General features: G+C 42.6%; 4 protein-coding genes and 1 long non-coding RNA gene across 18 annotated transcripts; 2 read left to right on the top strand and 3 right to left on the bottom strand.

Moving 5' to 3' along the window:
- Nucleotides 1–9,653: 9,653 nt before the first annotated feature.
- LOC119216776 (GTPase IMAP family member 4-like) lies at nt 9,654–14,239 on the bottom strand. Its single transcript, XM_037469896.2, has 2 exons — nt 14,119–14,239; nt 9,654–11,552 (listed from the first exon to the last, which is right to left on the bottom strand). The coding sequence occupies exons 1-2, from the start codon at nt 14,132–14,134 to the stop codon at nt 10,129–10,131; spliced, it is 1,440 nt and encodes a 479-aa protein (XP_037325793.2). The 5' UTR covers nt 14,135–14,239; the 3' UTR covers nt 9,654–10,128.
- LOC134132192 (uncharacterized) lies at nt 11,537–15,044 on the top strand. Its single transcript, XR_009956716.1, has 2 exons — nt 11,537–12,818; nt 13,082–15,044. It is a non-coding gene; the product is annotated as an uncharacterized LOC134132192 (long non-coding RNA).
- Nucleotides 15,045–15,646: 602 nt separating this feature from the next.
- LOC119216599 (GTPase IMAP family member 7-like) lies at nt 15,647–19,295 on the bottom strand. Its single transcript, XM_062563478.1, has 3 exons — nt 19,141–19,295; nt 16,901–16,908; nt 15,647–16,705 (listed from the first exon to the last, which is right to left on the bottom strand). Exons 1-3 carry the CDS (start codon nt 19,293–19,295, stop codon nt 15,915–15,917), a joined length of 954 nt encoding a protein of 317 aa, XP_062419462.1. The 3' UTR covers nt 15,647–15,914.
- An 11,687-nt stretch (nt 19,296–30,982) lies between these two features.
- Nucleotides 30,983–42,360, top strand: fxr1 (FMR1 autosomal homolog 1). 11 transcript variants are annotated; one of them, XM_037469704.2, is made up of 19 exons: nt 30,983–31,271; nt 32,815–32,867; nt 32,979–33,072; nt 33,165–33,236; nt 34,276–34,424; nt 34,677–34,770; nt 34,956–35,072; nt 35,778–35,948; nt 36,726–36,804; nt 37,062–37,171; nt 37,360–37,446; nt 38,508–38,624; nt 38,802–39,021; nt 39,134–39,227; nt 39,325–39,446; nt 39,851–40,054; nt 40,274–40,351; nt 40,941–41,026; nt 41,152–42,360. In XM_037469704.2, exons 1-19 carry the CDS (start codon nt 31,134–31,136, stop codon nt 41,317–41,319), a joined length of 2,253 nt encoding a protein of 750 aa, XP_037325601.1. In that variant the 5' UTR covers nt 30,983–31,133; the 3' UTR covers nt 41,320–42,360. The 11 variants fall into 11 exon arrangements, with proteins under 11 accessions (XP_037325601.1, XP_037325600.1, XP_037325597.1 ...); XM_037469703.2 differs by having other exon boundaries at nt 37,351–37,446; nt 39,854–40,054; XM_037469700.2 differs by having other exon boundaries at nt 37,351–37,446.
- A 1,099-nt stretch (nt 42,361–43,459) lies between these two features.
- dnajc19 (DnaJ (Hsp40) homolog, subfamily C, member 19) lies at nt 43,460–45,444 on the bottom strand. 4 transcript variants are annotated; one of them, XM_037469715.2, is made up of 6 exons: nt 45,319–45,444; nt 44,839–44,905; nt 44,361–44,434; nt 44,136–44,215; nt 43,976–44,046; nt 43,460–43,649 (listed from the first exon to the last, which is right to left on the bottom strand). In XM_037469715.2, exons 1-6 carry the CDS (start codon nt 45,319–45,321, stop codon nt 43,579–43,581), a joined length of 366 nt encoding a protein of 121 aa, XP_037325612.1. In that variant the 5' UTR covers nt 45,322–45,444; the 3' UTR covers nt 43,460–43,578. The 4 variants fall into 4 exon arrangements, with proteins under 4 accessions (XP_037325612.1, XP_037325613.1, XP_037325614.1 ...); XM_037469716.2 differs by having other exon boundaries at nt 44,854–44,905; nt 45,319–45,443; XM_037469717.2 differs by lacking the exon at nt 45,319–45,444 and adding an exon at nt 45,032–45,285 and having other exon boundaries at nt 44,854–44,905.
- Between the last annotated feature and the right edge of the window lie 15,504 nt (nt 45,445–60,948).

Raw genomic sequence — 60,948 nt, 5'->3', positions numbered from 1 at the left:
AAAAAGAGGTCTTCATATTTTTCACCAGCAGAACTGGATGTGCTTATGCAAGCATATGGAGAGTACGAACATATATTTTAAAAAAAAGCAACACGGCTGCAGCGGCGAAGGACAGAGAGTTAGCTTGGGAGAAAATAGCTGCTCGAGTCAATGCGTAAGTTTACATTTGAATTACTGTTATACAGTGTTGTGTGTAATTAATTTCTATGTAATCTAAAAACTGTAATTTAATTCCGTAATTTAAAGTAAAATCTGATGTAATTGCATTAAATGCTGCATAAACTATAAAGCAATTCTGTATAAAACAATAGTGGATTTAACATCAAATTTTAAAAGATATATTTTTTCAAGAATAATTCATGCAATTGTATAATGTTTATTTGAAAGCATTAAAAGTGCAGTTTCTTGTCTCTCCTTGTATTGTTCAAGTGGTTGAAGTTGATATGGGATTTAGAAAGTAATTAGTAATAAGTAGACCAATACTTTCTAGAGATAGTCATTATTACATTAATCTAATTACACTGTTGAAGAAGCCAGTTGTAGTTAGTAATATAAGTGACTTGCCCAACTGTTATAATATCAGAAGTGAAACTGGAAGAAGAGTGTGTTATTCAACCTAATTTTAATTTTCATGTAGGTGCAATCTTGCACATTATTACTGTGGATGGACCTCCTGTTGACATAGTCCGCTTCATTTTCGGAAGGTGCAATGATGGGAATATGTGTGCCATCAATGCATCCAACCACATTCGGAAATCCTAAAAGGAATTCTATTATTAGTTTACTTCCAGGGGTCGCAGCAATATGCTCTTAACTGAACGTCATTTATCAGGTTAGCCTCATTTAAACCGATTTATACATCACTGACCTGCAATCCTGTGAAACTCCTCTTTGATGGCTTTCACGGGTTTGTGCCCAGGAAACAGCACAAAAATTTGGAGAAAGCGCTTAAGAGCGAGGCACACTTTCCATACAACTCTGCAAACAGTAGCCTTACTGATATGTTCTGCATCCCCAATGTTATACAGAAAACTACCATTTGCAAAGAAACGTAATGCAACGCAAAGCATCTGCTCGGATGTTAGAGCACGGCCGCGATGGCTGATGTTTCTGATGTAAGGATGGATGAGATTATGGATGTATCTTATTGACTGTAAAGAAAAACGGTACCGCTCAAATAAAAATGAATATGGATATGACAAAAAATCCACTCTGGGTCTCAAAATCCTCTCCCGACGTAAATGCAACTCCCTACGGATTAATGCAGCCTCTTCATCCACAGGATCGTCCATAAAAGGACATGCCATTTCATTCACTTGATTTGATGCGCTCTGCGTGACTGAAATGTGCGCAATGAATGAATACCGAAAGAATGAATGAGGTGATTAAATACCACTTCCTCTTTAAAAAAGGGGAGGAGACGAAATAAACTCTGGGTTTCCCGAAGAAAACCTGCTCCCGACCAGGTTAGGTTCACAGAGTAAGTTGCCATGGTAACTGACTCTGAGTATAAGTTACCTCTCTTTCTGAAACAGGCTTGACTTACTCTGCTTTCTCAGGTTTAACATACCTCCCATTCTGAAACAGAAAACTCAGAGTTTCCCTCATTTCAGGGTTAACATACTCAGAGTTTTCACTTAACCTCCTTTCTGAAACAGGCCCCAGGTCATAATGTCATAATGTGTTTTGTAAAAAATTGTGCCATTCAATCAGTGAATCAGAAAGACATTGTCTGCCCCTGTGGATGGAACAGAATGCTGGATGGAACTCTATTACACGTATGTTCCGGGAATGGAATGAATTAGAATGTTGACGGGTATAAAGCCAGGCTCCTGCAGAAAAGAACCTCAGTATCTTCAACATCTCTGCAGAGGACACCTGGACAGCTCTGAGGCTCTGAGGCCGGCCGCGGCAAAACCACCGGTCGTGTTATGTGACGTAGCGTTGGAAGACTGTCAGATATCACTCTGACGGCATGGCTCGACGCTATTTCGGTGGTATTTTCTTTATTCTTTTGACTGTGGTCAGGCTTCCTGGGGGGCTCCCCACCCATCTTAGTGACACTGGGATGGTGTATTTCTGGTCGCGTGAAGGTCTATCACCGTGCAAAGTAGCTGATGAAGTTCCAGGCTTTTCAGATGTCTACAACAGGTTGTATATTTTAACTTTGTTTCTACAGCGTTTCACTGAAATGACGGAACAATTCTTAAACTGTATGTAATCAAACCGGTGAGTACTGGGGATTTGTGTATAGGTGTCTAGGTTCAGTGGTGGAATAGTTTGGAACTGAGTGCATATACTTCAAGTATTGTAAATAACCTAAAAACATCATTTTTATTAATAGTTTTTCCGGAAAGTTAGCTAAAAACCTGCCTGGTCAGGAAACAGTGACGTTAGATGTCCAGAAGTCTTTGTTTTTTCTACCAAACATAGCTTTGACCTGCCTAGACGCCTTCAAGTCACAAACAGTGCTTACTGGGAGACATCTGAAAAGTTGAATTCATTGACCTATTTCAGTCAGGTGGTACCCTTGCATGAGCAGTTTGGGGAGTCTCCTGCAGCAAATTTAGATCTGCATTCTGGGACGACATGGGTTACCCAGGTAGTAGCCCTGGCTGGTCTAAGCCGATGCTTATAGTGTGCGTTTGGACTGTGGGAAAGACTCAGTCCCATTCCTCTGGCGGACCGTTTCCGTCTGGAGCTTGAGGGGCTGCGGAAAGCGGGCAGCAAAGATGATCGGCCGGTCTTTAGTGCTACCAGGGGGCAGGAAGTCTGCGTGCCAGTCTGCCCCAGAGCTCACTTCAGGCTTCTTGTGTGTCCGATGTAAGATGCTGGTTTAAGATACTCATACCAAACTCCTGTCGTCTTAAAGCAGCAGCATTTCTGGCCTGTAACTTTGGATCCAGAATAGACTTTTGCTGCTATCACTTATCCTAATTTGGCTCAAGGTGTTTGGTATCACAAAAATGATTTTAGGATTAACTAGTGTCTCCTTGAAACATCATTACTGAATTACTAATTGCTTGATTAGAGTTGATTATAAAAGAGATTATATTACATAAGTAAAAGGGAAATGTAGAGACATCGTAGGTACATTGAACGACTCGACTCGACTCGTGACCCCGGAACCGAAGATCTGGGCCCCTTCGGCGCCTGACACCGGAACTGCCGATCCCAGCACGAGTCCAGCCGGTGCCCCCGAGTCCGGCAACCAGTCTCCTGTCGCCGGTGGCCCCAAATCCGCCTCCATGTTTCCTGTCCCCCAGGCAGCGATTCCTGCTCCTTGTCTCCCGTCGGCAGAACCCCTGAGACCAGGGGCCAGTCTCTCGTCGCCAGAACCCCCGCCAGGTGTTTCGTATCACCAAAATGATTTTAGGATTAACTAGTGTCTCCTTGAAACATCATTACTGAATTACTAATTGCTTGATTAGAGTTGATTATTGTTAGGAATTTATGTATCAATGTTTAGTGTAGAATTATAGTTTGTGTGATGTTAGATAGTAGATATTACATTTGTATGTTAAATGAAGTGAATGTATTATAGTCAATAACAATTTATAGTCATGTAAATCATATAAATACTGTACACATTAACATCCTGTCATGATGTAATGTTAAAACCTGGGGACGGAAGCTAATTGCCGTCCTTTATGGATTTCTCCCATCTTTCCCCAAAAGAGGGTTTTTGTTGGGAGTTTTTTCTCCTGTCAGGTATTAGATAAGCAATTGGATGCAAGACAGCCGAATGAGGCAATGTGTTGCACCGAATAAACTGTGATAAACCATTAAATACTGTGATCTTATTTGTTGTGTTGTAATTGAAGTGTACTAGTTATAAGATGAAGACAAACTATGTATACGATGTTATATTCACTCTTTGAGGCATAAAGCCAAAATGTTTTTACATAAGAATGCATTGGAACGTGAGGGAGAGATAAGTTCCAGTTTTGTAACAATGCTTTTTATTTACAAGTAGGTTTAATATTTTAAAAAAGAATGGTCAATCCAAAAACATTGGATGGTTTTATGCCAAAATATAATCTATGCTTTAAAAAAAAAGATTACTATACTGGGGTACCCTAACAGTACGAGGTGACTACCTGAGAGGCCCACAGGGGTGGGGGAGTGAAAGGGACAAGGGGGCCACCACCAGGTCAAAGGGAAGAAAACACAGCAAATCAAAAAGGAATTAAAACACAGCAAACAAGCAAAATAAACTGAGAGGGCCTTCCACCTCGTGAGCCACCCCCTGTAAGCCTACTATATGCCCACCTGTACTGGCATTAAAAGGACCCCCAGTATAGGGCACAGTAATAGTTGTTTATGGAAAAGAAAACAAATGAACAATTCATGATCAAAAATACTATATGAACCAGGTAACCATATATAATCTATTTTAAACAAAGGGCAAAAACAGCAGTGACCAGGCTCAGCGTTGCACCACCTGATCACTTCCTTTAGATTTTGCTCAAACCCATCCGCACATGGCGAGTGCTGTGCCCATGCCGCGGGAGCCCTACAGCAAGCCCCCCCCCCTCTAGCTCGACTGGGGCAAAAGCTTCCATTTAAAGAGCACCTGGTCCCACCTGTTAGGCATCGCCAATTAAGGTGGTGTGGCCAAACAGGCAGGGGGGAGGGAGAGCTCTACCCATCACATGTGTAATACGGCAACCTCTGTTGAATCAATAAGACATTTAAGATACCGCGGTGTGCGTGCCGTGTCGCTTTCTCCGGGCCTCTGCAAAACGGCAGCAGATTAAAATACTCTTGGCTGATCTGACGGTTGCCGTCTTTGGGCGCTGTCAAGTCAGCCCGCAAGTTGTTTTGTGGTGAGCGTATGTACTTGGCGTTAAGGTAAGAACCGATTACAAAATAAGAGCAACGTTCGGTGATATTTATCCAATAAGTCAGTCAAAATTAGCTCCATATGCCACTCATGTAGTCACCAATGTTTACCGGTGGAAGGAAAAAGTATTTCATTAACAATGATTTAAACAAAAGTGCCATCGTGAGTTATGTTTAAACAGCTTGCGTTATGATTCACGGTTCACTTTTACTTTTTATTTGTAATTCATTATAAGTTTGAATTATTTCTTTAATATCTGACATCTTTGGACTTTTTCATGCTGATAATTCAACAATTCACAACTGGTGTGCGGTGTTTTGCAGGGCTTTAAGACAAAGCGAGGCAAGTATATTCAAAAACGTATATACTATGTGAAAAGAATATTCAGTGCCTTTAGACACTTTGTCTCTTTTCCGTTTCTCCTCTAGTCAATTTTCCATAGAGCCTTGAGTCCTTTGAACTCTTGGTTGAACAGTTAAACATTACTCTGGAGAAGGTTTGGTCTTAATAGTACATGTTTATTACTACTTCAGTTTAGCATGTGAACACAGTTTTACATAACTTTCTAAAACAATGCTTTCATGAAGTTTGAAGTTGAGATTGTGTGCAGATTCAAAGACAAACAGGAAAACATCATAAAATTGTACAACTAGCATTACTCACAGGGATGGACCTTGTTTGCTGTGTTAACCTTTCCCTTTCCATTTCTCTCTTCCGCTGTTCCTGGAGAACTCTCCTCAGATTTTCCATCTCCCTCTCTCTCTCCTCTTCCTCTCTCTTGCTCTCTGCTTCTCTTTCCATTCTCTCCATCCGTCTCACCCTCTCCATCCTCTCCAGTTCTCTCCTCCTCTCCTCCTCTCTCTCTTGCCTCTCCCTCTCTCTTTCAGCCTGGAGTTGTTCACTTCTTTGCTTCATGAAGAGCACTGTTTGCAGTCTCAACCTTTCTTGTTGCATTTGCATTTCTCTCTCATGCTGTTCCTGGAGAACTTTCCTCAGATTTTCCATCTCCCTCTGTCTCTTCTCTTCCTCTCTTTTCCTCTCTGCTTCTCTTTTCATTCTCTCAATCTGTCTCGCCCTCTCCATCATCTCTCTTTCTCTCTTCATCTCCTCCTGTCTTGCTTCCATCTCCCTCTTTCTCTCCTCAATCATCTGCTGCTTCTCTCTCTTCATCTCCTCCTCTCTCTCTTTCTTCTCCCTCTCTCTGTCAGCCTGGAGTTTTTCACTCAATTTCATCCTCTCTTCTTCATATTTCTTCTGTAGGTTCTTCTCCAGTTTCTCTTTCTCTTTGCGTATTTGCTCTTCTTTCTCTTTCTGGATATGTCGTTCCTTCTCTTCAGCTACCCTCTCAGCCTCTTGGAACATCTCGTTGGTGTAGTGGCTTCCTCCGTTCTCCTGGGCTATATTTCGGATCTTCTGGAGCAGGTCAGTGACCTGAGAGCGATCCTTCAGCTTATTGTTGAAGACGTGGTACTGGCCGTTACATCTGTGCACAAGTTCCTGCAGGTCTGGGCTCTCCCCCAAGAAGTCTTCAATGGTGCCTTCAAGCTGGTCACCATGAGTAAAGAGGACCATGCTGTATTTGTCTGCAGCCTGGCCAAAGATTTCTTGAATTTTCTGCACCGTCCGCTTTTCCTCTTCAGTGTATCTGCCCAGACTGATGACCACCAGGAACACGTGAGGTCCAGGAGCAGCGTAGGCGATGCACTGGCAGACATCTTGTGTTGTTTTATCCACGCCGAACCTGGTGTCAAACAGGCCCGGGGTGTCGATAACAGCGACCTGTTGCCCATCCACCGTGGTTGTGCCCTTGGAACAGTCCACAGTCATGGAAATTGCACTGAACTTTGACTCAAAGCAATGCTGTCCCAGGATGGTGTTTCCAGTGGCACTCTTCCCGGACCCGGTCTTCCCCATCATCACTATCCTCAGCTCCTCATTTTGTTCTGTGTAGAAGAATAAATTACATTACAATAGGGAGGCTTGTTCTACATATATTTATAAGCCTTTGTGAGGTGTAGTACATCATCCTCATGCAATGCAAGTTCTCCCAGCAATAATTTGTTGTATAATTAAAATATGGCTGCCTGCTTTCTGAGAAATAATAGTTGTCCCATTTCTTTATTTCTCTACAGACAGAAAATGGATAAACACAGACACACCCTAACTACAGCCTTGTGGAGGGGAACCTGTTGATCACAGCCTAGAGACAGCGAAGCTGTGAACTTCATTCTATAAAGATTACACCATGAGTGTAAGTGTGATACAATTTAAAAAATAAGTATTATAATACAAATATTATTTTAGCAGTAATTTGGGGAACTATACATTTAATACCGTGAGAGCCACTCTGCGGTCATCGGAAAGGAAATGGCGTAAATACAAACAACCTGACGACCTGCATGCGTTTCAGTCTCTTCTCTCCTCTTTTTCTGCCTCTATCTCTGCTGCAAAAAGCTCTTTCTACCAATCCAGAATTGAATCCTCATTCTCTAGGCCCAAAAAACTCTTTTCCATCTTCACCAACCTCCTGGAACCCCCCAGTTCTCCTCTATCCTTCTTCCGGGAGACTTTGTCTGCTACTTAAAAAAATAAATAGCTGACATACGCTCCTCTTTCTCAAATCCACCTCCTTCCACCTGTATCCCACAGACTTCACCTCTATCTTACTAGTGGAGTTCCTCAGGGCTCCGTCCATGGTTTCTCCTACCACAGCTATGCCGATGACACGCAACTCATTTTCTCCTTCCCTCACTCGGACACTCAGGTGGCGCCACTGATCTCTGCTTGTCTGACTGACGTCTCTCAGTGGATGTCCGCTCACCACCTGAAGATCAACCCTGACGAGACCGAACTACTTCTCTTCCCCGGAAAAGACTCTCCCACCCAGGACCTGACTGTTAACTTTGGCAACTTCCCGTTAACGCCCGCTCTGACGGCTATGAACCTCGACGTGAGACTCGACTCCCAACTCTCCCTGACTTCCAACATCACAGTAATACCACAATCCTGTAGGTCTACGCTCTAGTACATCAGGAGAATCCGACCCCAGTGGCATTTACCTTATCATAAGCAAACCTTTCTAATACAACTTTTAAAAATGTCACTTTTTACTTTTTGGATATTTTGTGAGTAGAACTTTATTCTTTTATTCATCCTTTTTTTAATCATTTCATTTCTCTAAATGTTTTCTTCCTGGACCTCATCAATGTCCTCCTTACTGTCCACTTCCCTAGCATCTTCCCTAGCAGTGACCAGTTGCGCTCAGACGCGTGTTTTATCACCCGTGCTTGTACTTATAGTATCATAGTATCAAACAGTAGTGTTTTTGTACTAACTAGCATCCGTTGGTTCCCCCTGTCGGCCGTAACTAACAACAGCACCACTACACACAAACACACACACACACACACACACAGACATACACATTCTGGTTTGTAACTGACCACTGCTGTCACTTCATGGCACCAATTTGATGTGCAATATTGGCAATACATTCCTAGGTGTATATACATACACCTATATAGATCCCAGAAGAAGCTGCAGAAAGTATGGGAAAGATGGTGATGATATCAGGTGTGTTCACTTGAAAGTGACGGTTCAGATGGTTGGGTTAAAAAGAGTGTTGTTGCATGGCTCTCGGTCTCCGAGACAGACACACTGCACCATTGACCGCAGAGGGAAGTATAACCTGTTAGATTTAAACGTGTGTGAGAAGCTGAGGGAGGAGTGTGGGAATGAAGGGAGCTCAATTGGACAATAAAAGAGAACAATGGAAAGATGGAGTTGGGATCAGACGCTGTGCACGGTCCAGTACTCAGCTGGAAGGGCAGAACATAGATGGAGAGAAGCTACCTCCCGATTCTGTACTGAAAACAAAACAAATTACTTTTTTATGCAGCCTCCCTTTGGTGCTGTAATCATACCGTAATGAATTAAAGCAGAGTAGTCCTATTTGTGCGAGCTGTTGCTATGCCCCTGATAATTAACCTGACATAAATATTGAAACTGCAAACTCCAATAGAAGAAAGCTGCCACTAACTGACGCGACTGATGGCTCGGCCTTGTGCAGTTACCTGTGGAACCATGTCAGACAACAGGAGTCACAGTAGTGAACAAAGCCAGGCAAGTTTCCTGGACCACCAGCTTAGAGAATGGAAATAAACAGAATATACTGTTCAGTGTTGTGTCCCGACTCAGAGCTGCTGAGTGTGACCAACCTTGGCCGATGTCATGTGATGATGACGTGTCATGACTGGGCTTTCACCCAAGTGGGTCTCATCTTAAAAACTGAGGTCAACGGAGGGCAGGGCTTGCTTATTTTCGACATTTTGTTAGAGTTGCAGCACAAGAAGAAAAAGGTCTTTGTGGTATCTGGTGCTTCTACATTACATGTGACTGCAGAGCAGTGAATTTGGGTTGAAAAGTTCACAAGTCATATCTTAAAATATGGACTTAGCTGAGGAGATGATAATATCCCATTTTTAAAGTTACATCATGTTCACAGTAGATGAGCTGTCACTAGTTATGAGCAGAGGCAAACATGAGATTCTGGTCTTTTGCTGATTTTCAATGGAGCTCATCTTTGTCTTTTTAATTTTCAATAAAGACTTGAGTCCTTTCAACGGTTAATGAATTCTCAGAAAAATGTTTGGTCAGAGTATATGTTTAATAGCCCTTCAGTTTAGCATGTTATACAATCTCACATAACTTTCTAAAATTATGCTTTCATGACAAACCATGCTGTTGCTAAAAAATGGCATTGCATTATATCTCATTTAACTAAAGCTTTTATCCAAAGTGACTGACAATAAGTGCATTTCAACCATAAAGATACTAATTACTAACTAAACAAGAAAGTGTAATTTCATCAAACGAGCGGTTTAACACCTTGTTATTAGTGCCATAAGTACAATTTAAGTGCTGCAATTTGTTAGTGTGATATGTGTGATATTTAAACATTTTACACACTGAATACCTCCTTAGGCCTTAACAAAAGAATAATGAACAAAGATTTCAATGTGCGTGTATAATATGATTGTACACAGAAAAATTCTTAAAGTTAATTTTCCAGTGTCAAGGACTTTTAACTCTACTGTATTTAACACTGAGCAGATTCATTTTTTACACTTCCGAGTTAAATTGTTAACACTTTGTTGAGTGTTTATGTAACACTGACAAGATTGGGAACAACATAAACACCAGTTTAGAGTTAAAATGAATCTCAAAGTCAATGTAACTCTCTGACATTTGCTGTAATTCTGTGGATGATATGTTTTGTTGTTTCAGGAACTCTTGAAACAGGCCTTTATCCACTTTCCCACGTTACTGATTCCTTCGCCCACCTTTTTGACTCCCTCAACTACACATTCTCCAGCTTTTACCAGATAATAGAGTGGATTGGACTCCTCCGCTTCCTCTCTGGCTTTTCTTTCATGCTCTGACTGCATCCGTTTTACTTCTTCTCTCAGTTCTCTGTCATGCTGTTCTTTAATTTTCGCCATTTCCTTTTCTCTCTCCTCCCTGTCTCTCTTTTTCTCCGCTTCTTTCTCTTCCTTCTCCCTCTTTTTCTCCTCATTCATCTGCTCCTTGTCTCTCTTCCTCTCCTCCTCTCTCTCTTTCCTCTCCCTTTCTCTGTCAGCCTGGAGTTGTTCATGCATTTCCTTCATGGAATTCAGTGTTTGCAGTCTCAACCTTTCTTGTTCATTTTTCCCTTCTCTCTCACGCTGTTCCTGGAAAACGTTCTTCAGATTTTCAATCTCCCTCTGTCTCTTCTCTTCCTCTCTTTTCCTCTCTGCTTCTCTTTCCATTGTCTCAATCTGTCTCACCCTCTCCATCATCTCTCTTTCTCTCTTCATCTCCTCCTCTTTCTCTTTCATCTCCCTCTTTCTCTCCTCAATCATCTGCTGCTTCTCTCTCTTAATCTCCTCCTCTCTCTCTTTCTTCTCCCTCTCTCTGTCAGCCTGGAGTTGTTCACTCAATTTCTTCATCTCTTCTTCATATTTTTTCTGTAGTTTCTTCTCCAGTTTCTCTTTCTCTTTGCGTATTTGCTCTTCTTTCTCTTTCAGGATACGTTGTTTCTTCTCTTCAACTACTCTCTCAGCCTCTTGGAACATCTCGTTGGTGTAGTGGCTTCCTCCGTTCTCCTGGGCTATATTTCGGATCTTCTGGAGCAGGTCAGTGACCTGAGAGCGATCCTTCAGCTTATTGTTGAAGACGTGGTACTGGCCGTTACATCTGTGCACAAGTTCCTGCAGGTCTGGGCTCTCCCCCAAGAAGTCTTCAATGGTGCCTTCAAGCTGGTCCCCGCAAGTAAAGAGGACCATGCTGTACCTGTCTGCAGCCTGGCCAAAGATTTCTTGAATTTTCTGCACCGTCTGCTTTTCCTCTTCAGTGTATCTTCCCAGACTGATGACCACCAGGAACACGTGAGGTCCAGGAGCAGCGTAAGCGATGCACTGGCAGACATCTTGTGTTGTTTTATCCAGGCCGAACCTGGTGTCAAACAGGCCCGGGGTGTCGATAACAGCGACCTGTTGCCCATCCACCGTGGTTTTGCCCTTGGAACAGTCCACAGTCATGGAAATTGCACTGAACTTTGACTCAAAGCAATGCCGTCCCAGGATGGTGTTTCCAGTGGCACTCTTCCCGGACCCGGTCTTCCCCACCATCACTATCCTCAGCTCCTCATCATTTCGTCTGTTGCTTCCTGTGTGGAAGAATAAGTGACACTTAATAAGAATTGACATCATGTTGTGCACATGATGTACTCAATGGGACTGGTACATATATTGGAAAAAATAAGCATCTATTCTAAAATACAGGAATTGTTAAGGATCTTATTTACACATCTTCTTTCAGACTTTTGTTTGTGAGAAATAAATGTTCTCATGTAGCTTTCTCTCCACGATCTAATGTGGCTTCCATACACTTTTCACTTCACCACTTACAGGAAGAGGCAGCAGTTATTTTAAACTGCCCCCTGTGTCAGCTGTTGTACTCTGTCAAAGTAGAACCTCCCCTCTGTGGACTACAGTATTGAACCTCCCTGGAATGTGTTGGCAGCATACCCACTGTGTACGGGGTAGAACTAATGAAGTACAAGGCTGCGGTCAAGAAGTCCTTATTGCTGAAGAAGGTTCCCCAACTGAATAAAATTACGGTCCATTATGGGACCTCCAGATAAGAGCTAAATAAATCTGCTTGCTAAAATAAAAATACACCGGCAAATGACTAAATGTGATTCTTCATTATTGCACAAAGGATATATTCATATTGAACAGTTTGTTAGATATTACTTACAAGTGAATTGTTTTCTACTGAAGCTGTGCTGATGAAGTGCCCGTCATTCCGATTCTTCTCCTTCGCCACGATTGACAAAGAATCTCACAAAATAAGTTTCTACATGGCCTTCATGCACCCATGCAAATCCACAGGGTCATGGTCTATTTGGACTTTTTGTAGTGCTTCTTTGATGTAGTTTATCCAGCAGACCTACAGCACTGGGATTAAACCGGTGGGCTTTTAGCAATCATTATAGTAAAACTATTGATTGTGGAATGTTTTCATGTGATCTGTTTGTGCTTTTATAAGACCTCAAATATTGAACATATAAAACACAACTTTTATCTTGGAGAATTCTCAAAGGATGTAGGCTACAGTAAAAACATTTAATTTTTTATACAAGAGTATTCATAGAGGTCCTGAACGTACATAACTCAGTTATTGTCTGTGATTGTTGATTAATAGCTTTTGTATTGGAACCACTGTATTGTTGTGTGTATGTTCTATACTGACACCTAGTGGCGAATGTCGATGTTGAATGTGGATAGCTAGCGACTAAAATAACAGGAAGTGACATACAGGATGTGACATACAGAAGTGTGATTCAGGAAGTGATAGTGCCCTCAGTGTAGCATCTCAGCTTACCATCTTCACAATCCTATGCCTTAAAGTCCACAAACCGGCATCATCTGTAAGTTGACAATCATTTATAGTTATATTAAGATGTTTGGGTCAATATTTGTTAAGTTCTCCTTACATAGTCATGATGATGATTTTCTGTAAATTACATGTGAGTGTGTTATCACATGGTAATAACGTCTTGGCGCTAACATAAACCAAACGTACAGTGCTTGTTATCTGTTGTTAGTTTTGGTTTACACCAACAACCTTTAGTTTGTGACTGATGTGATTCTACTTGCCACGCACTTACCTTTTGTATTGTGCTCTTTTCAGTTTTACAAAGACTATTTTCCTGCATTAAATCCTGCCAAGCACAACACCCCGTCTGTTCATTGGAGAATGAGGTGCTGGAGAATATATTGTTAAGCTGGCTGTATAGCTATAAAACAAGCAACTTTTAGCGAGGACAGCACAGCTTTTATTCAGGTTGCATGTGAGATTTGAGAAAACACCAATCCCCTCCCCCCCGATATACAGCAGAAAATATGTAAAATACAGAGACGTTTCTACAGCCTCCGTTTTGTGCTCCACGGTGGCTCTGTGGATCGATACCGGACTCCGCGCTCCAGCTGGCGGGCTTCAAGCTGCTCAGGGCGGACCGCGACACGGAGCTCTGCGGCAAGACGAAGGGTGGAGGAATCTGCTTCTACTCCATCAGCAGCTGGTGCAACGACGTAACCGTGATCCAACAACAACAACAACACTGTTCTCCTGATGCGGAATCCTTCATCATTAACTGTAGACCCTTTTACTCCAGTCATTCAACCTGCTCGATGTTAACGTGCCGCCGGCGGGCAACGTGCACAGCGGACACTCGCCGACCAGACGCGGCGTGTGGAGCGGACCAACCCGGGCTCCACGGTTAGTGTCCTCGGGGACTTTAACAGAGGAAACCTCAGCCATGAACTTCCTGAGTACAAACAGTTTATTAAATGCCCGCCCAGAGAGGAGAACACGCTGAATCACTGTTACACAACACCAGCCCAATTCCCGCTAAAAAAAAGAGGGGGAAGGGTATTCATTTGGACCCCCCCCCATGTCTAAACCATGGTTACGCCCTTGCATATAAGTGACTTTCCTGTAGGTGTTAGACATACAACGATTAGAAATCTTCATTCTGTGAACGCAAGTTCCTCTTTTCCTGACTCCTCATAAATTGTCCTTTAAACCATTTTTGGACGTGTCGATAGCAGCCTTCTAGTTTATGTGAATTACAAGAACATTTTACAAAATAAGAGCTCAGCGGTGAGCTCTGCCACCACGTAACCCTTCAAAAACGACTTTAAAACAAGGATTAGCTTCTGACTTACCGAAGCTTCTGGCCATGTTTGGGTTAAAGAGTGGAAGAGACGCTGCAGATGAAGTACTGGTTCAGAAAGTGACTCCTGCAGCTCTGGCAGAACGGCTCTTTATCTACTGACGCACGCCCACAATCGAAAGTGAAAACGAGGTCTCGGTTACACAAGGTTTTTGGATGGTGTAAGTGAGAATATAAATATATATATATATACACTCACCGGCGACTTTATTAGGTACACCTGTCCAACTGCTCGTTAACACTTAATTTCTAAGCAGCCAATCACATGGCGGCAACTCAGTGCATTTAGGCATGTAGACATTGTCAAGACAATCTCCTGCAGTTCAAACCGAGCATCAGTATGGGGAAGAAAGGTGATTTGAGTGACTTTGAACGTGGCATGATTGTTGGTGCCAGAAGGGCTGGTCTGAGTATTTCCGACACTGCTAATCTACTGGGATTTTCACGCACAACCATCTCTAGGGTTTACAGAGAATTGTCCAAAAAAGAAAAAACATCCAGTGAGCGGCAGTTCTGAAGGCAGAAAAGTTCCTCGGTTATCACATGCTTTCTGTGGTTGTGTTTTCTGTTTGAATTGTAATGGCAAAAATATATGTAACTCTTCTTAAACGCTTCATTGTATAACCAGTTTATTAATTGCAAGTGGTGGGATGGCGAGGCCTTATGTAAAGAGCTGAAGTGTCTCACACTGATAAGATGTCCCAAGTGTCCTGGCTGTCGAGACTCAACAAGTTGGTTCACATGTGTTGAATGTAAGCAAGTTTTCTGTTGATGCCACTTGTAACTGAACTGAAGTATAAGAAGAGTCTGGCCCTGATGGGAAGGGGGAAGGTTCTTGGCAATCTACTGACCATGTGGCTGCTGTGATCTTTCTTGCCTTGCATGGAAATAAACAGAAAAAGACATATTTGACTCCCACCACATGCAGTGCTTCAAAAAATACTTTTTCTGTATCAATGTTTGTCCCATGTTTGTCTTCTGTTTTAAGATCTGTAGTTTCTGGAAAGTCCCTGTGTAACAGATACCCATTTTACATGTCGCCTCCCTCACCGTTTACAAGAAGTGCAGCGGTTCTCCTAAGCAGCACAAAGCTCCCTCCCCTTCAGGGTTTAAAGGAGAAGGCAGCCGTTCTCTTAAAAAAAAGTAGTTTGCCAAAGTATTTTAAAATACTGACTCTTATGATTGTGTAACACAGCAAAGGAAAAACAATGAATAACAAAGGTAAACACAATTGGTAGTTAAGCTGTCCCTGCACTGTATTTAAGGGTAGCATCTCTTCAAATGTCCTCTTTGATATGTTGTACATTTGGGACGGCAGTGAAATGTCAGGGATAGAAACGCGAGTAATAACTCTGTGTTTGTAAAACACCCAGAAATAAATAATACTGCAAGTATTGTAATTACATATTTGTTTTAATTATGCACATGGCATGTTCCTGTTAGGGAAAGATTGCATTATCCACATGATGATAACTTTGATATAGCAAATAAGTTTTCAACTTGTGTTAGTTGATAACATGATAAAGTAGTGACTGCACTCGGGTGCACTGTTGAAGAGTTACTTAAGAACTTTAAACTAGTTGTCTCTAAGCCTTTCCACTGATTCTGTCCTTTTGATCTCACAGTCAATAACTTATTTAATTTGGACTGACAATTTGGAATTGAACTGTGTTGTTCATTGATCTATGAACTAATTAGTTATATGCTGTTAACGCATAGTGCAGGGCTGCAAGACAGAACGTTCTTAAACAATATATATTTCTTCCTTCTCCCTCTTTCTCTCCTCAATCATCTGCTGCTTCTCTCTCTTAATCTCCTCCTCTCTCTGTCAGCCTGGAGATGTTCACTCAATTTCTTCCTCTCTTCTTCATATTTCTTCTGTAGTTTCTTCTCCAGTTTCTCTTTCTCTTTGCGTATTTGCTCTTCTTTCTCTTTCAGGATACGTTGTTTCTTCTCTTCAACTACTCTCTCAGCCTCTTGGAACATCTCGTTGGTGTAGTGGCTTCCTCCGTTCTCCTGGGCTATATTTCGGATCTTCTGGAGCAGGTCAGTGACCTGAGAGCGATCCTTCAGCTTATTGTTGAAGACGTGGTACTGGCCGTTACATCTGTGCACAAGTTCCTGCAGGTCTGGGCTCTCCCCCAAGAAGTCTTCAATGGTGCCTTCAAGCTGGTCACCATGAGTAAAGAGGACCATGCTGTATTTGTCTGCAGCCTGGCCAAAGATTTCTTGAATTTTCTGCACCGTCCGCTTTTCCTCTTCAGTGTATCTGCCCAGACTGATGACCACCAGGAACACATGAGGTCCAGGAGCAGCATAGGCGATGCACTGGCAGACACCTTGTGTTGTTTTATCCAGGCCGAACCTGGTGTCAAACAGGCCCGGGGTGTCGATAACAGCGACCTGTTGCCCATCCACCGTGGTTTTGCCCTTGGAACAGTCCACCGTCATGGAAATTGCACTGAACTTTGACTCAAAGCAATGCTGTCCCAGGATGGTGTTTCCAGTGGCACTCTTCCCGGACCCGGTCTTCCCCACCATCACTATCCTCAGCTCCTCATCATTTCGTCTGTTGCTTCCTGTGTGGAAAAATAAGTGACACTTAATGTAGCTTTCTCATGTAGCTTTCTCTCCATGATCTAATGTGCCTTCCATACACTTTTCACTTCACCACCAGGAAGAGGCAGCAGTTATTTTAAACGGAATAAAGCTGATAAATAGATATGATGCCAAACATTAGGAATATTGTGTAATATGTCTTATCCTTTGATTACCAGAGGAACTGTGTTGCCATAAAACATTGTAGAATAAAGTAATATAGCACAGATTCTGAAAGTTATAAAGACCATCTTGAAGCACTGAGTACTTGTTAATTGACAATTAAAATGCAACTACTAACAACAAATATACACTTGAGTTTCTGACAGTGCATATTTCCATTATTTATCTGTACTCATAATAACATTCTTGTTGCTAAGATGCAACATTTTCCTAACATGGGATCGCCCAAACACATCTGGTTGCCTTTTATCCTTCAATTTAGCAAATTAAACCCAAAGTGGCATTATGTCTTATTAGCGATTTAAGCTTCTTGGTGTCACACTTTGATTAAATAACCGGACACACAGACACACACTCTCACCCCAGCGGTTGTGCTACCAGCGTCGCCACGTGCTAAAGTAGCTTACTCCAGGCTTAGCCGCCAACCCTTTCGTTTTCCTCCTCCATCATTACCCGTCCCATCATCAGCGATACAGCCGAGGGGCTACAGTCTATCTTGTCAGGGCAGATTAGGCACTAATATACAGGCAGTAAAGAAACCCCCCTTCATCCAATACTGTACACACAGGCTCCTGATCCCGGGCTTTCTGTCTCCGACGGGTGACATCTTAATCGTTACAAACACTGGCTACAGGAGATCCTGGAGTTGTTCCTCTGGCCCCACCGAGGGCTCGCTCCGTGGGTCATCGTTAGTCCTGTGAAAGAGCCACTGTGGGAGTTTTTGGTTTCCGAGCAAGACGCATCACTGAGCACAGGGATTATTCCGATGCTGTTATGAGTCCTACACGTGACCGGTATAAGGGTTGCAGTGTGAGTTTGTGCCTCACTCACACATTGAAGTTGTCAGACACTGAATAAAAAAAAATCCGATGACTTCTCACAATGGCAATAACATTTTTGTTTTCCTTCAAACTTTCAAAATCTGCTCTCCCTCACCTGCAAATCTCAACGAATGAATTTAAATATTCTATGTCGGTTTAACTACAAAGACATTTGTATTTAAGGCCTGACAGAAATCCAAGTCTGATGTTACAAACAAAATCATGTTTTAAATAGACAAACAAAAATGTAAATTTTATATCTGGTGAAGATTTATGGTGAAATAAATCCAGTGCAATGTCATTGCATTTAGAGGCCTCTTAAACCACTTTTAATGTCATTATACATTAGTGTCTTTAATAACATACAACTGGAGATTTATGTCAACATAATAGTAGTTATAATCTGAGCTTTCCATAGCAAACTTTTCCTTTAGAGACACTGACTCACCTGCTCCTGGATAAATCAAACCCCTCCCACCCTTGAGAATTTCAGTGTTTTCTCTAATTCCAATTGGCATGATACAAGAAACAAATGCAGAGGGATCAGTTCTGCAGTTCTGCAACTGTCCACTGGAGGTCAGTGGCACACTGTGCCAGCTGATAGCAAACGAATTTTGAGAAATGGAAAAGAGTCTTTTCCACATAAATACTTACTTTTAGTAAGAAAGTGCATTTTACACAAACTCATAGGTTGGTCCATCTGTGGGGGGAACAGAAGTTATGTTTCATTATACTGGTTTTAATGAAGATTCCGGCTTTGGGGTTTGTGATTTTTATGTATGGTATAAATTAGACAACAACAGAAATATTGAGGATTGTACAAATAATGTGCAATACAGACAAAGTATAAGCTGGAAAGAACATAGTCACAGTAAGAGAGAAATAAAAAAGAAGGAAATCCACTCAGGCTGCACCTATTGTTTGGCCTTGCTTGATCAGCTAATCGTTAAAAGTGATTAAAATGTAGTATTCAATATCACTTTTTAGAAAACACTACTAATTCGCTGTTTTTTTGTTTTTGTCGTGTTGTAAAATCATGACATTTCAGAGGCTAGAACCAGATTAAATGGTCACACAAAGCCTGCAGTCGGAGATTCCTGAATTCACAGCAAAGTAACCTTACTTCCGAAGAAAATAGAAGGTTTTTTTTAAATGTCACCATGTATGTAACGAGCGGGAAGTGACCCGCCGTGCCTGACACTTCCGATGCAGGTTGCACGTTCACGTACACTTTGTTTCAGGCGGAGAGACACCTCTTCATTGTCCTTTCCCGAAGGCCTGAAGGACTTTATTTCTCTGGCGGGTTAAGTCTTGACCCTGCTCTGTTGCAATAAGCTGAGAGTGAAAAAACGAGGTAGAGAAAGAAAAGACAGAGCGAGGGAGGGAGGGAGGGAGAAGGAGAATAAGAAGACCTTGAGTCCTTGAAGGCGTGGGTCTCTCCACTGGTTCGGGAGGTCCGCAGCAGCAGCAGCAGCAGCAGCAGTCCTGCTTGACCGACTCTGATGAAGCTGCAGATTCTCGCCTTGGTTGAATCATCCCACTCCATTCTCCTCCCGTGCTCCCACATGGACTCCTTTTCACAAAGAGAGGGGATTCCTCCTCTTAGGCCTCTTTCTTGAGCAGTGAGGCAATCAGACTGTTGAAGACGCAGAAGGAGATGAGACATTTTAAATTAGTGTTACGAGAAAGGGGAGAGCGGGAGAAGGGGAAAATTACATTTTTCATTTTCTACAATAAAAGGTACTACATTGAATTCTCGGAGCATGACAATACGGTGGAGTAAGTAATGGAATAGGAGCAGACGTGGCGTCCGTGTGTTAGTGGATAATGAGGAATTTATAGATGTACGGCCCTCTGCCGCCATTCAATCAGACTCTCACCCCGTCGCTGGCCCTTGTCTCCGCGCTGTCACAATACTGCACAGAGATTTAAACTCCTTCTTCCTCTGTAGTCGTCCAGAACCGGTCCTAAAGAGGTTTGGGGCATTAGCCGATCAAACAAAATGTACCCTTTTAATATCCTGTTAACGCACTCAACCAAAGTATTTCAAATTGTACAGTACAATAAGGGCACAATTACAACCAGGCTCAGGTTGACCATCAAGGGCAGCCAAAGAAGCTGCAATTAACATATTGGCTGTTGTATCAAATAATATGATTTCTGGTAAATACCTTTCAACATAATGTTTAAATGTATATCGGTTATGGCAATTATCATAGCAACATGTCTTCTTGTATCCCACTTCCATGAACAATGTCACCCAAATGATTTACAAACATTAATAAAACAGTTAAATGCTAGAAGAGAAACAAGATAGCCGGACATTATTGCATCAATGGACACTGAATTGAAGGTTGGAGTTTAACAGCAGTTTATCAATTCAGGTACTGAATCTGCTTTTTCTTTGATGTGATTAGTTTGATCTTTCTTATATTCATATTGTGATGAAATTACTGCTGTACAAAGTCAATACTGCTGTATGTGCATGTATTTATATACATATATTATTCCCTCTTAAACTCTATGCTGCAGGAATCAAATGGTGAAGTGTTCCGACACAATTGCATTGGGTTTTTCTTCACTCCTCAGACTCATTAATAATAAATTCCATAGTATTTGTAAAGTGCAATATAACATTTAGACACATTACGTAGTGACATCATCACAAAGCGCCATAGTAATTTCAACTTCAACTCTTGGGCGTGAAGAAAAACTGTCAAGCACAGGGGAGTAGAATCCTTTACTATTTCAACTATGAACACTATTTTGACATAATTGCTGCTCTGTGCATGAAGTGGGGAGAGAACCTCATTTATTACAGTCTTAACATCCCCCAGAGGTCGTTTTACCCCCCAGCGAGTAGTCATTAGAAAGCACAGACACAGCAGGGAGCCCCAAGACAATATGCAAACAAGTCCACACGAGAACACTGCTCAGTGTGTCCTCTGAATTATTACTCACAGCCTAATGGCATAATGCTTCCTTTATTTCATTCATTCATTCGGGGGCACTGAGTGCTCAACACGTCTTGCTATGTGTCTACCATACAGGTTTTCAAATATAAAAGGCGCAAAGCAAAAAAGCATTGTTTTTGGCTCACAGTGTTGACAGCGTAATTGTGAGCAGGTGAACACGTAGCTACCAGGCGGTTTTTTAAATCCCCACAATGTCAGAATGTCATAATCAAGGGTTTCATTCAGTTCCCGTTTAGAATTTCTTTCGCCTAATGAGTTCCAGTTTGGATGTGGTTGTATTCATGTTTTTTCCACCACTCATTGTTGAATCCCAGCGCCGAAGGTGAAGGAGTTCAGGTTGAGGAGACATCCTTCAGCATGCGGGATAAAAAGGATGAATGTTCTGGAAGTGTTCAAGGCCAAAGTGAGAGAAGAGAGGAATCTGTTGATTTGCTAATGGAGCAGAGGTGCTGGAGAATATACAGCACACTGTGCATAAAAACACCCTTTACCCTTTTCTATACCTGGCCTACGTTCTCTCCCACTCCTTTCCCGAACCCCCCCCACCCCCCTCCCGCCCACACTCTCCCTTTTCTGTCCATGCATATAGATAAATATTCTAGTGACCACTTATGGCTGATGTTTTCCTAGCCTTCAGCATTGAATTGTCACATCCTCAGCTAGTCGAAGATGCAGGGACAAGCACATTGTACGCCCAAAGGAAATTTCCTTCCAACAACAAAATGACATTCATGCAAAACAAGCATGCATGCGTACACTGGAACACACACACACACACACACTCACCGGTACACAAGTGCAGATTTGCATAAGCATACATGCAAGAAAGACCCAAATACAAATAGATATTTTTACACAAAGCTGTCAAATTCTATTACACTTCAAAAAAAAATCACCCCCCACTTCTCAAAAAAGGATTTGGGTTAATTTAGTAAACACAGGGTCAGAGCTGCCATAAAAACTGAGATGAGGTGAGGTGTGTGTGTGTGTCTGCAAGCATCAGACGTGTGTGCGTGGGATTGCATAGGTGCACGTGTGAGTGTGTGTGTGTGTGTGTGTGTGTGTGTGAGGGAGAAACGCTGACTGTGTGATCAGACAGGCCTGGCAGCAGCAGCAGCAGCAGCAGCAGCAGCAGTCTAAACCCAGCCACTCTTTCCAGAGATAGCGCTTCTTTCTCATTTGCTCTGGCCCTATTTTAATAATAGCTGTGCATAAGTAATTTCTAAAAGGCCAGGCAGGCACATGGGCGTGGGTGTGGGGGGTGGAAATTAAACTCATTTTATCTGTGAGCAGGTGGATTCCTATTTATCATTAACATGCATAGAATTTGCACAATGTTATTTCTTGCTGCTGCCACTGATGGAACGTCCTCCAAATAATGTCGGAGGAGGGTCTACCTTTTTTTTTTTTTTTTGCTTATGCTAGAGTGAAATTCATAGATAAAAGTACCAGGGGTTTTTTTTTTTCTCGCAATTTTCTGCAAACGGAAACTAATTCTGGGAAGCTTCTTATTACAGTGCCGGCTCATTTGGTTTGCATTAAAAGAGGGACAGGAGCAACATTAGGATTTCTGCCAGATTTCCAGGAGATGCTCCAACATTCGCTTTTATATCATTAGTAATGCCCCTCACCCCCCTCTACTTACAGCAGCCCCTTTCCTCTTTTAACTGGCATTAAACAATCTTTGCTCATTATTCGGACCAATAATAAAACCGGAATATATTTGACTTTCTGATTTAGATCCTATCAAAATATTGCAATGTAAATGTGTAATTTTAAAAGCATGATATGTAGGTTAATAATTGCTGGATATCACTTGCCTTATTTTAGCAGACAGATTATTTGTCATTTATCAAAGTAAGAATTATGCTTTTTAATTTGTTTTGGACTGTTAATCTTTTTAGTTACTGCATGATGGGAGAAGCCAATTCTGTCCTCAAAACCCACTAAAATGTATTATTAGTCTTACTGTTGCTCTCATTAAAGAGAAAATACATTAAGCTAATGCAAGGGCCGTAACCAACAATTATTTTCACATGTAAATTTACCGGCACTTGTTTCCAGAGTCCAAAGTGACGTTTAACAAATCTATTGTTTCGTATGATCAATATTCCAAAATCCAAAGATATACTCAGTTTAATTGGCCCCAAAACCAATACAAATGTCCGAACGTGTTTCAGAGTAGCTGACTAATTGCTGCAGCTTCTAACATGGCACTTCTCTCCAAAGAGTCACCTTTTGACCTTTAAAAAACAAACATGAAACCACTTTTAACCGCCACGCTGCTTTTGGTCATATCATCCCTCCGTCCACATCCATGTTGTGGAACAACATCACACAGCACACTTTGCAGGGGGGGGGGGGGGGGATCACAGGAGATCCGTCTGCGGGCCGGATTAGACTCGCCGTTACAGGCGATGAGGAGCGAAATGATGATGATGTGTGTCTCTGTGTCCCTTTCTCTCCCCCTGACAAATAACAGCATGGCAGCACAGCTCCTGTCAGCCGTCCAAGCCGCCGAGCAGGCAGGCAGTCAGCCATTGTTTTGTAATGTGTTTCACTCTGCCAGCGCTGATCCTTGCTAAGGTACTTACCACGCCATTGTTGTCTAAGTATGCTATTTTCTGGCTGGGCACCTCCACTATAGAATCCCCCCCCCCCCCCCTTTCTTTCTTTCTTCTTTTTTTTTTTTTTTCAAAGAGAGGTTTGTTACAGTTACCGTCATGCTAATCCTGGTGTGTGATATGTATATGTGTCAACACGGAGAGAGGGGAGTCTTAACCCGACAGACAAATGGGGGGGGGGGGGGGGGGGGAATGGCTGAGGCAGATAGACAGACACGTCCCATTCACTCCACACTGTCCTCCGTGACACCAAATTACTGTTTATCAAAATAAGACGAGCAGTATAATAAGGATACTTTAGGAGTGTGTCATCCAATGCGTCTTGAACGTGTGCGGGCCGCCTTGTGGTATTTCCACGGAAACATTCACTCGGGAGTCAGATTAACGGAGAGCAGGTCAGAGGACACCGTGGAGCTGCTGCACTGACTGAACACTCATCAATAAACACTCTCGAGTGATCTACAGGCAACGCAATATTATTTCGCGAATATATTGTTTATTGTGCGTTGACATTTTCTCAGCTAACTCTTTTTCATGCTCGAAAGGATGGATGCCACTCTCACGGTTGTATAGTGAAGATGGAGTTAGCCAGTTAGCGAAGCTTAACACGATGACGGGAGAACAGGTAACATTTCTGAAGAAAGCTGCCCTCCAGCATCCCGAGGGCCCTCTGGCCAAGAAATTGTCCTGCCAGCGACTTTTGACATGAGAGTGGATCGCTCTTCTCATCTAACCTGACAAGAAGGAAATAAGGTTATAACTCCTGCAGTGCAGCCCAATAGTGTTCAATCCCACAGAACTTTGTTCAAATTATGAACACACAGGTTGGATTACTACTCTGAATCCAAGCAGCATATCGATCAAATAAATGTCACTTTCACAAGTCGTGACCAAAGACAGATTAAATATGGACCTATATTTAATTTATGTTCAGAAATTCAACACCGTGTTGATAAAAACTACGTTTGATCAGCTCTTTAGCTTCTGAGACATTGTCAACTAAACCCTTAGAATATATCATAATAATTTGAATGTAAAACTCTGCGTGATGTTATTTCAAAGGTGGCGTAGAAATCTTTATTTTTACCCAAAAGCCGGCAAAAGTATGAATATTATTGACTTGAAGTACAAGCTTTAAAAAAAACTCATCATGTGTAATTTATGTAAAATAGTAGAATGTAACCTCCCCATATAGTCCCCCCCCCATGATATGAGACACTACCGGATGTGTCCTCACTGGTTGGGATTGCTGCAGCATCCACTGGATTTTAGCTGCAGCGTTTCTCCCTGTTGGGTGATATCAGTGCGCAATCTCCACCTAAATAAATCATCACTTTTAGACCTTTTATTTTCCCATTTGTGGTTAACTGTGCACATTTCACTTGCCAACCACGACGGCGAAACAGAAAATCTGTGGGAGCATTAATAAGCCTAATAGAGAAACATATTTGAACCCTGGTCCTCCACTAAGTAGATTATAAACATTTATTATAGCATGTTATCATAATATCCTGCACAGCATATTGCAAAACTTCTGTGGGCCAGTTTTTCTCCCGGTGCAGGGGAAGATCATAGTTAATTCAGCAGCGTTATGGTAATGTAGAGGTCCTATCGGTCCCGGCATCACACATACTAACAAGCTTAGCATAAGCCCAGCCTGGAATGGTATGAGGTTTGAATTTCTGGAACCAGCGCGGTCTCTGCAGCCAAATCTCACTTCAGCAGAAACCAGTGGGGTGATTCCTCTGCTTAAAAAATTAGTGCTAGTGCATATATATTTTTCTGCAAGGAAAGGAGGTTTGGTACCTTGCGAGGAGAAAAATGCACTGCATGTAAAAAAAAAAATATGTATTTTAAGGATAGCAAAAATCGTCTTGAGAGGGCTAATCAGCTGGCAACTCTGAAAAGCCTGTAATGTGCATTAAGAGATTTATACACAGTGCAGAGGTAAAGCCTCGTTACATTGTTGACTCATTGGAAGGTGGCAACACCTCAACTCTGTGCACTGTTAACAAATGCACACATGTTAAGTTGGCGTACTCTGCACTTCTCCTGTCTCCGTAAATCGCGGTGTATCTGCCATAAGCATGTTATGCCCCAGGGCTCATCAGCACCATGTGATCCCAGGCAGGGCTGCCACTGTGAGACAACATGATAAATCCTGTTTGTGCGACTCGGCTGCTCTCAGCTCTTAGCTCTAATCTAACCGCCCTCCACCTCGAGTACAGGAGAGCAGCGTCTGTCAATCCGAGCAGATGGGGGACGGGGGGGGGGAGGCCGCTGGGTCGTATCCGTGACGGTAAATTCCCGTCCCGGTCAATAAACAGGGTTGGTGGGAAATGATAAAGTGCAACGGTAGTTTGCTTTTCGTGTTTCCATCGGTCAAGGCAACATACTTGAATTGATAAACTGCAACGACCTAAATTACATATTTAACATTTTTGTAACTCAGGTCATTCTGGCAAAAGCTGACTTCAGTTTCATTACACGGACAAAAAAAAAACACGAGACGAGGAAAAAAGTGACAAAAAGTTACTATTGAAGTGAACTTTGAGCTGACTATTAATAGGCCAGAAAGTTTGCAATATTTTATTGAAATTAAAATGGCAAATGATGAGGAAACCAAATCATTTACCTAAGATTTAATAAAAATGACTATTCATTGAATTAACAAGCCTTTGGACAACATGTTATTATTAGTTTTGCTGTGCAAAAACGCAAAAGACTGCTACTTAATGCATTCAGGAGCATGTCAACGTAAAACATCTCTGAATTTGATCTATTTTTGCAAATAAGATTATTAGATGATGCTGTCAAGCAATAAGTAACGGACCAAAACAGCACAATACATGTTGTGGTGAGTAGTCCACCGAACATTTTCTTATTCCCAAGGAAGATGGATAGATTCAAAATAGAAATTTGTTTGTACATTTAAAAAAAGGTGTCCATGTAGAGCAGCTTAATGTTATTTGTTAAGTATGGTATGAGGAATTTCCTTGATTGATTTCAATTGTTCTGTAGTTGGCACCATTTTTGTTTTTATTCAGACATGAAATTATTGTTAAAGAAAAGGGATTAACCTTGACATGACAAGCACAAGCATAACATAACAGACAATGACGAAGACCAAGACCAAGACGAAGATGAAGAGGAGTTGAAGGAGAGTTAAAGTTGGTTCATGCAGTTTGCCTCAAATGTATTCTCTTCAGTCACAGTTTCAGCAACTATCTGTCTCCCTGCCTGTCTGCCAGTCAGTCTTTTCTTTCTCTCTAAATGATAATTCAGAACATCACCCAAATTGGCACTTGTAGCAGGTCTCCGCAGAAAAATTAATTAATGCAAACTCCGAGTGCTATCAAAATTATACATTTGGAGCGAGCGCAGATACAGATACGGAGAGAGAGAGAGATGTGAGGACGGTCTGGTCTCATTAAGAGAGCAGGCAGAGTGGAATTAGTCAGAATATAATGACAGGCCACACTATCTCATGTAAAAACAGCCCTGTTTTCCTCTCTCATTCATTGGCACTAGTAATTAGTTTTGGCCCTAAAACTGTCACCCTTTACTCTAGAAAAGGCAGATGTGATTTGAGGTGCAATTTAATCTTGCTTTAATGAAGAACTAATGGACGCATTGCAAATTACTCTCTACGCCCCCCCCCCCCTCCACCGCCCCCCCCTGTGTGATTGCACACAGTGGGGCTGGCGAGAAAAAAAAAAAATCTCTTTCCTGCTTTTGAATAGATCAAGAGTATCTTTGATAATGGTGAGAGCGTCATCGGCAGCTTCGTTGCATCGAGCCAACAAGCTCTTTTACCCGAATCCCAATTCAGTGGAGAGGGGGCCACAATTAGTGACAAAGCGGAGAAGGCGCTGCGGGGCCTGGGCACGCAGAAAGCCCCTCGGTGCTTTCAGGCTCCTGGGTTAGAAACAGGCCCTGGTGGTGGTGGTGTCACACAGGAACAATGAAACCCGATCAATTACCCCCCACCACCACCCCCCCAACTCCCTCCTCCACCCCCTCTACCAAAAAAAAGAGAAAAAACAAAACAGAAAAAGATGTTCTATTAATTTTCAATTACACCTATATCGCATTCCCAATTGGAGAGACGGATTGGACATGCGTGGGGGAGAACAAACAGTCGAAGGCTCAAAACACCCCCATCTAGAGTATATTAGCGATACATTACATGGTGTTTAATATAGCAGCAGTTTGCTGGTGCTTTAAGTCCACAGAGATGGAGGAGAGAGAGAGACAGAGAAAGGGGAATGAATATTTGTGCCAAATGGTGTCTCCCCATTACATTGACATGCTTTTTGTCTGAGGATAATCACAGCCAAAAAGACAGAATTGCATTCTTATCTAATTTAGCCTAATTTCATTACATTATGTTTTTGTTTGGAAAAAAAAAAAACATCTGTACAGCCTTTTCAGAAGAGATGAGAGTGTCCCTGTGTGTGTGTGTGTGTGTGTGTGTGTGTGTGTGTGTGTTTGTGTGTGTGTGTGTGGGCAAACCGCCTGCCTGCAGCTCTCTAAACCACTTAAAGGACACTGTGTTTCAAACTGGCATTGCTAACGGATGATGTTGTGGAGAATATATCAAGGCCAAATAATAGTCCTCGAAACGGGTAAAAGGGGATGTGAGACCTGAGGAGGGTCAGACATGTGGAACATGTATATCTCTCTTCATGTGTGTGTGTGTTTGGACTACAGCAGGAGCAAGGCAGAAAGCCTAATGGGAGTGGGCTTAACTCTTGCACACAGACTCCTACATATCTGATTACTGGGACCAGTAATTTTCTTTCCTTAAATAAGGAAGAAATTGGATAGGATGAATGAAATTTGGCTGTCATATTGCAATGATGGTGCAGCAGGGAGATTATGTGTTTCACATAATCGTTCATCATTTTCCAACCAGTGTTCAGGCTTAGCATAATGGAATTGGTAAATTGGTTTAAATCAGAACGTGAGAACAGACTATCAGGCAGACTGTGAGGGTCTTGTAGTAATGTCTTCAGACCAAGCAGAATATTTTCACCACAGAGCTGCACATACACACTGAATCACACAAACACTACAGGAACACGCTGCCATCATCACTGCCTCAACACATTGGTGGGTTACATCAAAAGATACCTTAAAACATCCCTAAAAACATAAATATATATTATTTGTACATAATATTATTTGTTTTATATAATCTTCTTCATTATCTTCATTTGTATACCAGTTTTCTCTGCCTCCTCAAGGCTTCTAGATGCATTGACTTGACACTGAATTGAAGTTGTTCTTTAAAGGCAGCTGATCTGCAGCCGCCGTCATTACAACATACATATGAACAATTTATTTTCAGATGTGAATCACAACATATAATAAATGTCACACAGGATCACATGTCATTTTCTTTGGATACCGTAACATATGTAAATGGCTTCTTTGGAAAACCTTCTTTTCTGTTCGCTTGCATGTTTTTTTTTCTTTCAAATATTAATTATAATATTTTAATTTTGTTGTAATGCCCAGAGTTTTATTCTGGCGATAAAAAAAGTTGTCAATATGTAATCACTTTATTTCACTTTATTTTGTCTTCCAACATGTGTAACCACTGTATAACCAAGTATCTCCTCACGGGGTCGTTGTGGAATAAAGCAAAGTCTCGTATTAGTACAATCATGCATTTGTAAATGTTTGCTATTCAGGTTGTAAATGAAAGCATGACCATGCATAACAAAATGTCATTTGTTGGGGAGATCATGCACCTTTTTTGTAGTAAATTATTAATTTGTTTGTCTTCATATTGACAAAAAGGTCAACAAGTGTAAGACAAAACAGCACATACTTCTACACCTGTTGATTATAAAATATTCAGTGAATTTAGTCAACTTCCTGAACCACTCATTCACCAGTGTATAAGGTTCTGCTATTTTCACTCACATCACTAGAGTTTGACTGCAGATATATGTCCTGCATTAATGTGTGCGTTTGGGTTTAACCTGTGAGTTATAGCAGCCTCAATTTTGTTGTTGAAAACCGCTCTCAAATGAGTCATCATTCTTATGGCTTTTCTGGTGAAAACATTCAAATGACCAAACGTGACCACACCCCGAATGGCTCAAATGACTTCCCGCAGTTATTTTGCTCATAACAGTTTATTGCATAGATTACTCTTTGCAGGGTGTCTCTGGTGCAGTGTGGTGCTGGTGCCAAATCAGGATGGCTGTGTGATGCACTGGAGCAACAGTCCCCAGGAGGTTATCTGTTGGCCACTAGGTGTCACAGTGGTTGTTCCTAAAAGACGACTGCTCACTGTTTGACTCATTTCTACACACAATGTTTGTATCAAAGCAGCCCAGTCCAATAATCAGAAAGGTAAATATAAACTAAACCTGGCTTAAAAAAACACCTTCAATTATCTCCAACTATTTAATTATTGGCTGCATCTGTGTATGAATGAAGCCTTAAATGATGTTGGAATCAGAAGTCATCAGCATGCGGAAAAGGTTGTCTTTTCACTCTATTTAATTATACATCCAGATTGACATTTATGTCGGTCTTGTGTAACAGAAACATCAAAATAAATTAAATTGTACATTCAATCCAATCGTGTAAAAAACAGGAAGGGAACAATCACTCTTCACGTAAGTGAGGTATGTTCTTCAGGCGTGATCTCAATCTTCTTTTCCCCTCTTGATGATGAACATGAAATTTGCTTCATCAGAACCGAATGAAGGATGATTCCTATTTATATATTTTTTCTGCTATTTACTGTGCGATACAACCAGTAACATTTCATTTACAGTTATGATAAAAGGTTTAAGACTGGAAATGAACCACTTATCCTTTCTAAAAAGAACCGAACCCTGCATAGTAATCCAGAGAAATATCAAATAAGTAATACATAGGTGAAGAAACCAAGGATTGGGACAAAATGTGTTTAAAAGAAGACGTTCATTTTAGGAATTACATTTTTGGAAATGAATGTATGCTCACTGGGACATTATCTAATGGACACTGTAGAACACTTTAACATAAACTATGTAATTTAAAGGAAGTCAAAGCAAGTATATTGACAGTTGAGCAAACTTAAAATCTCCATAATGTAAATAAAAAATATATAACAGTTTAACATAGTTAAAAAATATGTTACCGAGCTAGGGAGTGGGAGAATAAGTATTTCAGCACTTTTTCTGCTGTAATATATACTGTGAAAAGTATTGAATGCAGGTGTTCCTTCACTCAAAAATCTTACTTAAAGCTTGGGAAACTATACTCATTGTGTGGAGAAATGCAAAACTTTAGTACCTGGATATTATTAATGCAACATGCAACTGCATTTTATTGTTGCAGCTGGTATAGAGAAGGACCTAATTTGACTGGATTATATTTATTGATGCATTCATCCTACTTGGATGTAGATAACAAGCTCGGAAAGGTGGAGCCTATTTTCAACAAATAGATACTGCTTATTCCATGATAACTCATCAATTGATTGTTGCATTCATAATTGAAAGAAGTAACTAATGTTGTCAAATGAATGTAGTGGAGTAAAAATGTAAAATGTGTATTGTGATGTGATGTGCAAATGGAAAACACCACAAAACAAACCAGAATGTGCAGAAGGCCACTTCAGTAAATGCACTGCCTTCATCACAGTCTCTTAAAGGGACAGGACTACCAAAACACAGCAGGAAGATGACCATGTCACGTGGGGCTTCAGTTTGTTGAATTATCGGTGCAAGGAAACACAATCAAGCCTCTTTCGGGTTGTATGTTGGTATCGAGATAAGCAACTAGCACACCACTATCATGGAGCAGGTACCTCTCCAGCCTCCAAACTTGTGTCCCGATGCCTCCAGCAACACCTGTCGTCCCGACACCCTTTGCGTGCCCACTATGGAGGAACTGGTGGTGGAGGTCCGGGGCTCCAATGGGGCTTATTACAAGGTAAATACCGGCCTATCGATTTAGCTGCTAGCACTATAGCCACGTTATACCATGCAACATTTTCGTTGACGTCTCACAGACCCCTGCGTCAGTTTCGGAGTTGCTGTGAACCCTCGAGCCGCTGGTCGTTAGCTAACGTGGGTACTAGCAATGCTAGCTACAACATTAGCGGGCTGAGCTAGCGCCGCTCGCAAGTTTCGGCCAATTGTCAGTTTTTAGCGAGCCTTCTTTGTACTCATACGTGACAAAACAAGATCTTGCTTGGATAATTGAGGTTCATTACCTATAAAGGGTTTCATTTATTGTGATAGACGTTCTGTTGCAGTCTTTACCGAGCTACACGCTAGCCAACTTGCTAATTGCCAAACTGTTGACGTCAAATGGTGTGGCTTAACGTTAAGTAACGTTAGATTGTTGTTAGACGCTGAGCTGTAAAATGTCCTCCGGCGATTGCAGTTAACTGTGGTGTGATTCATTTGGTTGCTACCGCATATACATCTTATTAAAATATATGTCATGTTTAGGAGGCACCGTGGCTAGTTATGCTGGATTTCAGTTGTCGTTGAACTGCACCTCCTCGACGGATGTCTATTATTTGATACTTCATCACGCCGAAGTTATTTTTCGCGTGTGTGTGTGTGTGTGTGTTTGAGCCAGCTGTTGTTGTCAATCCTGACCAGCTGGCATGCCAGGAGAGGATCACTGACACCGTAGACTTAAAACTATTTCTGGACCTGCTGTGTGCAACTGTCCCGTTTCCTTTCCTTCTAGCGCTTCTTTTGTGTGTTTCCTATCTCCTTCTCCTTCTTCCTATCTCCTATCGCCTCCTCTTCTGATCGTGCTCTTTTCCTTTCCTTTCTCCTCGCCTCGCCTCTTTTCCTTGTGACTCCTGCACTGTTGTGTGACTTTCCCACCGCCCACTGCTGTTTCCCTGCGTACCCAACCCTTTCTTCATGACTCACTGGCTCCACTCCCTACTCCCTGAGTTTATGATTCTCTTTTTTTTATTAACATGCAATTGATTTCCCACCTTTAGAAAGAGCTGAGTAGGTTGCTTACAAGTCTTAAGCTCCTGAAAACTTAACACATGTCCTCACATTTGAGAAGAAACTACTAAATACTAAGAATATTTGGCAATAGTTTTATATTTTTACTAGTAACTGAAAACCACAATAAGGAATCATTTCAGCTCTACACTCAATATTAATTTCAAATTAAATATAATTTACACATCCTCCTTGCAGCTTCTTCTCATGTAGATTATATTGGTGGTTTTTGCTATCTAGATATCTGCTACGAAGATTCATGCGAATAGCCAGAAATAATTGTGCACTTTACTCAAGCTTGTTATTTACCTTCTGTGAACCTTAAATTCATGCCCTTTAATATATTTTTCCATTCCATTCACAAATGAGACAACTTACTCCAAGAATCAAAGTCAACTCTTTTTGTCTTGTGCTGTCAGTGTCTTGATTAGGTGGCACTTAATATCACTCAGCTGTCATGTTCCTATGTGTTAACCCAGTCTGTGTCTTTCCTGCAGGGCGTCATCAAAGATATCCACGATGACTCTCTCACCATTGCCTTTGAGAACAAGTGAGTCTCTCTTCCTCCCGTTTTTTTAAGCTGACTTTGACAACCAAGTATTTTAGGACAACTGTAGGACCGTTTGTTAACAGGAAAATAAATCACCGTCTTGTTTTCTAGTTGGCAGCCAGAGCGGCAGGTGCCCTTCAATGATATCCGGATGCCACCTCCCGCTGACGCCAAGAAGGAGATCGGGGAGGGCGAGGAGGTGGAGGTGAGGAGGACACGCATATTGTCTACTTTTTTTTCCATGGTCACTTTCTTGTGTTTGTGTCTCACTGTGTCTGGTCCTTCCTCTTCTGTCAGATCCTCTCCAAAGCCAATGATCAGGAGCCTTGTGGTTGGTGGCTCGCTAAAGTCCGCATGATGAAGGGAGCTGTAAGTACTGCTCCTCATCAAGACACATTGCTATACTATACACTTAAAAAAATAAATTCTATAAAGATGAAGACCAGCAGTAATATATTTTACCAATACTCTATTGTTGCGGTACTATCATATCATTCATTAAATATATTATTAGGGTTGCACGATTTTGTTTTTTCCAAACTTCAGTCCTTACAAGTAAAATAGATAAAAAACATCCATCTCCTACTTGAACAGATCTGACAAATGCTTCCCTGACATAGTTGACATTGTACTGAAACTTACGCAGCTGTAGTCCAGACCTACACTTCAGTCCTTAGGACCCACTTTAAAGTATAATCAAACTTCCATATATTGTCTTGTGAGCCACACACATAGTCCTGTAACAACTCCGTGACAAACACTGTGCTCTGTATTGCAAAAAAAATACAAGGACATGTTATCCTTCACTTGAACTTGAGTCGTGCAAACCTTTTCAGTCCAACTAACTAACAACTCCAGCTGACCGTTGAGCTATTTTTTTAAATACCAGAGGTATCTTATCAGCAAATATCCATCTGCCGATTATGGACATTTTAAGCTTTTATCAATCGATACCGATGTCGTGCCGATATCATCGTGCATCCCTATATATTATACTTTGTAACTGGCCGAGCGTTAGGTGAACAATTTAATTAAAATGCAGTTTTTGTTAACAATTTCAGATTTTCCCAACCTGATTAACACTCTTTTATGTAATTGGATATTATTGAATTCAGTGTCGATTATAAATGCATTTGAACCAGAAAGTCTCCCTAAAGAAATCCTAATCTGGTTACTCATTCTCATGATTTGTTTTGAGCGGTATCATGTAGGTCCTTTATTCTTTTAGCCAAAGCTCCAACATAACACCTGGGCCTTGTTGTTAGCAGCTTTATCTTCAAAACTCATAAAAACTAGTTTACTAGATAAACTTATGTACATTAAATTGTCATAATATTTTAGATATCATCTTATATCTGTCTTTTTCCACACACCTAAACGAGATTTATATGCCTGTCTGTCTTTACAGTTCTATGTGATCGAGTATGCCGCGTGCGATGCCACCTACAATGAGATAGTGACCTTTGAGCGTCTGCGTCCAGTCAACACTAACAAGGCCATCACCAAGAACTCCTTTCATAAGTGCACGGTCTCCATTCCTCAAGATCTGCAAGAAGCGTACGTAGAGCAGCTTCACACGGACAACCGTAGAGACAGATACATCTTAGATACACACGCTCGTTCTCGTCACAATTAATGACTAGCATAGAAGCAGTGCATTGTTTATTGTAGGTGTTGCCTATGTCTGTACCTTTCAGAGCTTTGCTTTTCTCTTAAGATTTATCCAATTACAGTCTCCTTTCAACTGTTTGACATGGTTCAACCATTTGGTTAAATTAAGAGTTTAGAGTAATTCTCTTCTTATTGCAGGTGCCAGAGTGAGAATGCCCATAAAGATTTTAAGAAAGCTGTGGGAGCCTGTCGCATCTCGTACTGCCCTGAGACCAGCCAGCTACTGATTGTGGTAACTGGGTTCACTGTGATCTTATGATGCCATTTGGATCCTTTCAGAATAGCATCAAAATATTTGTCAAATTTCCTCACATTTGTACACTTGCTGACTCAGCTTCCTTTCTTTCTAGTTGTCATCATAAAGAAAGCAGCTTAATATATATGTTAATTCTTCTTTTTATTTGTGTGTGTGTGTAGTCCACCAATGAGACAACCGTGAAGCGTGTTTCTTTGCTGAGTGACATGCACCTGCGCAGCATCAGGACCAAGCTGCTGCTAATGTCACGCAACCATGAGGCCACAAAGCACCTGGAGGTAAGTTAACCTGCAGGTCACATAGACAGCTGAGCACACCCGGAGCAACTCTAAACCTAGTAAAGGCAAACCGAGTAAAAGTTGCGTGGTCCCAATGGGGACATGAACTGCAGGTAATGACTATATGACACATATCACAGGAAGTTATGAAGGAAAACTTTGCCTGCTGGTGCTCTCTGTCCAAAGGTGCAAGCGCCATTTACGCGTATACAAAGACCATGTGTGCATGGTAATTTTTTTTAAAATTTTCATTTCATTTTCCTTTTTTTTATTTTATTTTTATTTTCAGAGTTTTTCAGGAGGGGGAGGTCATTTCTTTGGCGGGGGGGCAGGGAGGGGTGCCACCATGTTGTAATGATAGGGCAAACACTGCACTGGCCTCTCTCTGTCCTCCGCTCTGCGGTCCCACTACGTCCGTCTGTCTGAGAAGGACAAATAATAATTTTAGTGGATGCATAATCAGTAATGTGTTATTATTATTTATTGATTTCACTAGTTGGGATTGTTGGGGTAATGCATGTACAATATAGAGAAAAGAAATCTGCTGCATTTGAACAAAATTCCTATCAATATATTTAACACCTTAATTATTTTGATAACGTTATATATGCCAGTTTTGGTGGTAAAAATGTAGTTCACGTATTGTACATGAATGAAAAGGAAAGGACCAACTCCTTATCGAACTTTTCTCTTGTGTTTGTGTAGAGCTCCAGGCAGCTGGTGTCCTCCTTCCAGGAGGAGTTCATGGTGAGAACGGATCTGATGGGCCTGGCCATCGGCAGCCACGGCAGTAACATCCAGCAGGCACGGAAAGTTCCAGGGGTCAGTGCCATTGACCTTGATGAGGAGACCGGCACATTCAGGATTTATGGCGAGGTAAGTGGTTTTGTGATTTGTGCTTTCGAGTTGGAGGAACGATGAATGATGCAATGATGGGTAAAAGGTATGAATTAATGTAAACCTTTACAATAACAAATTTAAAGAGAAACTGTGGACATATTTGAACTCTGAGGTCCTCGTGGACGTGCCTTTTCATCCAATATACCGCATATTAAATTATTTAAATGTGTACTTGAATGGACCCCTTTCTCTCTTTCTATCATGGAATAGCCAAAGTCAAAACAGCGATAACAAAAATTCACCGACAAGAAAGTTGTTATTTGGGCATTAGTGGTGGGGAAATGTGTGTATTGCCTAGTGCGCTGTAGCAAAGCGTTAAGTCCCTGTGCTGTGATACAGCTGAGTGCAGACTGCGATGTTCCCACTGCTGATGCTATGACTGTTTTTAAAATGATTCTGATGGCAATAGTTGTAATATAGCGAGAAGTTTAACAACTGCTGGAATGGAATATGAACGCTGAGTCCGAGATGCAATGTCATCTTTGAACATCTTCCAGTAACCGTAATATTAACTGTAAGGCAGTCTGTGCTTTCACCTCAGTGTGGCTGGTTTGTACGGACCTCGCCGTGCTTTTACGTGCACATTGTGAAACAAATACGCCTGAAGTGGGCCCAAAAAAAGTTAGGACAAGAGGCCCTGTTTTTAACTGATTTTAAGGTGACTGTTTTTTCTTTGTAGAACATGTAGGTGTGGACTGTTGACTGTACGCGTGTTTTGGACGTACAGCAGAGTGAGGATGTGATTTCTTTCAGACAGCGGAGGCCGTGAAGAAGGCCAGGAACTACCTGGAGTTTTTGGAGGACTCCGTGCAGGTGCCCAGGGCCCTCGTTGGTACGTAGACACAAATTTACTCCCGGAACTGGAATTCTTCAATTCTTGTGTTTTTAATTGGGGCAGTCGTGAGGTGAGGTGCTCGATATGTTGTCGTTATTATAATCAAACATTCCGTACAAGCTGTGTGACGGTCATCCGCGATTCACATCTGTGCAGCGCTTTCATGTACCACAGCTATTTGGCCAATGATGTCACTTTTGTTAGTTCCTTTTAGTCAGTTCCGACTTGCATCTTTTCTCGCTCTGTGTCCGCAGGCAAAGTGATTGGTAAGAACGGTAAGGTCATCCAGGAGATTGTGGACAAGTCCGGTGTCGTGAGGGTCAGGATAGAAGGGGACAATGACAACAAGCAGCCTCGACAGGAAGTAAGCCTGCTACTGCCGAATCCTTTCTGCCACCGATAGAGCTGCTTGTAGAATACTGTTGTGTGTCACATTTTTGTCTTTACTTATTTGTCAGCAAATAACGGAGACACTGTTTTTCCACTTGGTTCACTCAGTCCCACAGTCCCATACTAACATGTGTTGTGTCTTTTTTTGTTTTGTTGACACAGGGAATGGTCCCATTCACCTTTGTCGGTACTAAGGAGAGTATTGGAAATGTTCAGGTCTTGCTGGAGTATCACATCTCTTACCTTAATGTAAGGATACCTGTCTGTGTGTATAAGAGCTGTCTTTGTGTGCACATTATATGTTTTTTGCTCAAAGCCACAGCTTCAACAAACTATTATTCCAGTTCCTTGCCAACCAGTGTTTTAATGGCTTGGCGCTGGTAGCATGAGGTGGCGGGATGAGCACATGTTGGGATCATTTTCATACCCTTACTGGCATGAGCTTCAAAAGTCTTAACAGTAACACTGCTTTCATTTTGTAATTAGCAGGTATCGAACCTGGAAATGGTTATTTATTTTACAAAACACCTCTGGGTGTCTCAGAAAACTATAAATAAATTTGCTATATGTTTTATGCAGTGAATACAATGATTAGCAAGGTTCACTTCGTGGTTATATTTTGTAGTGTAAAAACAACCACGCACTTAACTACAAAATAAGTTTGTGGCAGAAGAGCGGATTAAACATGTGCTATATAGATGACTGGTCGATTAGTGAAACACAACAGGGAAAACATAAGGATGTGTCAAGGCGATGTTCTGACTAGAGATGCCAGGCAGAGTGGTCAGTAGGTTTTGTGGTAAGTAAAGAAGAGAAATGTGTTGCACATGACTCAAATAAAAATGGACTTCGAATACAAGAACTAGTATGGCCAGTATTTACTTTGGGGACTGATGGATTGTATTTTGTGACGGTCTTATAAAACAGTTAAATTGCAGGTGTTGCAGCATCAGAAAAAAACAACAAATTGTGGAAAGTGTGAGGGGAACATCCATTGCAAAGCAGAGGAGTGCAAAGAGCGGAAGTCTGTTTGAAGGAAACGAGCAGCTGCAGGGAGGCTGTGGTTCACAGACATTAGACATCCTCCATGTGGACATATTCTAGATTTATAGCATATCTAGAACACTGTGCTGGCAGGAGTTCTGATTATTGCCATTATTTCTATATTTTCCGTCTGCAGTGTATTTGGGAGTGTCATTCAAATGCTTTGCAATTGTGTATGTTTTCACTGTGTGTACGTTTTGCACGTGTGTGTGTTTGTGTGTGTGTGTTGATGCTTTGTGTGTTTTGCACGGTGTGTGTGCGTGTAGGACATGGCGGAGCTTCTTGCAGAAGGCCAGCAGCTAGAGGAAGAGCTGAGGGAGATTGAGGATTATACACAGGAAAGCCGCCTAGCAAGATTGAGAATATGCAACAAAAGGCACACTGTATGATGATTATGAATGTTCCATCCAGGGATGACCCTACATAACAAACCAAAAAATAACATATTTCTATGATTTCCTTCATTTCAACTTTTTGTTGAATTTTTCTTTTGCCTTATTTTCTTTTCCTTTTTTTCTCACAATTGCCCTTTTTTCTCCTCCCATCCCTCACTTCTCTAGGAAGTTGAGCAGCTTCGTCTGGAGAGAATGCAGATTGACGAACAGTTACGTCAGATCACCCAGGTTCATCGCCCGGGTGACAGAGAGAGAGGCGAAAGAGGAGGAGGAGGAGGAGGGTATAATACGGATGGCAATGCCTCTTCCTCTTCTTTACATGGCAGTCGCTCCTACAATGGCCGAGGGCGTGGGCGCAGAGGCCACGGCTACAGCACTGGATATGGTAGGCACCTTTTTAAAATTCAAATATTCAACAAAAAAAAAAAACAATTATTGGGCTGCCTGATATTTGGCTGTCAACGATTCCCTCTTGTGTGTTTGTTTAATTCCTCCAGGCACCAACTCGGAGCAGTCCAACGCCTCAGAGACCGACTCAGAGCGCAAGGAAGAGCTCAGTGACTGGTCCCTCGCTGGAGAAGACCAGGACCGGTGAGCTTTTTTTTTTTTTATAGCTGTGTTGTCGGTGCAGCATGCACGGTGCGCACATTCTGCTGATTGACTGATCTATTGACCCACCGACGTGCAGGGAGAGAGAAAGAGGCTCACGGCCCCAAAGAGACGCCCGCAGGAGGCCCGGACCCGCCAGGGGCCGGGGCGGGTTCGGAGGGCGGGGGCGGGGAGGAAGAGGAGGATACAACAACACCTCTGGTAAGGAGAGATGCGGGCCAGACCCTCAGGTGGGACGCAGGGGATTTTGGGGGGTTTTCAACTAGCACAATTTCTCCCATAGTCCCTCATACTACATTTAACTTTGAGCCTTGTGAGGCAGCCTAAATGTTGCTCTTGTTTTGATAGTTGCAGTTTATTTATAAAATCAATTCTAGATACCACGATTTAAATAATGAGAGGAAACATCTCTTCTAAAGAATGTCATGTCTATATGTTTTCAATAACACATGCATAAAACATAGTTAGATTTAACAATCTTTTTGAAATATGTGTTTTACTCATGATATAGTTGATGCTGAGTAAATACAAGTTTCCTTGTAAAAGGGTCTTTATTTGGCAGTTTGACTCTTGATACAAGCCATTTTCTCTAAACGTGACTCCAGCAGGTCCTCGGGACCACGAGGACAACAACGCCTTTGGCGCTGCGGAGACGGAGACGGACCAGGCGGCTGACACCGATGCTAGTGAGTCCAACTTGCCTGCAAACCGACGCAGGAGATCTCGACGGCGCAGAACAGACGAAGAAGCCACACTGATTGATGGCATAAGCGAGTCCGACAACGCCTCAACGAGTGAGAACGGAATAGGTAGGTCGGTCACATCACGACTTCCATATGCACACACAAGCCGCACTGGATACGTGTAAACAAAATAGTCCCGAACACTCAGTAAGAAACTCTCTGACATTTCTTCGGGCTTCCCGTTTTCATTGTTAAAGAAGCCAGTGCTGTTCAAAGACAGGTCTCTGGTTCAAAGGCAATTTAAGCTCCAAATCTCTTTCTTTGTTACTGCCCAAACGTTCTTAGACGACTCAGAAGTCAAACCTCAGCGCCGCAATCGTAGTAGACGCCGCCGCATCCGCCTGCCCGAGGAGAGGCAGCCAGGTAACCATGGCAACTGCCAGTGTCCCCTCCCTGAGCAGTTCTCCTAATGGCTCGGCTCAAAGGTTGCTCACCAGGCCGTTTTCTACATTTCTTTTGTTTTGTCTTTGTGTGACACAAACAGAAAACTAAACCAAAAAGTTAACAAATGCTATGATCTCTTTAACCACAAATTAATTAACTGTTGCTTGCTTTTACTCGATGATTGAAGGACACAAAGGAATGCTGTGCAGTTTGAAAGAATGCATCTTCCTTTTTCTTTCATTTTGTGTGCCGTGTCATAGTAAGCTTAACCTCTTACTTACTTTTCTGTTGTGTGGGATGTCAAGTAAGTGAGCAAGCAAGAGGCCTCCAGTTGGGCTTTGTGTTCTGCAAGAAGTACTGATCAGAGAGTCTAAAAATGCTGTAAAGCTGCTTTCTGGCTGTGAGACCGGATCAATTGGGAGGATCTCCAAGACGCTCGCTTTCCGCTACCGTCCATTTGAACTCTTAGACCACACAACGAGTAAATTGTTAGATGAATATTGATTGACAGATGTTGAGTTTCACAGCACAGCAGTGACGTAACTGTTCTGTTGTCTTGTGTGCACAGTGACGGTGGCTGACTACATCTCACGGGCGGATTCTCAGAGCAGAGAGACGCCGACCACTAAGGACACCAAGAAGAACATGGATGTGGTTAGTTTCTAAATATCACAGTAAACCTTCTGGATCTTTTGACGAAGCAAACTGCTTCTTAGTGGATCATTATTTTAAACACAATAGAAGTGCATTTCATGATCGTACCCGCATCTTTTGTTCAGGGTCAGGTGGATGCCATCGCTGAGGACAGCCCACCATCAGCACCGGCGACCACCAACGGTTCCGACAATGCTGCCGACACCGAGGGCAGCAATGGCCCCGGAGCTCCCGCCAAAGTCCCCTACCAGGGGGACGCTAACCCCCTACCTGTCGCTAACGGACTGTCCTAGTCAGACCTGAGCAAAGGAAATGGTTTCAAATATTTGATATGTTTTGGCTGCACTTTGTTTAATCTCCCGGTCTCTGGAGCAGCCTGAAAATTGAGATGTTTCAACACAACAAGCACTGTTCTTCTTTTTCTCTACAAATATTTGAAACCTGTTCCAGTGCACACGTTTCAGGCACCGTAACTTCCCCTTTACACAAGTGTTCTGTCCAACTATTCATTTTACTCCAGATTATACGTTTTTTTTTAATTTTTTAATTTTTTTTTTTTACAATAGTTCTTCCTGTACGAGCTTGCCAAAGATAGTCAAACACACACAGAGCCACAGACGTCTGCATTATTTTTCGGTCCACTCTTCATTGAGAGCTCAGGGAGAGGTCGGACTGAGACAGGGAAATGAACCCATACCATGCTATGAATGCATTGGTTATTTTTTATGAGTAAAAATAATATCACAGCAGGATTTTAGACCAGAAGCATGTCTGCCTTTTACCAGGTAGACTCTGCTTCCACAACCTTTCTCAGTATGCACATTTGCATCTGAAGTAGTTTGTAAATTAAATATTCTCCATAAGCAGTACCACAGTACAGATACAGGTTTGTTGGAAACCCGAGTATGTTTGACATACATGTGATCATCTGTTGTGCCTTGAGAGTAGATTCAACATGTTGTTGCCCGGCTCTGCACACCGTCTGAAAATGTTTCACTTATTTCTGTGTTAGGCGGTCGCCCCCCCCCGACGAGCGGCCTCCGTGCGCTTAATGTACCCTCACGGCAGCGTACGCAGGTGAAGACAAACACTGAAAGACCCTGAAAAGATTTCAGAGGCATATCTTTTTTAAATCAGGTGTGTCTGTTCGTAATGTTTGTGGGGAGACTGAGTCCAGTTATTCTATATATATATATCTATATATTTCTGTATAGATATATATATCTCTGAGTTTGACATTAGCTGCTTTCTGTTTTTTAAATATGCAACCACTTTGGTCATACAAATGTTATTACAGCGTGTCTGGGACAAAAAAAAAAAAAAAAAAAACTAAACATAGAGCTGTTTTCTTTGCACTGAAACAAAACCTTTTTTCTGTTAAGTTGATTGTAGTTGAGTCTGGAAACGGGCTGTTAGTGTTGAGTTCTGGGAAGAGATGTAGCCGTTCAGCGCCCGGGTTTCCTGGAAACATCTCATTGCTGAACAGCGGGTACTCGCATGGTTGAAAAGGGGGCTACTGAGAGGTTTTTCTTCAAGAATTCGAGCTAAATGAAGATAAAATTCCATCTTTGGTTGAGATGTTTCTGGAAAACCAAGCCCAGGTGACGATGTCATTTTCATGGTTCTTCAACAGACTGGCTGGCTGGAAACTGGCCACGACTGTTCCAGTAAGGAAGATTTATTTGGTTTATTTATTAAAGAAATGTACAGTATTTAAAAAAAAAAAGGCTAAAACAAGAGAAGCTGTTCTTTTTCTTGACACTAAAATATGCGTTTACTAGGGCTTTCTTTTGAGACAAATGACAATTTGGACTACTGAGGGTTGTTACATCCAAGTGTTTCTGTTGGGTCAACTACAGTATGTTTTGTTTTTTTTAAAGGATCATTCTGGTTGGTTGATGTGCAATATGTTTTGTATGCAGGTAGTTCTTAAATAAACTTGATCTATGTAGATCTAAAACTCGACTGTCAGGATCTCTTATATCAATATAAATATATAATAGCTTTTACAGGTGTCTGATAATCATTTGAACAATATTGATGTTTAATATTCACAACGTTAAACCCCAATTTAAATACGGTTCGCTGTAAATGCATTAGTTTTATTAGTGGTTGCAGGGCCGAGAAGTACAGAAACAATGCATTGATGAAATCCAATATGATTCGTTGGCTTCGTGCTTATTGCTCTTTTACATGGCGTTAGAGCTACACAATCAAGGTATTGCTAAAAATTTAAACTGCCGTTTCCATGTGCGAACCGATGAGCTATCGTGTGTGTGTGTGTGTGTGTGTGAGAGCAAGCAAGAGGGCACTGGTTGGTTGTAAATCTACTCCTGTGTTCCAATAGTGCAATTTTGTTTTCAAGAGATATTTAAAGTGAACAAAAATGCACGCATGTAAAATATGGCATAATAATGAGTGGGAATGCCAGCGACAATTTGTACAGCATGAATTTAATTTGACAATCAGTTAGAAAACAACTAATCGCTCAAGTCGGTCAGTGCAAACGGCTTGGATGGGAGCCATCACGTTTTTTGTCATTGGCGGCATCTTCACTTCTTTGTCTGGGCATCCAAGAAATCCTTGGCTTCGTTTATCTTTGCTGCTATGTAGGGAGATCCACCTGACACACACACACACACACACATTTTAGAAAAAAAAGACCTCCTTTCAATCAATCCTTTTGGCAATTATGCAGCATAAAGCCTGTTAATGAGTGTAGCCGTTACGTACATTTCGTTCTAAAATACACTACACCCAGGGGTTTACACACACACACACACAGCCTGGCAAATAAAGTAGTTTGAGTGACATGTCATCAATAACCTGTGAAGTAACACTTTGAAAAAAGCAGAGTAAGTAAGCAACTGAAGCTCCAATGTTGGCCTGGTCCGCCCATCTGAGGAGCACTTTGTTGAAACGTACAGGAACTGATGGGGAACTGCTTACCTCTATCTGGATGATTCAAGATCATCAGCCTTCTGTGTGCCTCTTGGATCTTGATCCTGTTGGCCGTGGGACTGCACGACAGAACAGTGGTACAACGGGGGGGGGGATTATTGTCAGAATAATTACCGTGAATAGTAATCTATCACACGAGTTCACATACCTGACACCTAAAACCAGGGAAGCTTCTCTCTTGGACATCTTTGGATCAAATCCACCTCGATAGTACCCTGCTCCAAAAGCCTGCAGCACGTAAAGTACACAGCTCAACATGATGGGCCTGCCTTCTGCCCTTTAATAGCAAAATACTGACTAAATGTAAACGGATTAAGAGATGCCGAGGAAGTACACCTTCACTTGGAGATAACCTTGATGTGCTCCTTCTTACCGTCTTGGGGAAACTCTGGAGGGCCTGTTTCATCTGAGGCTCCATCTGCCTCATGGTCTGCATGGCGTAGCGACCTGACAAGACCGAGATGAGGGGACGCATGCAGGTATTTTTTATATCAAAGGGACATTTGTGGAATTATCTTCATGCATAAATCATATTTACGTACACAGTGATATTGAGCGTTATCTGGGCTGTGATATGTCAAAAGCCATTTTATTTTTTATTACTGCGTGACAAATGTATGGAAAACCACATATGAAGTGATGAGTGAACAGTCTTGCATGTATATGCATTAAATAACTTTATGAAAAGTGTAAATAATAGGCAATACGGCTATAATAATTCTGCAATACAGTCCTAATAAATGATCTATTATTTCCCGTCATGTATTAACAGTAACTTTTTTTTTTTAAACAGTGCTCATAAAGGTGCTGCTAATCAGATCGATCACCTGACTAACAGCAGAATTGCTCACTTTTCATCAAGTTACCTGCAAATCCAGCTGCTGCCAGAGCCAGTCCCACTGCCACCATGGAACTGGCCTGGAGTTTGACAGAAAGACACAAACACAACAGGATTAAGACACACACACACACACACACACACACAGACACACACACCATCACCTGCACCAGCTAACAAGCTGCACCAGAAACGTAAACACGCACCACATGGCCCAAGCGTCCCCTAAAGTGAAGCCTTAGCGAGGCGCGTTAGCTGCTTCTGCTTCAGACCAGCACCGCTGATCCCTTTTGCCCGCGCTAACGTGGCATAGCTGGCTGAAAGCGTCGTCTAGGTTCGCCTGCGTAGTGCTGGGTCGCGCACATTCCAGTGAAGCTAACGTTAGCTTAGCTGTTTGGAATCAACACAATATGGAGGCTTTTGGCACGCTGCCGCTCTTTCGACCGAACTACAGTATGGACACTGCGGTCAGTAAATACCACGTCCGACCTACCATGGTCTGTTCGTCACGTTCCGTATCCGTCAACAATTTGGATCATAACTTTTGACCTCTCATGTTTTCCTCGCTCGGGCGTGCACGCGTTTGTACCGGAAATGGCGGAGAACTGTCGTAAAGCGTTGACATCAGCTGGTCGTCCTCCTCAAGCGCGCGCGCCCCCCCCCCCCATCGCAGTGTTGTTGGCATGAAAGTGACACATGTTAGCTTCTGCGGTGTCAAGTTGCGACGTGGTGGACCGTGCAAACATTTTCATGAGTTTGCGCGAAATACGTTTGTACCACTTCATCACCCGTAACGTTACGGTACCGTGCGCGTGCTGTTGCGCTGATGCTTCTTCCATTCATTGTCTTATATTAGCTAGTAATACCTCAGACCACAGGGAGGAATGAGGAATCCCAGCAGGCAAGTTACCAAGGAAAATCTTTTTGTTTTTTTCAAGTGTTTTATTACATGATGCAATGTGTAAAATGTTTTAAAAAAAAAACTTTTCTTGTCGGATACACTTTGCTGAAATTTAGCTGGGAAATGGCGCGACGGATTTGCTCTTCATTTGAGCCTTAACATGATAAAAAGTGAGTGAATTTGTAACTAACTTTACTGTATTGGTGTTGTGTCTGCACACAGGAAGAATCCAGGCCTGTGCACTCAATGTCTAGGTTCAAAGCGTTGTGAAGGTAATGGTTTCATTTTTTTATTTTCATAAAACACACCAATGGGTCTTGATTTGACTTTTACATATTGAAATGGTTTTTGTGTGAATGCTGGTAGTATTTCATTTGTCTGCTACAAAACCAGCCTTTCACTTGTTTTTACAGTTGAAACGTAAATGGTAACCTGAAGCTGAAACTAAATTCACAATAGCACTGAAGCATACAAAGTGTGGGAGAACAACCTCAAAGGGTTTTGTAATATAACACAAAGTGAATTCTTATGAGCAACCTTGGCAGATGTTTGGTTCAATTTGAGACAACGGAGCTCTGGGTGTGAAATTACACTATTTTACCCGCGAGCATCACCTGTATGTTACACCGATACGAGCAGCCCAACTGTACTTACTGCCTGTACTGCACGTTCATTGCAATCGTCATCGATTAACTCTTTCAAGTCGTTAAGCAAAAGCACCTGGCCGAAGCTTCTCTTTTTTACCATTTTTTACCAATCGTGCTTCACGTAGCAGCAGGCCTGTGGATGAACAACACCTGTCTGCCGCAGTGACATGCAGCTCTCCCAAAGCCCAAGCACGGCCTGCTGCCACTGTGTCACGCGTGAGGCGATGGCCAGTTCTAGGACAGAAGATGCGGTGAACATCTGCAGGCTGGCAGCAAGGAGCAATTTACACGCAAACGGGCCCCCGCCGCATCTCTCCTACGGTTGGACCGAACCACGACAGCAGCTAACACAATGGGACGGCAAAGGGCCTAATTATTGCCCCTATCATTTGCATAATTACAATGTTTTTCTGAGGCAGGGGCAGTACAGAAATTGTAAATTGTGTTGGACCCGATGTCTCTCCTTACTGGCAGTCATATTTGAATGGAGAGAGCCTGTTCTGCTAGCCAGGCAGCCAGGCGCAGGCAAGAGGTCCCAATCAGCCAGCCTCGCAGACCCGCTCATTCAAAGGGATTTAAAAAAGCCAACTGTGTGGAGAAATGAGAGTTTTGCCCCCCAAATCATATGGAATTACAGTGCTGGTTGCATATGGGGGGAGCCAGCGGCAAGCACAAAAGCCCACAGGAAGCAGCTATTTCTGTGTGTTTTATTAACCCAACCAAGCAATTTAATTCTTTTGTTCGGGGGAGTTCTACTTCATTGATTAACAAAAGCGGGGATATAATTTTTTCAGCCCCCTTTTGAAAAGCCTGAAATGTCAAGCCTTTTAAAGGAGATTATTCTGCCTGTGTGCAATGAATAGAGCCCAGAGTAACCTTTTGTCTACAATTAAATATTCCAGCATAAATATAAAAGAAAATCAGAGATGGGGAAGATTGAGTCAGGAGAGATTGGAGAGGTAGATCCTCTGCCCGATAGTGGCAACAGCCTGGCTCTAATTAGATATGCCAGGCGGGCTGCGAGCAGTCACTCTCCACAGCACGCCGAGAGAGGAGGCAGCCCGAGAGAGGAGGACAGAGGGAACCTATCTGCTCATCTGTCCGTCCGGCGCCTTCCTCTGGGCATCCACAAGGTATTTCTGGAGGCTTTGTTTTGTTTTGCTTCACCCCGCCGTTTTAGTTGTTTTCCCGACATCTTTGCCACCGGAGGGGAGGGGGGGGAGAGACCATAAGGCAATGCCTTCTGGGAACTGCATAAATGGAGGGGGCTGAATAGGAATAAAAGTTGTGTGATTGTTTATGATTCTGAGGAGTGATTAGGAATGGCAATGTGATGCTTTAGGGACGAACAGGTTTTTTTTTTCTTCTTCATTTTCGACTATGAGGCTGACTGGAAGGCGATGAAGAGGGATGATAATGAAGTTTTGATCATGCAGGGCTGCATTTGATGTGTTTTGTGAGTTGCAATTGTTTCCCTCGGGCACCGAGGAGGCTGAAATGTATGTGGGCAGAGGTGATCTGCATGCTTTGTCATCATTGCTTACGGAAGGATTTAGCTCATGATTAAAGTTGCGTCATTAGTTGATCGGAACTTTCCGAGCTGGTCTTTGCGTGCGGTTTGGAGAAATGTCATCCTCTGTTATGTAACTCTCACAGCACTCTAAAGGAGCTGGTGAGACAGGAACTAAACTCCTGCCGCACGCTTCGTTTGGACTGGGTGCTCCTTTGCTGTGTCAGGCTTCGATGGATAATGCTGTGACCTCTTGTACGTTCATTATTTCCCTGACCAATCCTCTTTGTGGAGTGACTTCATGAGAACGACTTGTGTCTGCCAGTAGCTCCTTTCCACACCATGCGTTCATACACGACATACTTTATCTTCCACCTTTTTTAACATTTACACCATCTAACGTTAACTAAGATCATCCAGGAAGATTATCAAGTAATCTTTTATATTATGATTAGTTTACAAGATCTTTTCTCTCTTACAATAGACGATTACGATTGATCTGGTTGCATAAATTGAGCGGAAATGTCTTTTTATTTAAATCGATTTTTTGAAAGGGCATTTTTCAACAAGATGAATTTAAACTTGTGTAAGTAAATCATTTACGTTAACATGTGTTATATATTTTTATATAAATGGCCTCACATCATTGTAGGGTTGCCGTTCTGATTCTGATTATACATCAAGATGGGAGAGCGAAGGTAAGAAATGAAAAGCAGTATTTTGATGAGAGATCCTTCTTGTGCTCTACATCAGTGCATATAAGAGACCACAAAAGGACAACTTCTCTTTAAACTTATCTCTGAAACTCCTCTGTGTATTTTACCAGAACCTTAAGCAGCCTCAGGATTCCCGTAAAGCCTTTGCATCTTAAACTATGTTCAAGGTATTCAACTTAAAACAGAATTTTATGTCATATTTCAGTTTTTAGTAATTAAAATCACTCAAGTAGAAAACTTTCAGCATTTAGTTTCCAGTGTTTGAGATTCAGCATTCAGCTGCAAAACTTTATGCAACACGATGTAATATCACACTATGCATTCATTGGGCTTTTACTGTCCTTTAAGAATAACTCACTGCTTCACTTAAGAGATTTCTCTTCAGGGTTTGTTTGGTCCTACGAAAGTCCCAACGTCTGTGATTTATGTTCCCACGTTAGATTTATTCAAATTTATTACATCAAGATTTTAAGCTTTTTAGAGTGGGACAAAATATATGTTGTTTTGATGTCAAATCCAATAGAATATGAAATATGTATTGCTTTAACCTCATATTGTCAATCACCTGACATTCCACCTACCGTCTGTCATGTGTTGTAACAGTTTAACCCAACACCCAAATATGCTCATTTCTAAAGCTCATTGCTCACCTGTACTTCATCTTAATTCTAATCTCAACCCTAAACCCAAGTGTTAATCCTAAACACTAACACACACACACACAGACACACACACGCACACACAAGCACGCACACAATCACTCACTCACTCAAATCTAATGTCACCTCTATCCAACAGCCTGTTTTCCCCCCAGAGGGCTTTATCAGAGCTGTGGAGGGCTGATTGGAGGAGGCAGCAGTAATGACTGCAGGTCGTGAGGTCCCCACCGCGTTATGATAACTAAACTCCGAGGTCAAACCCCTACACGCAGCCTGCTGATGGGGCCCGATAGCAGCAGATGAACATTGCTTTGTTACTTTAATGTTTAAATCAAAATTCATCACTTAATGGAATTCCATTTTCGCTTAGTTTTCAATGCCACACACCAGTCGACCTCTCCCAACAAAGAGTCACCAAAATATGTATTTTGGGGATTTCTTTACTTTTATGTTACAATTAATGTGAACATTTTGAATTATTTAAAATATATTTAAATAACTATATATTACTATATAAATGTGTGAAATATTTTTTCTGTTATGATGATAACCTGATAGTTAGTAGTTTTAAAGTGGCTTAGTAAGGTTGTCTAACATTTTGAAAACTTTCTTAATTATAGTAAACTCAAACTTTTTTAGATTTGTGTTTCTGTCCCTGCTCTGTATTTCATTTCACTAGTTGCGCCGATTTCTTTCTTTGGGCAATCATTACTAGTTTTGAGCTTGTTCAGCTCCAGGTTGTTCTGACCACCTGAGATGATCAGCTGGTCAACCTCGTGTCTGCAGGCGGACTCGTCACCCTCATCAACTGATGAGGCCGGGGAGCGCTGTGACCCCGGGATGATGGCGTAGGACGCCATGCTCCAGTCCACAAACGGAACTCGTGCGTACGTCCCTGGTGAGTGGAGGTGCTGCAGCATGTGGTCCCACGGGGGGGGGGGGGGGGGGAGGGGACGGCATCCTCCACCCACCTGTTTGCCCGGTAGGCAAACTGCATGGGGTCCAGCAGGGGACCCCTGCGATGCTCTTCAGGTGGGTCAACACCAGCTTCTCAAGGGACTTGGTGACCACAGACGTCAGGGCCACGGGCCTGTCGTCGTGTAATCTGATGGTGAGTATGATGGTGGAGGGTTTAAGGCAGGACGGGTGATAGGTTGAAGATCAGCATGCTGGTGGGGGCCACAGTATCTGGGCCCGGAGCCTTCCTCCTTTTAAACTCAAGCCGACTGGTGCGTGTGAGGGAAGACTCCCAGCTATTTTCTCATTTGTGAGTACCGCGTTATTTAACAACGCTTGTGTTTGGAAACCACCACTATGGACATGTTCATTTTGTTAGGCACCAGCGTGTCATTTTGCATCCTCCCAGATACACACACACACACACACACACACACACACACACACACGCAGGCTCACAGACAGCCGTTCTGGTAGTCAGAGTGGCAGTAGATGGAGGCAGACTGACTTCTACAGAGCACCTGTCTAAATCGGAAATAATGCTGATTTCCTACTTCTCCCCAAGAGGAGTGCTAGCTCGACAGAAAGGAAACAAGAATTATTCAATCAAACGGCGCTCTTCCCGCATACAGATTTGACTCCAGCCCCATAAAGCTTGGCGCATAATCCTTTTATCAAACCCTCCGATGGAATATTCTTATTGGAAATGCCCACAGAGAAGTAATATTAAGGTCATTTCTATCTCCAGTTTATTTTCTCCTTCCAGTTTTGGTTGTAACGGATGGTTACAAATGTTTTCTCACCACTGAGGGCATCTCTGCCTTCATCTGTAATGAATGAATCAAATGTTTACTGAAAGTAAAAAGCATCTCTGTAAAAGTGTTTACTTACTGTGGTTTGGGGAGCCTCCTCCCGGCTCCCAGCTGGAGGGAAGATGTGATGTGGGTCAGCTGGTGATGACGGCTGTAGTACGAATATCTCTGGTGGTGGATATGGAAGCTGTGAGAGCTGCTTTTCTGGCCTGTCAGCACTTTACAGCTTTGTGTGTGTGTGTGTGTGTGTGTGTGTGTGTGTGTGTAGGTTTGCGTCCAAGGTAATTGTTCAATCACTACATTTACAAAGAATCATTGGATCCAGTGTTTTTGCAACTTAAACCTTTACATGGACCATTTATTTTGACCATAGTCAAAATATCTTTGCTTTTTGATTTTGACCAATTGCAGGAGAAGGCTTTTAATATGTCAAGATGTGTGGGTCTCCTTAACGTGACTTGAGAAACTTTTTGGTAGACTAACTTAGTCATTTAGTCACAATCCCTGGTCTGAATAAGCCATTATATATAATATAATATAATGCACCCTGCTGGGACACAATCTGGTGGTCACATAGCAATATCAAAGGTATTTTTTTTATACCCACTGTTTTTAGTTCAGATTGAAATATCTCAGAGTATTGGATGGATTACTCTAACTTTACATCTAGTACTACCGCTTCAAGGTTGACACACATTCAAAGCCCCAAATACATTGTTCAGTTGTTCACTCTTGATTCAAACAGTTCAGCAGCTGCTCAGTGTGTGGATCAGATATTCTAAATGAGAAATAAAAAAAAGCTGTGGCAAAGGCTGCGGTGCAATTTACGGATTAACAAGCGTTATTTTTCTTTTTGTGAAAGACGTGGATCTGGCAGCTTGCCCTCGGGGATGGTCACCGTTTCATCACTGATGGAATGACACAGCCTGCGACCTGCAAGGCTGCTCAGTGGATTCGGGAATAAACTGACTCCCGTCTATTAGTGTGTGTGTGTGTGTGTGACCCGGACTGGCCCCGCCAGGCCTCAAACCATCAGACCAGCACCTCATCCACCATTCCGTAACTGGTGATGATCTGGTAATGGGATAACGAGTCATAGTTCACTTTGAACTGGCTGCCCTTCGGTTGCAAAAGAGTGTGTGTGTGTGTGTGTGTATATGTTTGTGAGTAAGTCAGAGAGCTCAAACACTGTGTGTGTGTTTGTGTGTGAGAGACTACAGACCTATAATTATCCTCCTGAGGAAAACAAGTGCAGAGTGAGTGGTCCATTGTGGAAACGGGATTATAGCCTGTGAGAGAACAGCGCGGCTTCTTCGCTTTGCGCTGCTGGCTAATGTGTTCCAGTTGAGCTGTTAGATTTGAGCTGTGTTTGACTGCTGACTGCTGCGTGTGTGTGTGTGTGTTAATAAATCCAGCGTCAAAGTGGGTCTCATCTTAACAATTCCCTTCCCGTCAATTCTGCTGAACGCACAACTCTGTCGCGTTGTAATGCGGCGGTGGGCTAGGCGGCGCGGGCCTGGCGCCGAGCTGCGGCGCCGCCGGGTTCACTAGCATGACACCACGCGCACATGCGGGCAAACGCCCTCGTTCGCTCTCTTGAAACACCTCGTTTAGTTTGTTTTGATGAAGTTGTACGACTCGCGGAGCGAGACGGTGTGAAGTGCAGGGACAAGGAGCGCGGGAGAAAGGGAAGGAGAAGGCAAGCTTTTCTCTCTCGCCGAGTTTCTCCCCCCCCCCCCCCCCCGTGTCAGTCGTGTAAGAAAGGCGCCAAACCAATAATTTTGTCGAGTTCTTTTTTAGCGGAGCGGCTGAAGCGTCTTTTGGATTGCCACACGGATAAAGGCAGCCCACATAAAGCCATTCACTGCACTGAATGAACACGCCATCTGTGGGGCTTTCTTATTTCCTCTTCTCTTTTCTTCCTCTCCTTTTTCAAGCCTTGTAATCAAATTTGAGCAAAATCAAATGGCGGGAGGAAAGGAGGGCGAGCCGTGGGGGTGGGTGGGTGGGAGGGAGGAAGGAGGGTTCAATGAAAGTACCTTTTGTTGGTCTGAAACGAGCAAGTAATTTACAAAATGCCCTCCCTTTGTGCAGGGGGCTAAGGGAAGAAAGAAATCAGTAGCTTTTAGAAGCTAGGCCTTGCGCTGCGACGGGCAAGATAATGAAAGCCGTCTTGTGTTTGTGGGCTAGAGAGCATCTCAAAGGCAGACCGGGCCCCGGCTCAGGGTTAGCTCGGGTGCTGGGGAAAAAAAAAAAAGAAAGAAAAAACCCCCCCCCACAACACTCTCCTCTGTGTATGTGCGTGCCTGTATGTGCGCTTGTGTGTTTGGCAAAGAGCGGCAAAAAAAAAAACAGGACGGCGGTGCCCGGCTCGTCTTGGCAGAGGCACAGCGAGGAGCGGACCGAGTTGTCGACGTCGTCGGCGAGGAGAGCGCAGGGATCAAAGAATGGCTTCCCCCCCCCCCCACACCCCCCGCGCCGCTTCCCTCGGGCTCACCTGTCGCCTCGTTGCAGGTGCGTCCTCCCGGGCCCCCACGTCCAGAGGGGCGCCGCACCTTCGCGGAGGAGCCTGGAGGAGAGCGGAGGATGTCGGAGGGAGGGGGGTGAAACGTCCCCGCGCTGGAGCGCCACGGCGAGGCAGAGGGAGGTTCTCCGGCTGACTGTTCGCGGACGTCGCCGATGGGAGCACCTGACTGCCGCAGGACGCTCAGCCTTTACCTGCGAGGATTTATTACCTGAGTGACACCTGCTGTCCTGGATTATTACAGGTGTGACCCCTTTTGGAATATGTACATTTCTGTAAATGCAAACTCCACTTGGACTTGACTTGTTGAGTGAGACAAGGATTAGCTGAACACGATGCCACGGACACGATACGAGCAGGTCACCTGCCTACGTCACCTGAGATGTGGTCACAGCAGTGATAATTGGTCATCTGCTTGACAGCCTGAACTGATTCTGATTAGAAAAATGGTAGCACTCTCTGAAGTTAAAATTCCTCATTTACTCATAATCACATGTCATTAAAGTTAATTTGAATATGCGCTGTGTCTGGCCTACAGATGAGTTCCTGGTTTACGGTGGACGGGCTCGTTCCTGATGTGCGTTTCCACCCTCTGCACAGACTGGTGAGTTAAGACAATTTATACATCAGAGGTGTGTTTCTTTCTTCCTTTTTCATCTCTGTCCCTTTACCGATCCGTCTGGCTCTCGTAGTCTTGTTCATATGCCTGAAAGCATTTCCAAGTTTGTTGTCCTCTATGCTTACATGACTATGTGTGTAAGTACTTTTGATGCTTCCCTTGCTTCATAGTGTTTGACTATGAACATATTGCTGCATTGTGAGAAAACCTCTTCCTCTTTTTGTTGGTTGTTTTTCGTTTTCCTAAATTCACAGACCTATGTGCAACAGGAGGATTGGGCATTTGAGTCTGTATGTGGGAATCATTTTAACACAGCCATTACTCCCAAAGGCAATGCATTTGATTCATATTGGAAAATGCTACCATGTGGTAACAGAAATACATTTAATAGTAAAGAAATGGTGGCTTGTTTGATGGCGGAATCAATGATATCTGTGGAATTGATTGACTGTTTTATTAAGGTATTTTCTTACAAATTCTTGTGGCTCCTGTGAAGTTTACATTTGTCAAACTATTCCAAATGTAAATCTGTATCTTAAACATATTCATACAAGTTGAAACTGAAGTGATGTTGGTAAGATGGAGTTACAGTAAAATATTGAATACAGTAAATAGAATCTATTGTAGCTCAGAGTCCAAATGTTTTTCCTTTTATACTGCGCAGATCTTTCTCAGAGTTTGGGTTAATTTATCTGATTGGACCATTGAAACATGGACAATATGATGGCACTTTGTTGTCTTTGAAGCTGCAGTGGATTATGATGGTGAAACCATTGTTTGTGTGCTCAGGAACTCGAATCAATCCGGGTGGAATTCAGCAAGTCGTTTTAATGTTGAAAACATTCTGGGATGTGCAGTCAATGTCTCACTAAAGCAGTTAATCGAGAAGCAGTGTGCTTGTTAACTTGTTACCTGACTGCTGAGGCCAGGCTGGTACCCAGAAAGTAAATGTTAACCATTTTTTTTTAATCACAAAATCTCTGGTTGTGTCTACTGAACTACACACGTTCTTAAAACATTGTGCCACCCATCGAACGCAAAGCATTCATACATGACGTCATCGGCTGTGACACGAGGGAATGTAGAGGGTTTATTATTCAAGATTGTATATAATGTGTATCCAAATAGCTTTTTGTAAAATGTAGGATTTAAAATGTGAAACAAGAAAAATGTCTCAGTAAAATCACCACTGTCGCTTATTTTTCCTTCCCCACCACTACATCACTATAGTTGACCAGTTAAGTTATTTTGCAGATTCAGAGTGGTAATGCAACATAAAATGAACAGATAAATCGTCATTCATTGTTTATATAAGAGACGACTATATTGATTGGGGATATATTCACACGCTGCCCAGCAGAATTTAGAGTTAGAGTTAACCATCTTTCTACACAGGTGCGGAAGGAAAATGTACCTAATAATGATATAAACCGACCCATAAGACACACTTTGAAGATGGATCAGATTTGAACAACAGATGTATTTCTCATGAGTCACATTGAGTTTGTTCCACCATCGTCTTAACTGTTAACTTAACGTGAAATACTGTTGCTATGTTTGCATGTAGTTGATAAGCTCATGGTCATCACCAATTAGTTGGTCAACCTTGATGTCATGAGATTTGTCGGAATACTTCATAAATCACTGGTGCATTGATGGCAAGAAGCAGTTTGATACTTTTTCAGTCCGCCCCATGTGACCCAAGCACTGTCTCCACAGCAATAACGCATCGTTACTTAAGCTTTAGGAACTGAATCGGTTAATCCATCAATACTTTGCCATCTCTCTGACTGCGGAAGCTGATTAATTATATTTGTATGAGATGCGGTTGTGTACAGATGGAAAGTACTGCAGGAGTCTACACTGTAGAAAGCCTGTCAAAGTGGATGAGGAAAGTTTCCTCTGGTGTTCTTCAGGGAGCAGCAAGCTAGCGAGCCACGTGCACACGAGCGCATTTCTCTGATGGCATATTGAAATGTCAGAATTTGCACTCGAACAAATGCGCAGGTTGAATTTAATTGGAAGAGAACGGCTAATAAGCTATCTCGTTGTTGCCACACGCTGACAGGCGTGGTGCCAGGCCGTCTGGGGGGGGGGGGGGGTCACAGTCACTTAGTCACACGCTATGCATCACTGCTTAGATTGTCACCAACAAACCGTCCAACACCTCTCCTCAGCCCAGGTGTGTGTGTGTGTGTGTGTGAAAGATAGGAAAACATTGGCTTTTCACTTCCCGCTGTCTTTAAATCACAATACTGTCGCCGCCTGCTGTGTTTCAATATTTTGACTCGTTTTTAGATATTACCAAAGAATGTTCTTATTTTAGCATTAAAGAGCATTTCAAGGAATAACGTAAGTATCCTTGTCAAATGAATAGATCAAACTACTGTTTCAGCCCCTGCAGACTTGTGTCAGAGGTCTGTAAAAGAAAAACTAGTTGAATGTAATGTTTGATGGACATAAAAAATCCACCAGAGGGGTCATCTGATCGTAGATGTGTCGGCATGGAGGCTCACATTTATTATTTAGCACGTTGTGTTAGCAGATTGTCTGAATACCTCCCAGCCGGGGGTTTGCCAGTTATGGGTTGTATACGTTGATTCTGCACGGCAGTGGTCGTTGCAGAACCACCTGGCAGGAATCTTTTGTAGGTTCTTGTTGCTTCATGCACATACAGTTCCCAGCCCATTTATAAATCACCACACATGTTGTTTGCATGTACGATACTAGAAAAACACAGTCCACAGCTGTTGCACAAGATAACCTCCAACATGGTAACTGTATATGTTCTAGCTGCTCCTTTTCATCCTTTTACACCTCTTAGTGTCACACATTAGCCTATTTTAAATTTGACCGTAGCATCATCTTCTCTATCAAATTTCGTGGGTCATTGATCTCTGCACCGCTCCCCGAGGACCCTCTAATAACTCGCCACCGATTTACAGCTCAGCCCAGATGAGACGACGTGGACAGATTTCATCAGTGAGCGCGTTTAAGGCTGCACCTGCATACATGCGTGTCTGTTTGCGTGCATCAGTCAATCCGACTGCTCTTCCACTCAGATAGCGGTGCGTAGGCGTCGTCATTAACAGCAGCAGCAGCAGCCAGTCATTAAGTCTGTCATTTCCACCGTCTGCCAGCTGACCCACTGATTTGGACAGCTTCTGTACTTAACCTGTGGGCGTGTTTGGAGAGTTTTTCCATATTGAGAGTGCCTCATGTTATGAAAAAAAAGCAAAGGATATACATGTGGTTATGAGAATGTGTGGCTAGCTACATTTTGATCAGTAATACCATCAATGTATGACAGCACACATGTAGTATGGTAAAGTACATACTAACAATATAGTTTATATAAGTTAAGAAAAATGTCTGTGAATTCAAACTAAACAATTAATCAAAATGCATCCAGAGAGATAAACGGCATATTTATTTATTTTCCTGATTGTTCTTTGTTCTCTTCTTTTCCATTTTCTATAATTGTTGGAATCAAAGTCATGGTCTTATTATTGTATTGGACATTTTGGCCCTTAATGAAAACAATGTGGGAACCAGCCAATCAGAATAGATTTATATTTTAGGCACACACCAACCGCTCATGTCATACATATGAAAATGCACTGTATGAAGTGTCTGTGAGAATGGGAGATTATGGTATGCATTACATACAGCCCCTTCATTGTGTAACAACCCAAACTGCATGCAAGGGGCATCACATTGAAATGTCCTTGTCACTTTGACTTGTCCATGTTAAAGTTGCCTCTCTATCAAGCTACATTTCTGCCATTTTCCACACTTTACTGCATACTTTTGACACCCACCAATGCCGCCTGGCTTCTCCACGGCTGGGATTAACCTCGCGCTACTTTGTCTCAGCCGCAGCTCACTTTGGCTCCCGGGAAGCCTCCCGAAGCCCGGCGAGAAGTGGAAGAAGCTGAAATTAGGCAGCTCTCTGCCCTAAAGCTGCTGCATTAAGACAGCCCTCACCTTGGCCCGCCGGAGCTGCGTTAGCTTTACATCTAATCCAAAAGACCGCAGAGCCAATCAGTCAGACCTTAAGCTAACTAAAGCCACCCCTGCTCTTCGTGGTCCTCCTGAGATACGGTAATGAGGAATACGGTAGGGCTAAGTTGAAGTTTTGGTGGTCGCGTATTTAAGCCTCAGGTGCCACGCGTGATGGATGACCAGTGAATATCTCGGTAAATACACCGGCTCTCAGGTAGCAAGGCGGGGATTCACAGAGGTATTGTCTTAAGGCGATAAGGCGTATGAGAGGCTTACAGAGTTGTATCGGTGGACGGGGAAGGGGAGACTCGCACAGTAATACCTGCTATCTAGATGTGACACCACAGCTTGGCCCCAAGTGGGCTCGGCGGTGGTAATATTCCCCCTTTGTCTTGTCCCGATAAGCTAATGGGGGTTATAGCGAGGCTTGATGAGAGTGTTAAGAGGTGCATTAGTGGCCCGGGAGGAACAGGGGGACAGTGGAGCTGTTGAACCTCGTGGTTAGACACTGCAGGGCAACTCTCGGCTCCAGGTGGTCACAAAGCAGGCGTTGTCTTGTGCTGATAAGGAGGAGAGGGCAGGGTGGAAGATCGGTACAAGAGGAAAAGGTTTATTTCCTAATGGCTGTGTGATATTTTCAATACGATTTTTTTTGATCCCCAGGAAATCCGCTAGGTCTTTGAATTGTGAAGAGTCTCCACTGAGGTCTCTTGCTCGATCTAATACTAAATTTAACTTGTTTCAGCCAGAACTTAACCGCGTCTTCTCGAGATATGCAACACAGAACATGCTTTACAACAGCAAATAAAGACAGAAGAATCCCACAACCAAGTTGGTTTTACAGCTCTCAACATTAACTTAACACTGCAATCACAGTCATTCAAAACAAATGTGAGTTGCGTAATAGAAACACTCCTGACAAGCTGAGGGGCAACTGGCTTCTCTTGTATGACTTGTACAAAACAATTATAATTGGGCTGCTGGTTCATCCCCTTTTAGAAAGAGATAATCTTCAGGTTATGCTTTGTCAACACAACACTATATATAAAACTATAACTGAAAGATTATTCCATTAAGAAGTTTTTTTTTTTTTTTTTAAATCCTGCTACTGGTTTGCTACAATTGCTTGTGACTCATCTGTTTAGGTAAGAAACGTGCTGCTGGCGTTTTAATAATGTTATTGAAACCAATGCCCGGGGAAAACTGAATTACTCGACACTCCAGCAACCATTGGACACTGGATTACCCATAATGGGCACCCTCGTCATCTCAGAATAGTGAAGTGGCCAGAAAATAGAGGAAGGTGCTTTCTACCCTTTGTAATTTTTTTAATTTTGTACATGATGTCCCTGATATATATAGTTATGTAGTTTTTAATAGACTCACAATTACCTGTGTGTGATTTGATTAAATAGTGTGAAGAGCATAAAAGACCAATAGATAGTGAATGAAGAGTATTCGTGTGTGTGTGTGTGTGTGTGTGTGTGCTGCCTCAAAGATGCTGGCTGGATAACGTGCGTGTGTGTGTGTGTGTGTGTGTGTGTGTGCGTGCGTGTGTGCGTGTGTGCGTGTGTGCGCGTGTGCGTGTGTGCGTGTGCGTGTGTGTGTGTGTGTGCGTGTGTGTGTGTGTGTGTGTGTGTGTGTGTGTGTGTGTGTGTGTGTGCGCGCGCACATGTGTGTGTGGATCTATAACTAATGGTGCGATGATGAGCCAGTGGATGACTGTTCATGTAATTGTCTTCAATCCATCAAGCAGCAAGCTGACAGCATAACAATCCACGACCTGTGGAGGGGAAGGACAAATGACTGTGTGAACATGTACACACATACTTAAAGGCAAAAATGTGTACACACGCACACATGCATGTCAGTACAGTTTTATTATAAATAACGGGAAGTTGTTTTATTTTTGTGCTGCTGAAGGGCTTCTGATCCCTTGATGTGTCACATCTTTGATTTATAACTACTGAGATATATGATTTATATACAAAAATGTCTTCTACTGACCAATAATCTGCCTACACATTTTAGTTTTCCAGTCCTTCATCAGAGGCCTTTATATGATTTTTTTTTTTTTTTAACGTATATACGAGCACTTTTCCATCAATCCTATGGAATAGTTGTTGTTGACGGCAGTGTGGGCAAGCCCCGCGAGGCCTCAAGGCCATCTTATACAAGCACACATGCAGAGACACACAGAGCTGCAAACGGCCAACACACACACACACACACACAGGCATACATCGATTGGCACCCGGCTCTGCTTTTAGAGCCATTACTGTCAAACAGCTGTTAGCATGTCAAGAGAAGTGCTGTTGATGGGATAGAGCGAAGGAGGGAGAGAGGCTGAGGGATAAATGGTCAGGGCCAATAGATAGATGGATGGATGGACGGATAATTGGGTGTAGAGGAAAGAGGGAGGGGTGCGAGGGATGAAGTGGTGGATGGCTGAATGGCAGGGTGGAGGGAGGGGGGCACGGGGAGGCCCGGGCTCGGCCCCCTCTAAGTGAAGACCGATTGATGTGGGTGTCAGAGAGGACTCCAGAGAGGAACAGCCCTTTATTTGACAGTCAATTATCAGATAGACCCAGTGGCCTCGCAGTCCACGGCCGTCACCCTCATACAGTACGTAAGTGGGTCTCAAACGCAGCCTCGGCACCCAGAGGTGGACATCTGTAGGATTAAATAAGGCCTCCGAGGGAAAAGGGTGGTTCCAATTGTTGGAGGCCTCGGTCGGTGTTTTTGTCGGGACGCGCTGTATCATGTTGTGCCC

This window comes from Pungitius pungitius, chromosome 7, assembly GCF_949316345.1.
Source record: "Pungitius pungitius chromosome 7, fPunPun2.1, whole genome shotgun sequence".
NCBI classification, from domain to species: domain Eukaryota; kingdom Metazoa; phylum Chordata; class Actinopteri; order Perciformes; family Gasterosteidae; genus Pungitius; species Pungitius pungitius.
The sequence above is the reverse complement of the archived record's forward strand: the minus strand, read 5'-3'. Positions and strand labels throughout refer to the sequence as shown.

Excerpts from the sequence above, each read along its gene's own strand:
- LOC119216599 (XM_062563478.1), bottom strand. The coding sequence starts at position 19,295 with ATGTGGGAGCACGGGAGGAGAATGGAGTGGGATGATTCAACCAAGGCG.
- fxr1 (XM_037469700.2), top strand. The coding sequence starts at position 31,134 with ATGGAGCAGGTACCTCTCCAGCCTCCAAACTTGTGTCCCGATGCCTCC. Across the intron at positions 34,425-34,676 it reads CCTCAAGATCTGCAAGAAGC|GTGCCAGAGTGAGAATGCCC; the intron begins GTACGTAGAGCA and ends TTCTTATTGCAG. Across the intron at positions 40,352-40,940 it reads GCCCGAGGAGAGGCAGCCAG|TGACGGTGGCTGACTACATC; the intron begins GTAACCATGGCA and ends TTGTGTGCACAG.
- dnajc19 (XM_037469715.2), bottom strand. Across the intron at positions 44,216-44,360 it reads TCCAGAGTTTCCCCAAGACG|GCTTTTGGAGCAGGGTACTA; the intron begins GTAAGAAGGAGC and ends TACGTGCTGCAG. Across the intron at positions 44,047-44,135 it reads TCCCTGGTTTTAGGTGTCAG|TCCCACGGCCAACAGGATCA; the intron begins GTATGTGAACTC and ends TCTGTCGTGCAG.